Source organism: Antedon mediterranea, chromosome 6, assembly GCF_964355755.1.
Source record: "Antedon mediterranea chromosome 6, ecAntMedi1.1, whole genome shotgun sequence".
NCBI classification, from domain to species: domain Eukaryota; kingdom Metazoa; phylum Echinodermata; class Crinoidea; order Comatulida; family Antedonidae; genus Antedon; species Antedon mediterranea.
The window spans coordinates 14,061,792-14,133,880 of record NC_092675.1 but is presented as its reverse complement, the minus strand read 5'-3'; the positions used below and the strand labels follow the sequence as shown (position 1 = coordinate 14,133,880).

Sequence of the window (72,089 nt, the reverse complement as noted above, 5' to 3'; positions counted from 1 at the left end):
TAAAACGTCTCCAAATGCGATTTTAAGCTATTCTAAACACTTTGGTATTTTTATGTTAATAAATTTTTTCGAAAATCACAAATTGGTCTAAAACGTCTCCAAATGCGATTTGAAGCTATTCTGTACACTTTGATGTTTTTATGTTAAAAAGTTTTTTCGAAAATCACAAAATGGTCTAAAACGTCTCCAAATGCGATTTGAAGCTATTCTAAGCACTTTGGTGTTTTTATGTTAACAAGTTTTTTCAAAAATCACAAAATGGTCTAAAACGTCTCCAAATGCGATTTGAAGCTATTCTAAGCACTTTGGTGTTTTGTGTGAAAAAGTTTTATCTAAATGCTCAAAATGGTCTAAAACGATTTATAATGTGATTTTAAGCACTTTGATGTTTTTGTGTAACCAAGTTTCATCGAAATGCACAAAATGGTCTAAAACGTCTCCAAATGCGATTTGAAGCTATTCTAAGCACTTTGGTGTTTTTATGTTAACAAGTTTTTTCGAAAATCACAAAATGGTCTAAAACGTCTCCAAATACGATTTGACGCTATTCTAAGCACTTTGGTGTTTTTATGTTAACAAGTTTTTTCGAAAATCACAAAATGGTCTAAAACGTCTCCAAATGCGATTTTAAGCTATTCTAAGCACTTTCGTGTTTTTATGTTAACAAGTTTTTTCGAAAATCACAAAATGGTCTAAAACGTCTCCAAATGTGATTTGAAGCTATTCTAAGCACTTTGGTGTTTTTATGTTAACAAGTTTTTTCAAAAATCACAAAATGGTCTAAAACGTTTCCAAATGCGATTTGAAGCTATTCTAAGCACTTTCATGTTTTTATGTTAACAAGTTTTTTCAAAAATCACAAAATGGTCTAAAACGTCTCCAAATGTGATTTGAAGCTATTCTAAGCACTTTCGTGTTTTTATGTTAACAAGTTTTTTCAAAAATCACAAAATGGTCTAAAACGTCTCCAAATGTGATTTGAAGCTATTCTAAGCACTTTGGTGTTTTTATGTTAACAAGTTTTTTCAAAAATCACAAAATGGTCTAAAACGTCTCCAAATGCGATTTGAAGCTATTCTAAACACTTTGGTGTTTTGTGTGAAAAAGTTTTATCTAAATGCTCAAAATGGTCTAAAACATTTTTAAATACGATATTAAGCTATTTTGTGCTCTTTGATGTTTTTGTGTGAAAATTGTTATCGAAATGCTCAAAATGGTCTAAAACGATTTATAATGTGATTCTAAGCACTTTGGTGTTTTTATGTTAACAATTTTTTTCGAAAATCACAAAATGGTCTAAAACGTTTCCAAATACGATTTGAAGCTATTCTAAGCACTTTCGTGTTTTTATGTTAACAAGTTTTTTCGAAAATCACAAAATGGTCTAAAACGTTTCCAAATGCGATTTGAAGCTATTCTAAGCACTTTCGTGTTTTTATGTTAACAAGTTTTTTCGAAAATCACAAAATGGTCTAAAACGTCTCCAAATGTGATTTGAAGCTATTCTAAGCACTTTGGTGTTTTTATGTTAACAAGTTTTTTCAAAAATCACAAAATGGTCTAAAATGTCTCCAAATGCGATTTGAAGCTATTCTAAGCACTTTGGTGTTTTGTGTGAAAAAGTTTTATCGAAATGCTCAAAATGGTCTAAAACATTTTTAAATACGATATTAAGCTATTTTTTGCTCTTTGATGTTTTTGTGTGAAAATTGTTATCGAAATGCTCAAAATGGTCTAAAACGGTTTATAATGTGATTCTAAGCACTTTGGTGTTTTTATGTTAACAATTTTTTTCGAAAATCACAAAATGGAATAAAACGTTTCCAAATGCGATTTGAAGCTATTCTAAGCACTTTGGTGTTTTTATGTTAACAAGTTTTTTCGAAAATCACAAAATGGTCTAAAACGTTTCCAAATGTGATTTGAAGCTATTCTAAGCACTTTCGTGTTTTTATGTTAACAAGTTTTTTCAAAAATCACAAAATGGTCTAAAATGTCTCCAAATGTGATTTGAAGCTATTCTAAGCACTTTGGTGTTTTGTGTGAAAAAGTTTTGTCGAAATGCTCAAAATGGTCTAAAACGTTTTTAAATACGATATTAAGCTATTTTGTGCTCTTTGATGTTTTTGTGTGAAAAGTGTTATCGAAATGCTCAAAATGGTCTAAAACGGTTTATGATGTGATTTTAAGCACTTTGATGTTTTTGTGTAATCAAGTTTCATCGAAATGCACAAATTGGTCTAAAACGTCTCCAAATGCGATTTGAAGCTATTATAAGCACTTTGGTGTTTTGTGTGAAAAAGTTTTGTCGAAATGCTCAAAATGGTCTAAAACGTTTTTAAATACGATATTAAGCTATTTTGTGCTCTTTGATGTTTTTGTGTGAAAAGTGTTATCGAAATGCTCAAAATGGTCTAAAACGGTTTATAATGTGATTTTAAGCACTTTGATGTTTTTGTGTAACCAAGTTTTTTCGAAAATCTCAAAATGGTCTAAAACGTCTCCAAATACGATTTGAAGCTATTCTAAGCACTTTGGTGTTTTTATGTTAACAAGTTTTTTCGAAAATCACAAAATGGTCTAAAACGTCTCCAAATGCGATTTGAAGCTATTCTAAGCACTTTGGTGTTTTTATGTTAACAAGTTTTTTCAAAATCACAAAATGGTCTAAAACGTCTCCAAATGCGATTTGAAGCTATTCTAAACCCTTTGGTGTTTTTATGTTGATAAGTTTTTTCGAAAATCACAAATTGGTCTAAAACGTCTCCAAATGCGATTTGAAGCTATTCTAAGCACTTTGGTGTTTTTATGTTAACAAGTTTTTTCGAAAATCACAAAATGGTCTAAAACGTCTCCAAATGCGATTTGAAGATATTCTAAACCCTTTGGTGTTTTTATGTTGATAAGTTTTTTCGAAAATCACAAATTGGTCTAAAACGTCTCCAAATGCGATTTGAAGCTATTCTAAACACTTTGGTTTTTTTATGTTGACAAGTTTTTTCGAAAATCACAAATTGGTCTAAAATGTCTCCAAATGCGATTTGGAGCTATTCTAAGCACTTTGGTGTTTTTATGTTAACAAGTTTTTTCGAAAATCACAAAATGGTCTAAAACGTCTCCAAATGCGATTTGAAGCTATTCTAAACACTTTGGTATTTTTAGGTTAACAAGTTTTTTCGAAAATCACAAATTGGCCTAAAACGGTCTCCAAATGCGATTTGAAGCTATTCTGTACACTTTGATGTTTTTATGTTAACAATTTTTTTCGAAAATCACAAAATGGTCTAAAACGTCTCCAAATGCGATTTGAAGCTATTCTAAGCACTTTGGTGTTTTGTGTGAAAAAGTTTTGTCGAAATGCTCAAAATGGTCTAAAACGTTTTTAAATACGATATTAAGCTATTTTGTGCTCTTTGATGTTTTTGTGTGAAAAGTGTTATCGAAATGCTCAAAATGGTCTAAAACGGATTATAATGTGATTTTAAGCACTTTGATGTTTTTGTGTAACCAAGTTTCATCGAAATGCATAAAATGGTCTAAAACGTCTCCAAATGCGATTTGAAGCTATTCTGTATACTTTGGTGTTTTTATGTTAACAAGTTTTTTCGAAAATCACAAAATGGTCTAAAACGTCTCCAAATACGATTTGAAGCTATTGTAAGCACTTTGGTGTTTTTATGTTAACAAGTTTTTTCAAAAATCACAAATTGGTCTAAAATGTCTCCAAATGCGATTTGAAGCACTTTGGTGTTTTTATGTTAACAAGTTTTTTCGAAAATCACAAAATGGTCTAAAACGTCTCCAAATGCGATTTGAAGCTATTCTAAACACTTTGGTATTTTTAGGTTAACAAGTTTTTTCGAAAATCACAAATTGGCCTAAAACGGTCTCCAAATGCGATTTGAAGTTATTCTGTACACTTTGATGTTTTTATGTTAACAAGTTTTTTCGAAAATCACAAAATGGTCTAAAACGTCTCCAAATGCGATTTGAAGCTATTCTAAGCACTTTGGTGTTTTGTGTGAAAAAGTTTTGTCGAAATGCTCAAAATGGTCTAAAACGTTTTTAAATACGATATTAAGCTATTTTGTGCTCTTTGATGTTTTTGTGTGAAAAGTGTTATCTAAATGCTCAAAATGGTCTAAAATGGTTTATAATGTGATTTTAAGCACTTTGATGTTTTTGTGTAACCAAGTTTCATCGAAATGCACAAAATGGACTAAAACGTCTCCAAATGCGATTTGAAGCTATTCTAAGCACTTTGGTGTTTTTATGTTAACAAGTTTTTTCGAAAATCACAAAATGGTCTAAAACGTCTCCAAATACGATTTGAAGCTATTCTAAGCACTTTCATGTTTTTATGTTAACAAGTTTTTTCGAAAATCACAAAATGGTCTAAAACGTTTCCAAATGCGATTTGAAGCTATTCTAAGCACTTTCGTGTTTTTATGTTAACAAGTTTTTTCGAAAATCACAAAATGGTCTAAAACGTCTCCAAATGCGATTTGAAGCTATTCTAAACCCTTGGGTGTTTTTATGTTGATAAGTTTTTTCGAAAATCACAAATTGGTCTAAAACGTCTCCAAATGCGATTTGAAGCTATTCTAAACACTTTGGTGTTTTTATGTTAACAATTTTTTTCGAAAATCACAAAATGGTCTAAAACGTCTCCAAATGCGATTTGAAGCTATTCTAAACACTTTGGTGTTTTTATGTTAACAAGTTTTTTCGAAAATCACAAAATGGTCTAAAACGTCTCCAAATACGATTTGAAGCTATTCTAAGCACTTTCATGTTTTTATGTTAACAAGTTTTTTCGAAAATCACAAAATGGTCTAAAACGTCTCCAAATGCGATTTGAAGCTATTCTAAACCCTTTGGTGTTTTTATGTTGATAAGTTTTTTCGAAAATCACAAATTGGTCTAAAACGTCTCCAAATGCGATTTGAAGCTATTCTAAACACTTTGGTGTTTTTATGTTAACAATTTTTTTCGAAAATCACAAAATGGTCTAAAACGTTTCCAAATGCGATTTGAAGCTATTCTAAGCACTTTCGTGTTTTTATGTTAACAAGTTTTTTCGAAAATCACTAAATGGTCTAAAACGTTTCCAAATGCGATTTGAAGCTATTCTAAGCACTTTCGTGTTTTTATGTTAACAAGTTTTTTCGAAAATCACAAAATGGTCTAAAACGTCTCCAAATGTGATTTGAAGCTATTCTAAGCACTTTGGTGTTTTTATGTTAACAAGTTTTTTCAAAAATCACAAAATGGTCTAAAACGTCTCCAAATGCGATTTGAAGCTATTCTAAGCACTTTGGTGTTTTGTGTGAAAAAGTTTTATCTAAATGCTCAAAATGGTCTAAAACATTTTTAAATACGATATTAAGCTATTTTGTGCTCTTTGATGTTTTTGTGTGAAAATTGTTATCGAAATGCTCAAAATGGTCTAAAACGGTTTATAATGTGATTCTAAGCACTTATGGTCTAAAACGTCTCCAAATGTGATTTGAAGCTATTCTAAGCACTTTGGTGTTTTTATGTTAAAAAGTTTTTTCGAAAATCACAAAATGGTCTAAAACGTCTCCAAATGCGATTTGAAGCTATTCTAAGCACTTTGGTATTTTGTGTGAAAAAGTTTTGTCGAAATGCTCAAAATGGTCTAAAACGATTTATAATGTGATTTTAAGCACTTTGATGTTTTTGTGTAACCAAGTTTCATCGAAATGCACAAAATGGTCTAAAACGTCTCCAAATGCGATTTGAAGCTATTCTAAGCACTTTGGTGTTTTGTGTGAAAAAGTTTTGTCTAAATGCTCAAAATGGTCTAAAACGTTTTTAAATACGATATTAAGCTATTTTGTGCTCTTTGATGTTTTTGTGTGAAAAGTGTTACCGAAATGCTCAAAATGGTCTAAAACGGTTTATAATGTGATTTTAAGCACTTTGATGTTTTTCTGTAACCAAGTTTTTTCAAAAATCTCAAAATGGTCTAAAACGTCTCCAAATACGATTTGAAGCTATTCTAAGCACTTTGGTGTTTTTATGTTAACAAGTTTTTTCGAAAATCACAAAATGGTCTAAAACGTCTCCAAATGCGATTTGAAGCTATTCTAAGCACTTTGGTGTTTTTATGTTAACAAGTTTTTTCAAAATCACAAAATGGTCTAAAACGTCTCCAAATGCGATTTGAAGCTATTCTAAACCCTTTGGTGTTTTTATGTTGATAAGTTTTTTCGAAAATCACAAATTGGTCTAAAACGTCTCCAAATGCGATTTGAAGCTATTCTAAACACTTTGGGGTTTTAATGTTAACAATTTTTTTCGAAAATCACAAAATGGTCTAAAACGTTTCCAAATGCGATTTGAAGCTATTCTAAGCACTTTCGTGTTTTTATGTTAACAAGTTTTTTCGAAAATCACAAAATGGTCTAAAACGTTTCCAAATGCGATTTGAAGCTATTCTAAGCACTTTCGTGTTTTTATGTTAACAAGTTTTTTAGAAAATCACAAAATGGTCTAAAACGTCTCCAAATGTGATTTGAAGCTATTCTAAGCACTTTGGTGTTTTTATGTTAACAAGTTTTTTCAAAAATCACAAAATGGTCTAAAACGTCTCCAAATGCGATTTGAAGCTATTCTAAGCACTTTGGTGTTTTGTGTGAAAAAGTTTTATCTAAATGCTCAAAATGGTCTAAAACATTTTTAAATACGATATTAAGCTATTTTGTGCTCTTTGATGTTTTTGTGTGAAAATTGTTATCGAAATGCTCAAAATGGTCTAAAACGGTTTATAATGTGATTCTAAGCACTTTGGTGTTTTTATGTTAACAATTTTTTTCGAAAATCACAAAATGGTCTAAAACGTTTCCAAATGCGATTTGAAGCTATTCTAAGCACTTTCGTGTTTTTATGTTAACAAGTTTTTTCGAAAATCACAAAATGGTCTAAAACGTCTCCAAATGTGATTTGAAGCTATTCTAAGCACTTTGGTGTTTTTATGTTAAAAGGTTTTTTCGAAAATCACAAAATGGTCTAAAACGTCTCCAAATGCGATTTGAAGCTATTCTAAGCACTTTGGTATTTTGTGTGAAAAAGTTTTGTCGAAATGCTCAAAATGGTCTAAAACGATTTATAATGTGATTTTAAGCACTTTGTTGTTTTTGTGTAACCAAGTTTCATCGAAATGCACAAAATGGTCTAAAACGTCTCCAAATGCGATTTGAAGCTATTCTAAGCACTTTGGTGTTTTGTGTGAAAAAGTTTTGTCTAAATGCTCAAAATGGTCTAAAACGTTTTTAAATACGATATTAAGCTATTTTGTGCTCTTTGATGTTTTTGTGTGAAAAGTGTTATCGAAATGCTCAAAATGGTCTAAAACGGTTTATAATGTGATTTTAAGCACTTTGATGTTTTTGTGTGTAATCAAGTTTCATCGAAATGCACAAATTGGTCTAAAACGTCTCCAAATGCGATTTGAAGCTATTCTAAGCACTTTGGTGTTTTGTGTGAAAAAGTTTTGTCGAAATGCTCAAAATGGTTTAAAACGTTTTTAAATACGATATTAAGCTATTTTGTGCTCTTTGATGTTTTTGTGTGAAAAGTGTTATCGAAATGCTCAAAATGGTCTAAAACGGTTTATAATGTGATTTTAAGCACTTTGATGTTTTTGTGTAACCAAGTTTTTTCGAAAATCTCAAAATGGTCTAAAACGTCTCCAAATACGATTTGAAGCTATTCTAAGCACTTTGGTGTTTTTATGTTAACAAGTTTTTTCGAAAATCACAAAATGGTCTAAAACGTCTCCAAATGCGATTTGAAGCTATTCTAAGCACTTTGGTGTTTTTATGTTAACAAGTTTTTTCAAAATCACAAAATGGTCTAAACCGTCTCCAAATGCGATTTGAAGCTATTCTAAGCACTTTGGTGTTTTGTGTGAAAAAGTTTTATCTAAATGCTCAAAATGGTCTAAAACATTTTTAAATACGATATTAAGCTATTTTGTGCTCTTTGATGTTTTTGTGTGAAAATTGTTATTGAAATGCTCAAAATGGTCTAAAACGGTTTATAATGTGATTCTAAGCACTTTGGTGTTTTTATGTTAACAATTTTTTTCGAAAATCACAAAAGGGTCTAAAACGTTTCCAAATGCGATTTAAAGCTATTCTAAGCACTTTCGTGTTTTTATGTTAACAAGTTTTTTCGAAAATCACAAAATGGTCTAAAACGTTTCCAAATGCGATTTGAAGCTATTCTAAGCACTTTCGTGTTTTTATTTTAACAAGTTTTTTCGAAAATCACAAAATGGTCTAAAACGTCTCCAAATGTGATTTGAAGCTATTCTAAGCACTTTGGTGTTTTTATGTTTACAAGTTTTTTCAAAAATCACAAAATGGTCTAAAACGTCTCCAAATGCGATTTGAAGCTATTCTAAGCACTTTCGTGTTTTTATGTTAACAAGTTTTTTCGAAAATCACAAAATGGTCTAAAACGTCTCCAAATGTGATTTGAAGCTATTCTAAGCACTTTGGTGTTTTTATGTTTACAAGTTTTTTCAAAAATCACAAAATGGTCTAAAACGTCTCCAAATGCGATTTGAAGCTATTCTAAGCACTTTGGTGTTTTGTGTGAAAAAGTTTTATCTAAATGCTCAAAATGGTCTAAAACATTTTATAATGTGATTCTAAGCACTTTGGTGTTTTTATGTTTACAAGTTTTTTAGAAAATCACAAAATGGTCTAAAACGTCTCCAAATGCGATTTGAAGCTATTCTAAGCACTTTGGTGTTTTGTGTGAAAAAGTTTTGTCGAAATGCTTTAAATGGTCTAAAACGTTTTTAAATACGATATTAAGCTATTTTGTGCTCTTTGATGTTTTTGTGTGAAAATTGTTATTGAAATGCTCAAAATGGTCTAAAACGGTTTATAATGTGATTCTAAGCACTTTGGTGTTTTTATGTTAACAAGTTTTTTCAAAAATCACAAAATGGTCTAAAACGTCTCCAAATGTGATTTTAAGCTATTCTAAGCACTTTGGTGTTTTTATGTTAACAAGTTTTTTCGAAAATCACAAAATGGTCTAAAACGTCTCCAAATGCGATTTGAAGCTATTCTAAGCACTTTGGTGTTTTTATGTTAACAAGTTTTTTCAAAATCACAAAATGGTCTAAACCGTCTCCAAATGCGATTTGAAGCTATTCTAAGCACTTTGGTGTTTTGTGTGAAAAAGTTTTATCTAAATGCTCAAAATGGTCTAAAACATTTTTAAATACGATATTAAGCTATTTTGTGCTCTTTGATGTTTTTGTGTGAAAATTGTTATTGAAATGCTCAAAATGGTCTAAAACGGTTTATAATGTGATTCTAAGCACTTTGGTGTTTTTATGTTAACAATTTTTTTCGAAAATCACAAAATGGTCTAAAACGTTTCCAAATGCGATTTGAAGCTATTCTAAGCACTTTCGTGTTTTTATGTTAACAAGTTTTTTAGAAAATCACAAAATGGTCTAAAACGTTTCCAAATGCGATTTGAAGCTATTCTAAGCACTTTCGTGTTTTTATGTTAACAAGTTTTTTCGAAAATCACAAAATGGTCTAAAACGTCTCCAAATGTGATTTGAAGCTATTCTAAGCACTTTGGTGTTTTTATGTTTACAAGTTTTTTCAAAAATCACAAAATGGTCTAAAACGTCTCCAAATGCGATTTGAAGCTATTCTAAGCACTTTGGTGTTTTGTGTGAAAAAGTTTTATCTAAATGCTCAAAATGGTCTAAAACATTTTTAAATACGATATTAAGCTATTTTGTGCTCTTTGATGTTTTTGTGTGAAAATTGTTATCGAAATGCTCAAAATGGTCTAAAACGGTTTATAATGTGATTCTAAGCACTTTGGTGTTTTTATGTTAACAATTTTTTTCGAAAATCACAAAATGGTCTAAAACGTTTCCAAATGCGATTTGAAGCTATTCTAAGCACTTTCGTGTTTTTATGTTAACAAGTTTTTTCGAAAATCACAAAATGGTCTAAAACGTTTCCAAATGCGATTTGAAGCTATTCTAAGCACTTTCGTGTTTTTATGTTAACAAGTTTTTTCGAAAATCACAAAATGGTCTAAAACGTCTCCAAATGTGATTTGAAGCTATTCTAAGCACTTTGGTGTTTTTATGTTTACAAGTTTTTTAGAAAATCACAAAATGGTCTAAAACGTCTCCAAATGCGATTTGAAGCTATTCTAAGCACTTTGGTGTTTTGTGTGAAAAAGTTTTGTCGAAATGCTCAAAATGGTCTAAAACGTTTTTAAATACGATATTAAGCTATTTTGTGCTCTTTGATGTTTTTGTGTGAAAAGTGTTATCGAAATGCTCAAAATGGTCTAAAATGGTTTATAATGTGATTTTAAGCACTTTGATGTTTTTGTGTAACCAAGTTTCATCGAAATGCACAAATTGGTCTAAAACGTCTCCAAATGCGATTTGAAGCTATTCTAAGCACTTTTGTGTTTTGTGTGAAAAAGTTTTGTCGAAAATCACAAAATGGTCTAAAACGTCTAAAAAATGCGATTTGAAGCTATTCTAAGCACTTTGGTGTTTTGTGTGAAAAAGTTTTATCTAAATGCTCAAAATGGTCTAAAACATTTTTAAATACGATATTAAGCTATTTTGTGCTCTTTGATGTTTTTGTGTGAAAATTGTTATTGAAATGCTCAAAATGGTCTAAAACGATTTGTAATGTGATTCTAAGCACTTTGGTGTTTTTATGTTAACAAGTTTTTTCAAAAATCACAAAATGGTCTAAAACGTCTCCAAATGTGATTTGAAGCTATTCTAAGCACTTTGGTGTTTTTATGTTAACAAGTTTTTTCGAATATCACAAAATGGTCTAAAACGTCTCCAAATGCGATTTGAAGCTATTCCAAGCACTTTGGTGTTTTTATGTTAACAAGTTTTTTCAAAATCACAAAATGGTCTAAACCGTCTCCAAATGCGATTTGAAGCTATTCTAAGCACTTTGGTGTTTTGTGTGAAAAAGTTTTATCTAAATGCTCAAAATGGTCTAAAACATTTTTAAATACGATATTAAGCTATTTTGTGCTCTTTGATGTTTTTGTGTGAAAATTGTTATTGAAATGCTCAAAATGGTCTAAAACGGTTTATAATGTGATTCTAAGCACTTTGGTGTTTTTATGTTAACAATTTTTTTCGAAAATCACAAAATGGTCTAAAACGTTACCAAATGCGATTTGAAGCTATTCTAAGCACTTTCGTGTTTTTATGTTAACAAGTTTTTTCGAAAATCACAAAATGGTCTAAAACGTTTCCAAATGCGATTTGAAGCTATTCTAAGCACTTTCGTGTTTTTATGTTAACAAGTTTTTTCGAAAATCACAAAATGGTCTAAAACGTCTCCAAATGTGATTTGAAGCTATTCTAAGCACTTTGGTGTTTTTATGTTTACAAGTTTTTTAGAAAATCACAAAATGGTCTAAAACGTCTCCAAATGCGATTTGAAGCTATTCTAAGCACTTTGGTGTTTTGTGTGAAAAAGTTTTGTCGAAATGCTCAAAATGGTCTAAAACGTTTTTAAATACGATATTAAGCTATTTTGTGCTCTTTGATGTTTTTGTGTGAAAAGTGTTATCGAAATGCTCAAAATGGTCTAAAATGGTTTATAATGTGATTTTAAGCACTTTGATGTTTTTGTGTAACCAAGTTTCATCGAAATGCACAAATTGGTCTAAAACGTCTCCAAATGCGATTTGAAGCTATTCTAAGCACTTTGGTGTTTTGTGTGAAAAAGTTTTGTCGAAAATCACAAAATGGTCTAAAACGTCTCCAAATGCGATTTGAAGCTATTCTAAGCACTTTGGTGTTTTGTGTGAAAAAGTTTTATCTAAATGCTCAAAATGGTCTAAAACATTTTTAAATACGATATTAAGCTATTTTTTGCTCTTTGATGTTTTTGTGTGAAAATTGTTATCGAAATGCTCAAAATGGTCTAAAACGGTTTATAATGTGATTCTAAGCACTTTGGTGTTTTTATGTTAACAATTTTTTTCGAAAATCACAAAATGGAATAAAACGTTTCCAAATGCGATTTGAAGCTATTCTAAGCACTTTCGTGTTTTTATGTTAACAAGTTTTTTCGAAAATCACAAAATGGTCTAAAACGTCTCAAAATGCGATTTGAAGCTATTCTAAACCCTTTGGTATTTTTATGTTGATAAGTTTTTTCGAAAATCACAAATTGGTCTAAAACGTCTCCAAATGCGATTTGAAGCTATTCTAAACACTTTGGTGTTTTTATGTTGACAAGTTTTTTTCGAAAATCACAAATTGGTCTAAAATGTCTCCAAATGCGATTTGAAGCTATTCTAAGCACTTTGGTGTTTTTATGTTAACAAGTTTTTTCGAAAATCACAAAATGGTCTAAAACGTCTCCAAATACGATTTTAAGCTATTCTAAGCACTTTGGTGTTTTTATGTTAACAAGTTTTTTTGAAAATCACAAAATGGTCTAAAACGTCTCCAAATGCGATTTGAAGCTATTCTAAGCACTTTGGTGTTTTGTGTGAAAAAGTTTTGTCTAAATGCTCAAAATGGTCTAAAACGTTTTTAAATAAGATATTAAGCTATTTTGTGCTCTTTGATGTTTTTGTGTGAAAAGTGTTATCGAAATGCTCAAAATGGTCTAAAACAATTTATATTGTGATTTTAAGCACTTTGATGTTTTTGTGTAACCAAGTTTCATCGAAATGCACAAATTGGTCTAAAACGTCTCCAAATGCGATTTGAAGCTATTCTAAGCACTTTGGTGTTTTGTGTGAAAAAGTTTTGTCGAAATGCTCAAAATGGTCTAAAACGTTTTTAAATACGATATTAAGCTATTTTGTGCTCTTTGATGTTTTTGTGTAAAAAGTGTTATCGAAATGCTCAAAATGGTCTAAAACGGTTTATAATGTGATTTTAAGCACTTTGATGTTTTTGTGTAACCAAGTTTTTTCGAAAATCTCAAAATGGTCTAAAACGTCTGCAAATACGATTTGAAGCTATTCTAAGCACTTTGGTGTTTTGTGTGAAAAAGTTTTTTCTAAATGCTCAAAATGGTCTAAAACATTTTTAAATACGATATTAAGCTATTTTGTGCTCTTTGATGTTTTTGTGTGAAAATTGTTATCGAAATGCTCAAAATGGTCTAAAACGGTTTATAATGTGATTCTAAGCACTTTGGTGTTTTTATGTTAACAATTTTTTTCGAAAATCACAAAATGGAATAAAACGTTTCCAAATGCGATTTGAAGCTATTCTAAGCACTTTCGTGTTTTTATGTTAACAAGTTTTTTCGAAAATCACAAAATGGTCTAAAACGTCTCAAAATGCGATTTGAAGCTATTCTAAACCCTTTGGTGTTTTTATGTTGATAAGTTTTTTCGAAAATCACAAATTGGTCTAAAACGTCTCCAAATGCGATTTGAAGCTATTCTAAACACTTTGGTGTTTTTATGTTGACAAGTTTTTTTCGAAAATCACAAATTGGTCTAAAATGTCTCCAAATGCGATTTGAAGCTATTCTAAGCACTTTGGTGTTTTTATGTTAACAAGTTTTTTTGAAAATCACAAAATGGTCTAAAACGTCTCCAAATGCGATTTGAAGCTTTTCTAAGGACTTTGGTGTTTTGTGTGAAAAAGTTTTGTCTAAATGCTCAAAATGGTCTAAAACGTTTTTAAATAAGATATTAAGCTATTTTGTGCTCTTTGATGTTTTTGTGTGAAAAGTGTTATCGAAATGCTCAAAATGGTCTAAAACGATTTATAATGTGATTTTAAGCACTTTGATGTTTTTGTGTAACCAAGTTTCATCGAAATGCACAAATTGGTATAAAACGTCTCCAAATGCGATTTGAAGCTATTCTAAGCACTTTGGTGTTTTGTGTGAAAAAGTTTTGTCGAAATGCTCAAAATGGTCTAAAACGTTTTTAAATACGATATTAAGCTATTTTGTGCTCTTTGATGTTTTTGTGTGAAAAGTGTTATCGAAATGCTCAAAATGGTCTAAAACGGTTTATAATGTGATTTTAAGCACTTTGATGTTTTTGTGTAACCAAGTTTTTTCGAAAATCTCAAAATGGTCTAAAACGTCTCCAAATACGATTTGAAGCTATTCTAAGCACTTTGGTGTTTTGTGTGAAAAAGTTTTTTCTAAATGCTCAAAATGGTCTAAAACATTTTTAAATACGATATTAAGCTATTTTGTGCTCTTTGATGTTTTTGTGTGAAAATTGTTATCGAAATGCTCAAAATGGTCTAAAACGGTTTATAATGTGATTCTAAGCACTTTGGTGTTTTTATGTTAACAATTTTTTTCGAAAATCACAAAATGGTCTAAAGCGTCTCCAAATGCGATTGAAGCCATTCTAAGCACTTTGGTGTTTTTTTGTTAACAAGTTTTGTCGAAATGCTCAAAATGGTCTAAAACGTTTTTAAATACGATATTAAGCTATTTTGTGCTCTATGATGTTTTTGTGTGAAAAGTGTTATCGAAATGCTCAAAATGGTCTAAAACGGTTTATAATGTGATTTTAAGCACTTTGATGTTTTTGTGTAACCAAGTTTTTTCGAAAATCACAAAATGGTCTAAAACGTCTCCAAATGCGATTTGAAGCTATTCTAAGCACTTTGGTGTTTTTATGTTAACAATTTTTTTCGAAAATCACAAAATTGTCTAAAACGTCTCCAAATGCGATTTGAAGCTATTCTAAGCACTTTGGTGTTTTGTGTGAAAAAGTTTTGTCTAAATGCTCAAAATGGTCTAAAACATTTTTAAATACGATATTAAGCTATTTTGTGCTCATTGATGTTTTTGTGTGAAAATTGTTATCGAAATGCTCTAAATGGTCTAAAACGGTTTATAATGTGATTCTATGCACTTTGGTGTTTTTATGTTAACAATTTTTTTTGAAAATCACAAAATGGTCTAAAACGTCTCCAAATGCGATTTGAAGCTATTCTAAGCACTTTGGTGTTTTTATGTTAACAAGTTTTTTCGAAAATCACAAAATGGTCTAAAACGTCTCCAAATGCGATTTGAAGATATTCTAAACCCTTTGGTGTTTTTATGTTGATAAGTTTTTTCGAAAATCACAAATTGGTCTAACACGTCTCCAAATGCGATTTGAAGCTATTCTAAACACTTTGGTGTTTTTATGTTGACAAGTTTTTTCGAAAATCACAAATTGGTCTAAAATGTCTCCAAATGCGATTTGAAGCTATTCTAAGCACTTTGGTGTTTTTATGTTAAAAATTTTTTTCGAAAATCACAAAATGGTCTAAAACGTTTCCAAATGCGATTTGAAGCTATTCTAAGCACTTTCGTGTTTTTATGTTAACAAGTTTTTTCGAAAATCACAAAATGGTCTAAAACGTTTCCAAATGCGATTTGAAGCTATTCTAAGCACTTTCGTGTTTTTATGTTAACAAGTTTTTTCGAAAATCACAAAATGGTCTAAAACGTCTCCAAATGTGATTTGAAGCTATTCTAAGCACTTTGGTGTTTTTATGTTTACAAGTTTTTTCAAAAATCACAAAATGGTCTAAAACGTCTCCAAATGCGATTTGAAGCTATTCTAAGCACTTTGGTGTTTTGTGTGAAAAAGTTTTATCTAAATGCTCAAAATGGTCTAAAACATTTTTAAATACGATATTAAGCTATTTTTTGCTCTTTGATGTTTTTGTGTGAAAATTGTTATCGAAATGCTCAAAATGGTCTAAAACGGTTTATAATGTGATTCTAAGCACTTTGGTGTTTTTATGTTAACAATTTTTTTCGAAAATCACAAAATGGAATAAAACGATTCCAAATGCGATTTGAAGCTATTCTAAGCACTTTCGTGTTTTTATGTTAACAAGTTTTTTCGAAAATCACAAAATGGTCTAAAACGTCTCAAAATGCGATTTGAAGCTATTCTAAACCCTTTGGTGTTTTTATGTTGATAAGTTTTTTCGAAAATCACAAATTGGTCTAAAACGTCTCCAAATGCGATTTGAAGCTATTCTAAACACTTTGGTGTTTTTATGTTGACAAGTTTTTTTCGAAAATCACAAATTGGTCTAAAATGTCTCCAAATGCGATTTGAAGCTATTCTAAGCACTTTGGTGTTTTTATGTTAACAAGTTTTTTCGAAAATCACAAAATGGTCTAAAACGTCTCCAAATACGATTTTAAGCTATTCTAAGCACTTTGGTGTTTTTATGTTAACAAGTTTTTTTGAAAATCACAAAATGGTCTAAAACGTCTCCAAATGCGATTTGAAGCTATTCTAAGCACTTTGGTGTTTTGTGTGAAAAAGTTTTGTCTAAATGCTCAAAATGGTCTAAAACGTTTTTAAATAAGATATTAAGCTATTTTGTGCTCTTTGATGTTTTTGTGTGAAAAGTGTTATCGAAATGCTCAAAATGGTCTAAAACAATTTATAATGTGATTTTAAGCACTTTGATGTTTTTGTGTAACCAAGTTTCATCGAAATGCACAAATTGGTCTAAAACGTCTCCAAATGCGATTTGAAGCTATTCTAAGCACTTTGGTGTTTTGTGTGAAAAAGTTTTGTCGAAATGCTCAAAATGGTCTAAAACGTTTTTAAATACGATATTAAGCTATTTTGTGCTCTTTGATGTTTTTGTGTAAAAAGTGTTATCGAAATGCTCAAAATGGTCTAAAACGGTTTATAATGTGATTTTAAGCACTTTGATGTTTTTGTGTAACCAAGTTTTTTCGAAAATCTCAAAATGGTCTAAAACGTCTGCAAAAACGATTTGAAGCTATTCTAAGCACTTTGGTGTTTTGTGTGAAAAAGTTTTTTCTAAATGCTCAAAATGGTCTAAAACATTTTTAAATACGATATTAAGCTATTTTGTGCTCTTTGATGTTTTTGTGTGAAAATTGTTATCGAAATGCTCAAAATGGTCTAAAACGGTTTATAATGTGATTCTAAGCACTTTGGTGTTTTTATGTTAACAATTTTTTTCGAAAATCACAAAATGGAATAAAACGTTTCCAAATGCGATTTGAAGCTATTCTAAGCACTTTCGTGTTTTTATGTTAACAAGTTTTTTCGAAAATCACAAAATGGTCTAAAACGTCTCAAAATGCGATTTGAAGCTATTCTAAACCCTTTGGTGTTTTTATGTTGATAAGTTTTTTCGAAAATCACAAATTGGTCTAAAACGTCTCCAAATGCGATTTGAAGCTATTCTAAACACTTTGGTGTTTTTATGTTGACAAGTTTTTTTCGAAAATCACAAATTGGTCTAAAATGTCTCCAAATGCGATTTGAAGCTATTCTAAGCACTTTGGTGTTTTTATGTTAACAAGTTTTTTTGAAAATCACAAAATGGTCTAAAACGTCTCCAAATGCGATTTGAAGCTATTCTAAGGACTTTGGTGTTTTGTGTGAAAAAGTTTTGTCTAAATGCTCAAAATGGTCTAAAACGTTTTTAAATAAGATATTAAGCTATTTTGTGCTCTTTGATGTTTTTGTGTGAAAAGTGTTATCGAAATGCTCAAAATGGTCTAAAACGATTTATAATGTGATTTTAAGCACTTTGATGTTTTTGTGTAACCAAGTTTCATCGAAATGCACAAATTGGTATAAAACGTCTCCAAATGCGATTTGAAGCTATTCTAAGCACTTTGGTGTTTTGTGTGAAAAAGTTTTGTCGAAATGCTCAAAATGGTCTAAAACGTTTTTAAATACGATATTAAGCTATTTTGTGCTCTTTGATGTTTTTGTGTGAAAAGTGTTATCGAAATGCTCAAAATGGTCTAAAACGGTTTATAATGTGATTTTAAGCACTTTGATGTTTTGGTGTAACCAAGTTTTTTCGAAAATCTCAAAATGGTCTAAAACGTCTCCAAATACGATTTGAAGCTATTCTAAGCACTTTGGTGTTTTGTGTGAAAAAGTTTTTTCTAAATGCTCAAAATGGTCTAAAACATTTTTAAATACGATATTAAGCTATTTTGTGCTCTTTGATGTTTTTGTGTGAAAATTGTTATCGAAATGCTCAAAATGGTCTAAAACGGTTTATAATGTGATTCTAAGCACTTTGGTGTTTTTATGTTAACAATTTTTTTCGAAAATCACAAAATGGTCTAAAGCGTCTCCAAATGCGATTGAAGCCATTCTAAGCACTTTGGTGTTTTTATGTTAACAAGTTTTGTCGAAATGCTCAAAATGGTCTAAAACGTTTTTAAATACGATATTAAGCTATTTTGTGCTCTATGATGTTTTTGTGTGAAAAGTGTTATCGAAATGCTCAAAATGGTCTAAAACGGTTTATAATGTGATTTTAAGCACTTTGATGTTTTTGTGTAACCAAGTTTTTTCGAAAATCACAAAATGGTCTAAAACGTCTCCAAATGCGATTTGAAGCTATTCTAAGCACTTTTGTGTTTTTATGTTAACAATTTTTTTCGAAAATCACAAAATTGTCTAAAACGTCTCCAAATGCGATTTGAAGCTATTCTAAGCACTTTGGTGTTTTGTGTGAAAAAGTTTTGTCTAAATGCTCAAAATGGTCTAAAACATTTTTAAATACGATATTAAGCTATTTTGTGCTCATTGATGTTTTTGTGTGAAAATTGTTATCGAAATGCTCTAAATGGTCTAAAACGGTTTATAATGTGATTCTATGCACTTTGGTGTTTTTATGTTAACAATTTTTTTTGAAAATCACAAAATGGTCTAAAACGTCTCCAAATGCGATTTGAAGCTATTCTAAGCACTTTGGTGTTTTTATGTTAACAAGTTTTTTCGAAAATCACAAAATGGTCTAAAACGTCTCCAAATGCGATTTGAAGATATTCTAAACCCTTTGGTGTTTTTATGTTGATAAGTTTTTTCGAAAATCACAAATTGGTCTAACACGTCTCCAAATGCGATTTGAAGCTATTCTAAACACTTTGGTGTTTTTATGTTGACAAGTTTTTTCGAAAATCACAAATTGGTCTAAAATGTCTCCAAATGCGATTTGAAGCTATTCTAAGCACTTTGGTGTTTTTATGTTAACAAGTTTTTTCGAAAATCACAAAATGGTCTAAAACGTCTCCAAATGCGATTTGAAGCTATTCTAAACACTTTGGTATTTTTAGGTTAACAAGTTTTTTCGAAAATCACAAATTGGCCTAAAACGGTCTCCAAATGCGATTTGAAGCTATTCTGTACACTTTGATGTTTTTATGTTAACAATTTTTTTCGAAAATCACAAAATGGTCTAAAACGTCTCCAAATGCGATTTGAAGCTATTCTAAGCACTTTGGTGTTTTGTGTGAAAAAGTTTTGTCGAAATGCTCAAAATGGTCTAAAACGTTTTTAAATACGATATTAAGCTATTTTGTGCTCTTTGATGTTTTTGTGTGAAAAGTGTTATCGAAATGCTCAAAATGGTCTAAAACGGATTATAATGTGATTTTAAGCACTTTGATGTTTTTGTGTAACCAAGTTTCATCGAAATGCATAAAATGGTCTAAACGTCTCCAAATGCGATTTGAAGCTATTCTAAGTACTTTGGTGTTTTTATGTTAACAAGTTTTTTCGAAAATCACAAAATGGTCTAAAACGTCTCCAAATACGATTTGAAGCTATTGTAAACACTTTGGTGTTTTTATGTTAACAAGTTTTTTCAAAAATCACAAATTGGTCTAAAATGTCTCCAAATGCGATTTGAAGCACTTTGGTGTTTTTATGTTAACAAGTTTTTTCGAAAATCACAAAATGGTCTAAAACGTCTCCAAATGCGATTTGAAGCTATTCTAAACACTTTGGTATTTTTATGTTAACAAGTTTTTTCGAAAATCACAAATTGGCCTAAAACGGTCTCCAAATGCGATTTGAAGTTATTCTGTACACTTTGATGTTTTTATGTTAACAAGTTTTTTCGAAAATCACAAAATGGTCTAAAACGTCTCCAAATGCGATTTGAAGCTATTCTAAGCACTTTGGTGTTTTGTGTGAAAAAGTTTTGTCGAAATGCTCAAAATGGTCTAAAACGTTTTTAAATACGATATTAAGCTATTTTGTGCTCTTTGATGTTTTTGTGTGAAAAGTGTTATCGAAATGCTCAAAATGGTCTAAAATGGTTTATAATGTGATTTTAAGCACTTTGATGTTTTTGTGTAACCAAGTTTCATCGAAATGCACAAAATGGTCTAAAACGTCTCCAAATGCGATTTGAAGCTATTCTAAGCACTTTGGTGTTTTGTGTGAAAAAGTTTTATCTAAATGCTCAAAATGGTCTAAAACATTTTTAAATACGATATTAAGCTATTTTGTGCTCTTTGATGTTTTTGTGTGAAAATTGTTATTGAAATGCTCAAAATGGTCTAAAACGGTTTATAATGTGATTCTAAGCACTTTGGTGTTTTTATGTTAACAATCTTTTTCGAAAATCACAAAATGGTCTAAAACGTCTCCAAATGTGATTTGAAGCTATTCTAAGCACTTTCGTGTTTTTATGTTAACAAGTTTTTTCAAAAATCACAAAATGGTCTAAAACGTCTCCAAATGTGATTTGAAGCTATTCTAAGCACTTTGGTGTTTTTATGTTTACAAGTTTTTTCGAAAATCACAAAATGGTCTAAAACGTCTCCAAATGCGATTTGAAGCTATTCTAAGCACTTTGGTGTTTTTATGTTAACAAGTTTTTTCAAAATCACAAAATGGTCTAAACCGTCTCCAAATGCGATTTGAAGCTATTCTAAGCACTTTGGTGTTTTGTGTGAAAAAGTTTTTTCTAAATGCTCAAAATGGTCTAAAACATTTTTAAATACGATATTAAGCTATTTTGTGCTCTTTGATGTTTTTGTGTGAAAATTGTTATCGAAATGCTCAAAAGTGTCTAAAACGGTTTATAATGTGATTCTAAGCACTTTGGTGTTTTTATGTTAACAATTTTTTTCGAAAATCACAAAATGGAATAAAACGTTTCCAAATGCGATTTGAAGCTATTCTAAGCACTTTCGTGTTTTTATGTTAACAAGTTTTTTCGAAAATCACAAAATGGTCTAAAACGTCTCAAAATGCGATTTGAAGCTATTCTAAACCCTTTGGTGTTTTTATGTTGATAAGTTTTTTCGAAAATCACAAATTGGTCTAAAACGTCTCCAAATGCGATTTGAAGCTATTCTAAACACTTTGGTGTTTTTATGTTGACAAGTTTTTTTCGAAAATCACAAATTGGTCTAAAATGTCTCCAAATGCGATTTGAAGCTATTCTAAGCACTTTGGTGTTTTTATGTTAACAAGTTTTTTCGAAAATCACAAAATGGTCTAAAACGTCTCCAAATACGATTTGAAGCTATTCTAAGCACTTTGGTGTTTTTATGTTAACAAGTTTTTTTGAAAATCACAAAATGGTCTAAAACGTCTCCAAATGCGATTTGAAGCTATTCTAAGCACTTTGGTGTTTTGTGTGAAAAAGTTTTGTCTAAATGCTCAAAATGGTCTAAAACATTTTTAAATAAGATATTAAGCTATTTTGTGCTCTTTGATGTTTTTGTGTGAAAAGTGTTATCGAAATGCTCAAAATGGTCTAAAACGGTTTATAATGTGATTTTAAGCACTTTGATGTTTTTGTGTAACCAAGTTTTTTCGAAAAATTTAAAATGGTCTAAAACGTCTCCAAATACGATTTGAAGCTATTCTAAGCACTTTGGTGTTTTGTGTGAAAAAGTTTTTTCTAAATGCTCAAAATGGTCTAAAATATTTTTGAATACGATATTAAGCTATTTTGTGCCCTTTGATGTTTTTGTGTGAAAATTGTTATCGAAATGCTCAAAATGGTCTAAAACGGTTTATAATGTGATTCTAAGCACTTTGGTGTTTTTATGTTAACAATTTTTTTCGAAAATCACAAAATGGTCTAAAGCGTCTCCAAATGCGATTGAAGCCATTCTAAGCACTTTGGTGTTTTTATGTTAAAAGGTTTTTTCGAAATGCTCAAAATGGTCTAAAACGTTTTTAAATACGATATTAAGCTATTTTGTGCTCTATGATGTTTTTGTGTGAAAAGTGTTATCGAAATGCTCAAAATGGTCTAAAACGGTTTATAATGTGATTTTAAGCACTTTGATGTTTTTGTGTAACCAAGTTTTTTGGAAAATCACAAAATGGTCTAAAACGTCTCCAAATGCGATTTGAAGCTATTCTAAGCACTTTGGTGTTTTTATGTTAACAAGTTTTTTCGAAAATCACAAAATTGTCTAAAACGTCTCCAAATGCGATTTGAAGATATTCTAAACCCTTTGGTGTTTTTATTTTGATAAGTTTTTTCGAAAATCACAAATTGGTCTAAAACGTCTCCAAATGCGATTTGAAGCTATTCTAAACACTTTGGTGTTTTTATGTTGACAAGTTTTTTCGAAAATCACAAATTGGTCTAAAATGTCTCCAAATGCGATTTGAAGCTATTCTAAGCACTTTGGTGTTTTTATGTTAACAAGTTTTTTCGAAAATCACAAAATGGTCTAAAACGTCTCCAAATGCGATTTGAAGCTATTCTAAACACTTTGGTATTTTTAGGTTAACAAGTTTTTTCGAAAATCACAAATTGCCCTAAAACGGTCTCCAAATGCGATTTGAAGCTATTCTGTACACTTTGATGTTTTTATGTTAATAATTTTTTTCGAAAATCACAAAATGGTCTAAAACGTCTCCAAATGCGATTTGAAGCTATTCTAAGCACTTTGGTGTTTTGTGTGAAAAAGTTTTGTCGAAATGCTCAAAATGGTCTAAAACGTTTTTAAATACGATATTAAGCTATTTTGTGCCCTTTGATGTTTTTGTGTGAAAAGTGTTATCAAAATGCTCAAAATGGTCTAAAACGGATTATAATGTGATTTTAAGCACTTTGATGTTTTTGTGTAACCAAGTTTCATCGAAATGCATAAAATGGTCTAAAACGTCTTAAATGCGATTTGAAGCTATTCTAAGTACTTTCGTGTTTTTATGTTAACAAGTTTTTTCGAAAATCACAAAATGGTCTAAAACGTCTCCAAATACGATTTGAAGCTATTGTAAGCACTTTGGTGTTTTTATGTTAACAAGTTTTTTCAAAAATCACAAATTGGTCTAAAATGTCTCCAAATGCGATTTGAAGCACTTTGGTGTTTTTATGTTAACCAGTTTTTTTCGAAAATCACAAAATGGTCTAAAACGTTTCCAAATGCGATTTGAAGATATTCTAAGCACTTTCGTGTTTTTATGTTAACAAGTTTTTTCGAAAATCACAAAATGGTCTAAAACGTCTCCAAATACGATTTGAAGCTATTGTAAGCACTTTGGTGTTTTTATGTTAACAAGTTTTTTCAAAAATCACAAATTGGTCTAAAATGTCTCCAAATGCGATTTGAAGCACTTTGGTGTTTTTATGTTAACAAGTTTTTTTCGAAAATCACAAAATGGTCTAAAACGTTTCCAAATGCGATTTGAAGATATTCTAAGCACTTTCGTGTTTTTATGTTAACAAGTTTTTTCGAAAATCACAAAATGGTCTAAAACGTCTCCAAATGCGATTTGAAGCTATTCTAAACCCTTTGGTGTTTTTATGTTGATAAGTTTTTTCGAAAATCACAAAATGGTCTAAAACGATTCCAAATGCGATTTGAAGCTATTCTAAGCACTTTCGTGTTTTTATGTTAACAAGTTTTTTCGAAAATCACAAAATGGTCTAAAACGTTTCCAAATGCGATTTGAAGCTATTCTAAGCACTTTCGTGTTTTTATGTTAACAAGTTTTTTCGAAAATCACAAAATGGTCTAAAACGTCTCCAAATGTGATTTGAAGCTATTCTAAGCACTTTGGTGTTTTTATGTTAACAAGTTTTTTCAAAAATCACAAAATGGTCTAAAACGTCTCCAAATGCGATTTGAAGCTATTCTAAGCACTTTGGTGTTTTGTGTGAAAAAGTTTTATCTAAATGCTCCAAATGGTCTAAAACATTTTTAAATACGATATTAAGCTATTTTGTGCTCTTTGATGTTTTTGTGTGAAAATTGTTATCGAAATAATCAAAATGGTCTAAAACGGTTTATAATGTGATTCTAAGCACTTTGGTGTTTTTATGTTAACAATTTTTTTCGAAAATAACAAAATGGTCTAAAACGTTTCCAAATGCGATTTGAAGCTATTCTAAGCACTTTGGTGTTTTTATGTTAACAAGTTTTTTCGAAAATCACAAAATGGTCTAAAACGTTTCCAAATGCGATTTGAAGCTATTCTAAGCACTTTCGTGTTTTTATGTTAACAAGTTTTTTCGAATATCACAAAATGGTCTAAAACGTCTCCAAATGTGATTTGAAGCTATTCTAAGCACTTTGGTGTTTTTATGTTAACAATTTTTTTCAAAAATCACAAAATGGTCTAAAACGTCTCCAAATGCGATTTGAAGCTATTCTAAACCCTTTGGTGTTTTTATGTTGATAAGTTTTTTCGAAAATCACAAATAGGTCTAAAACGTCTCCAAATGCGATTTGAAGCTATTCTAAACACTTTGGTGTTTTTATGTTGACAAGTTTTTTTCGAAAATCACAAATTGGTCTAAAATGTCTCCAAATGCGATTTGAAGCTATTCTAAGCACTTTGGTGTTTTTATGTTAACAAGTTTTTTCGAAAATCACAAAATGGTCTAAAACGTCTCCAAATACGATTTGAAGCTATTCTAAGCACTTTGGTGTTTTTATGTTAACAAGTTTTTTTGAAAATCACAAAATGGTCTAAAACGTCTCCAAATGCGATTTGAAGCTATTCTAAGGACTTTGGTGTTTTGTGTGAAAAAGTTTTGTCTAAATGCTCAAAATGGTCTAAAACGTTTTTAAATACGATATTAAGCTATTTTGTGCTCTTTGATGTTTTTGTGTGAAAAGTGTTATCGAAATGCTCAAAATGGTCTAAAACGGTTTATAATGTGATTTTAAGCACTTTGATGTTTTTGTGTGTAATCAAGTTTCATCGAAATGCACAAATTGGTCTAAAACGTCTCCAAATGCGATTTGAAGCTATTCTAAGCACTTTGGTGTTTTGTGTGAAAAAGTTTTGTCGAAATGCTCAAAATGGTCTAAAACGTTTTTAAATACGATATTAAGCTATTTTGTGCTCTTTGATGTTTTTGTGTGAAAAGTGTTATCGAAATGCTCAAAATGGTCTAAAACGGTTTATAATGTGATTTTAAGCACTTTGATATTTTTGTGTAACCAAGTTTTTTCGAAAATCTCAAAATGGTCTAAAATACGATTTGAAGCTATTCTAAGCACTTTGGTGTTTTTATGTTAAAAAGTTTTTTCGAAAATCACAAAATGGTCTAAAACGTCTCCAAATGCGATTTGAAGCTATTCTAAGCACTTTTGTATTTTGTGTGAAAAAGTTTTGTCGAAATGCTCAAAATGGTCTAAAACGATTTATAATGTGATTTTAAGCACTTTGATGTTTTTGTGTAACCAAGTTTCATCGAAATGCACAAAATGGTCTAAAACGTCTCCAAATGCGATTTGAAGCTATTCTAAGCACTTTGGTGTTTTGTGTGAAAAAGTTTTGTCTAAATGCTCAAAATGGTCTAAAACGTTTTTAAATACGATATTAAGCTATTTTGTGCTCTTTGATGTTTTTGTGTGAAAAGTGTTATCGAAATGCTCAAAATGGTCTAAAACGGTTTATAATGTGATTTTAAGTACTTTGATGTTTTTGTGTAATCAAGTTTCATCGAAATGCACAAATTGGTCTAAAACGTCTCCAAATGCGATTTGAAGCTATTCTAAGCACTTTGGTGTTTTGTGTGAAAAAGTTTTGTCGAAATGCTCAAAATGGTCTAAAACGTTTTTAAATACGATATTAAGCTATTTTGTGCTCTTTGATGTTTTTGTGTGAAAAGTGTTATCGAAATGCTCAAAATGGTCTAAAACGGTTTATAATGTGATTTTAAGCACTTTGATGTTTTTGTGTAACCAAGTTTTTTCGAAAATCTCAAAATGGTCTAAAACGTCTCCAAATACGATTTGAAGCTATTCTAAGCACTTTGGTGTTTTTATGTTAACAAGTTTTTTCGAAAATCACAAAATGGTCTAAAACGTCTCCAAATGCGATTTGAAGCTATTCTAATCACTTTGGTGTTTTTATGTTAACAAGTTTTTTCAAAATCACAAAATATTCTAAACCGTCTCCAAATGCGATTTGAAGCTATTCTAAGCACTTTGGTGTTTTGTGTGAAAAAGTTTTATCTAAATGCTCAAAATGGTCTAAAACATTTTAAATACGATATTAAGCTATTTTGTGCCCTTTGATGTTTTTGTGTGAAAATTGTTATCGAAATGCTCAAAATGGTCTAAAACGGTGTATAATGTGATTCTAAGCACATTGGTGTTTTTATGTTAACAATCTTTTTCGAAAATCACAAAATGGTCTAAAACGTTTCCAAATGCGATTTGAAGCTATTCTAAGCACTTTCGTGTTTTTATGTTAACAAGTTTTTTCAAAAATCACAAAATGGTCTAAATAGTCTCCAAATGCGATTTGAAGCTATTCTAAGCACTTTGGTGTTTTTATGTTAACAGGTTTTTTCGAAAAACACAAAATGTTCTAAAACGTCTCCAAATGCGATTTGAAGCTATTCTAAGCACTTTGGAGTTTTGTGTGAAAAAGTTTTGTCTAAATGCTCAAAATGGTCTAAAACGTTTTTAAATACGATATTAAGCTATTTTGTGCTCTTTGATGTTTTTGTGTGAAAAGTGTTATCGAAATGCTCAAAATGGTCTAAAACGGTTTATAATGTGATTTTAAGCACTTTGATGTTTTTGTGTAATCAAGTTTCATCGAAATGCACAAATTGGTCTAAAACGTCTCCAAATGCGATTTGAAGCTATTCTAAGCACTTTGGTGTTTTGTGTGAAAAAGTTTTGTCGAAATGCTCAAAATGGTCTAAAACGTTTTTAAATACGATATTAAGCTATTTTGTGCTCTTTGATGTTTTTGTGTGAAAAGTGTTATCGAAATGCTGAAAATGGTCTAAAACGGTTTATAATGTGATTTTAAGCACTTTGATGTTTTTGTGTAACCAAGTTTTTTCGAAAATCTCAAAATGGTCTAAAACGTCTCCAAATACGATTTTAAGCTATTCTAAGCACTTTGGTGTTTTTATGTTAACAAGTTTTTTCGAAAATCACAAAATGGTCTAAAACGTCTCCAAATGCAATTTGAAGCTATTCTAAGCACTTTGGTGTTTTTATGTTAACAAGTTTTTTCAAAAATCACAAAATGGTCTAAAACAACTCCAAATGTGATTTGAAGCTATTCTAAGCACTTTGATGCTTTTATGTTAACAAGTTTTTTCGAAAATCACAAAATGGTCTAAAACGTCTCCAAATGCGATTTGAAGCTATTCTAAGCACTTTGGTGTTTTTATGTTAACAAGTTTTTTCAAAATCACAAAATGGTCTAAACCGTCTCCAAATGCGATTTGAAGCTATTCTAAGCACTTTGGTGTTTTGTGTGAAAAAGTTTTATCTAAATGCTCAAAATGGTCTAAAACATTTTTAAATACGATATTAAGCTATTTTGTGCTCTTTGATGTTTTTGTGTGAAAATTGTTATTGAAATGCTCAAAATGGTCTAAAACGGTTTATAATGTGATTCTAAGCACTTTGGTGTTTTTATGTTAACAATCTTTTTCGAAAATCACAAAATGGTCTAAAACGTCTCCAAATGTGATTTGAAGCTATTCTAAGCACTTTCGTGTTTTTATGTTAACAAGTTTTTTCAAAAATCACAAAATGGTCTAAAACGTCTCCAAATGTGATTTGAAGCTATTCTAAGCACTTTGGTGTTTTTATGTAAACAAGTTTTTTCAAAAATCACAAAATGGTCTAAAACGTCTCCAAATGTGATTTGAAGCTGTTCTAAGCACTTTGGTGTTTTTATGTTAACAAGTTTTTTCAAAATCACAAAATGGTCTAAACCGTCTCCAAATGCGATTTGAAGCTATTCTAAGCACTTTGGTGTTTTGTGTGAAAAAGTTTTTTCTAAATGCTCAAAATGGTCTAAAACATTTTTAAATACGATATTAAGCTATTTTGTGCTCTTTGATGTTTTTGTGTGAAAATTGTTATCGAAATGCTCAAAATGGTCTAAAACGGTTTATAATGTGATTCTAAGCACTTTGGTGTTTTTATGTTAACAATTTTTTTCGAAAATCACAAAATGGAATAAAACGTTTCCAAATGCGATTTGAAGCTATTCTAAGCACTTTCGTGTTTTTATGTTAACAAGTTTTTTCGAAAATCACAAAATGGTCTAAAACGTCTCAAAATGCGATTTGAAGCTATTCTAAACCCTTTGGTGTTTTTATGTTGATAAGTTTTTTTCGAAAATCACAAATTGGTCTAAAACGTCTCCAAATGCGATTTGAAGCTATTCTAAACACTTTCGTGTTTTTATGTTAACAAGTTTTTTCGAAAATCACAAAATGGTCTAAAACGTCTCCAAATGTGATTTGAAGCTATTCTAAGCACTTTGGTGTTTTTATGTTTACAAGTTTTTTCAAAAATCACAAAATGGTCTAAAACGTCTCCAAATGCGATTTGAAGCTATTCTAAGCACTTTGGTGTTTTGTGTGAAAAAGTTTTATCTAAATGCTCAAAATGGTCTAAAACATTTTTAAATACGATATTAAGCTATTTTGTGCTCTTTGATGTTTTTGTGTGAAAATTGTTATCGAAATGCTCAAAATGGTCTAAAACGGTTTATAATGTGATTCTAAGCACTTTGGTGTTTTTATGTTAACAATTTTTTTCGAAAATCACAAAATGGTCTAAAACGTTTCCAAATGCGATTTGAAGCTATTCTAAGCACTTTCGTGTTTTTATGTTAACAAGTTTTTTCGAAAATCACAAAATGGTCTAAAACGTTTCCAAATGCGATTTGAAGCTATTCTAAGCACTTTCGTGTTTTTATGTTAACAAGTTTTTTCGAAAATCACAAAATGGTCTAAAACGTCTCCAAATGTGATTTGAAGCTATTCTAAGCACTTTGGTGTTTTTATGTTTACAAGTTTTTTAGAAAATCACAAAATGGTCTAAAACGTCTCCAAATGCGATTTGAAGCTATTCTAAGCACTTTGGTGTTTTGTGTGAAAAAGTTTTGTCGAAATGCTCAAAATGGTCTAAAACGTTTTTAAATACGATATTAAGCTATTTTGTGCTCTTTGATGTTTTTGTGTGAAAAGTGTTATCGAAATGCTCAAAATGGTCTAAAATGGTTTATAATGTGATTTTAAGCACTTTGATGTTTTTGTGTAACCAAGTTTCATCGAAATGCACAAATTGGTCTAAAACGTCTCCAAATGCGATTTGAAGCTATTCTAAGCACTTTGGTGTTTTGTGTGAAAAAGTTTTGTCGAAATGCTCAAAATGGTCTAAAACGGTTTATAATGTGATTTTAAGTACTTTGATGTTTTTGTGTAATCAAGTTTCATCGAAATGCACAAATTGGTCTAAAACGTCTCCAAATGCGATTTGAAGCTATTCTAAGCACTTTGGTGTTTTGTGTGAAAAAGTTTTGTCGAAATGCTCAAAATGGTCTAAAACGTTTTTAAATACGATATTAAGCTATTTTGTGCTCTTTGATGTTTTTGTGTGAAAAGTGTTATCGAAATGCTCAAAATGGTCTAAAACGGTTTATAATGTGATTTTAAACACTTTGATGTTTTTGTGTAACCAAGTTTTTTCGAAAATCTCAAAATGGTCTAAAACGTCTCCAAATACGATTTGAAGCTATTCTAAGCACTTTGGTGTTTTTATGTTAACAAGTTTTTTCGAAAATCACAAAATGGTCTAAAACGTCTCCAAATGCGATTTGAAGCTATTCTAAGGACTTTGGTGTTTTTATGTTAACAAGTTTTTTCAAAATCACAAAATGTTCTAAACCGTCTCCAAATGCGATTTGAAGCTATTCTAAGCACTTTGGTGTTTTGTGTGAAAAAGTTTTATCTAAATGCTCAAAATGGTCTAAAACATTTTTAAATACGATATTAAGCTATTTTGTGCCCTTTGATGTTTTTGTGTGAAAATTGTTATCGAAATGCTCAAAATGGTCTAAAACGGTGTATAATGTGATTCTAAGCACATTGGTGTTTTTATGTTAACAATCTTTTTCGAAAATCACAAAATGGTCTAAAACGTTTCCAAATGCGATTTGAAGCTATTCTAAGCACTTTCGTGTTTTTATGTTAACAAGTTTTTTCAAAAATCACAAAATGGTCTAAATAGTCTCCAAATGCGATTTGAAGCTATTCTAAGCACTTTGGTGTTTTTATGTTAACAGGTTTTTTCGAAAAACACAAAATGTTCTAAAACGTCTCCAAATGCGATTTGAAGCTATTCTAAGCACTTTGGAGTTTTGTGTGAAAAAGTTTTGTCTAAATGCTCAAAATGGTCTAAAACGTTTTTAAATACGATATTAAGCTATTTTGTGCTCTTTGATGTTTTTGTGTGAAAAGTGTTATCGAAATGCTCAAAATGGTCTAAAACGGTTTATAATGTGATTTTAAGCACTTTGATGTTTTTGTGTAATCAAGTTTCATCGAAATGCACAAATTGGTCTAAAACGTCTCCAAATGCGATTTGAAGCTATTCTAAGCACTTTGGTGTTTTGTGTGAAAAAGTTTTGTCGAAATGCTCAAAATGGTCTAAAACGTTTTTAAATACGATATTAAGCTATTTTGTGCTCTTTGATGTTTTTGTGTGAAAAGTGTTATCGAAATGCTGAAAATGGTCTAAAACGGTTTATAATGTGATTTTAAGCACTTTGATGTTTTTGTGTAACCAAGTTTTTTCGAAAATCTCAAAATGGTCTAAAACGTCTCCAAATACGATTTTAAGCTATTCTAAGCACTTTGGTGTTTTTATGTTAACAAGTTTTTTCGAAAATCACAAAATGGTCTAAAACGTCTCCAAATGCAATTTGAAGCTATTCTAAGCACTTTGGTGTTTTTATGTTAACAAGTTTTTTCAAAAATCACAAAATGGTCTAAAACAACTCCAAATGTGATTTGAAGCTATTCTAAGCACTTTGATGCTTTTATGTTAACAAGTTTTTTCGAAAATCACAAAATGGTCTAAAACGTCTCCAAATGCGATTTGAAGCTATTCTAAGCACTTTGGTGTTTTTATGTTAACAAGTTTTTTCAAAATCACAAAATGGTCTAAACCGTCTCCAAATGCGATTTGAAGCTATTCTAAGCACTTTGGTGTTTTGTGTGAAAAAGTTTTATCTAAATGCTCAAAATGGTCTAAAACATTTTTAAATACGATATTAAGCTATTTTGTGCTCTTTGATGTTTTTGTGTGAAAATTGTTATTGAAATGCTCAAAATGGTCTAAAACGGTTTATAATGTGATTCTAAGCACTTTGGTGTTTTTATGTTAACAATCTTTTTCGAAAATCACAAAATGGTCTAAAACGTCTCCAAATGTGATTTGAAGCTATTCTAAGCACTTTCGTGTTTTTATGTTAACAAGTTTTTTCAAAAATCACAAAATGGTCTAAAACGTCTCCAAATGTGATTTGAAGCTATTCTAAGCACTTTGGTGTTTTTATGTAAACAAGTTTTTTCGAAAATCACAAAATGGTCTAAAACGTCTCCAAATGTGATTTGAAGCTATTCTAAGCACTTTGGTGTTTTTATGTTAACAAGTTTTTTCAAAATCACAAAATGGTCTAAACCGTCTCCAAATGCGATTTGAAGCTATTCTAAGCACTTTGGTGTTTTGTGTGAAAAAGTTTTTTCTAAATGCTCAAAATGGTCTAAAACATTTTTAAATACGATATTAAGCTATTTTGTGCTCTTTGATGTTTTTGTGTGAAAATTGTTATCGAAATGCTCAAAATGGTCTAAAACGGTTTATAATGTGATTCTAAGCACTTTGGTGTTTTTATGTTAACAATTTTTTTCGAAAATCACAAAATGGAATAAAACGTTTCCAAATGCGATTTGAAGCTATTCTAAGCACTTTCGTGTTTTTATGTTAACAAGTTTTTTCGAAAATCACAAAATGGTCTAAAACGTCTCAAAATGCGATTTGAAGCTATTCTAAACCCTTTGGTGTTTTTATGTTGATAAGTTTTTTTCGAAAATCACAAATTGGTCTAAAACGTCTCCAAATGCGATTTGAAGCTATTCTAAACACTTTGGTGTTTTTATGTTGACAAGTTTTTTTCGAAAATCACAAATTGGTCTAAAATGTCTCCAAATGCGATTTGAAGCTATTCTAAGCACTTTGGTGTTTTTATGTTAACAAGTTTTTTCGAAAATCACAAAATGGTCTAAAACGTCTCCAAATACGATTTGAAGCTATTCTAAGCACTTTGGTGTTTTTATGTTAACAAGTTTTTTTGAAAATCACAAAATGGTCTAAAACGTCTCCAAATGCGATTTGAAGCTATTCTAAGCACTTTGGTGTTTTGTGTGAAAAAGTTTTGTCTAAATGCTCAAAATGGTCTAAAACGTTTTTAAATAAGATATTAAGCTATCTTGTGCTCTTTGATGTTTTTGTGTGAAAAGTGTTATCGAAATGCTCAAAATGGTCTAAAACGATTTATAATGTGATTTTAAGCACTTTGGTGTTTTTATGTTAACAATTTTTTTCGAAAATCACAAAATGGTCTAAAGCGTCTCCAAATGCAATTGAAGCCATTCTAAGCACTTTGGTGTTTTTATGTTAACAAGTTTTGTCGAAATGCTCAAAATGGTCTAAAACGTTTTTAAATACGATATTAAGCTATTTTGTGCTCTATGATGTTTTTTGTGTGAAAAGTGTTATCGAAATGCTCAAAATGGTCTAAAACGGTTTATAATGTGATTTTAAGCACTTTTATGTTTTTGTGTAACCAAGTTTTTTCGAAAATCACAAAATGGTCTAAAACGTCTCCAAATGCGATTTGAAGCTATTCTAAGCACTTTGGTGTTTTTATGTTAACAATTTTTTTCGAAAATCACAAAATTGTCTAAAACGTCTCCAAATGCGATTTGAAGCTATTCTAAGCACTTTGGTGTTTTGTGTGAAAAAGTTTTGTCTAAATGCTCAAAATGGTCTAAAACATTTTTAAATACGATATTAAGCTATTTTGTGCTCATTGATGTTTTTGTGTGAAAATTGTTATCGAAATGCTCTAAATGGTCTAAAACGGTTTATAATGTGATTCTATGCACTTTGGTGTTTTTATGTTAACAATTTTTTTTGAAAATCACAAAATGGTCTAAAACGTCTCCAAATGCGATTTGAAGCTATTCTAAGCACTTTGGTGTTTTTATGTTAACAAGTTTTTTCGAAAATCACAAAATTGTCTAAAACGTCTCCAAATGCGATTTGAAGATATTCTAAACCCTTTGGTGTTTTTATGTTGATAAGTTTTTTCGAAAATCACAAATTGGTCTAAAACGTCTCCAAATGTGATTTGAAGCTATTCTAAACACTTTGGTGTTTTTATGTTGACAAGTTTTTTCGAAAATCACAAATTGGTCTAAAATGTCTCCAAATGCGATTTGAAGCTATTCTAAGCACTTTGGTGTTTTTATGTTAACAAGTTTTTTCGAAAATCACAAAATGGTCTAAAACGTCTCCAAATGCGATTTGAAGCTATTCTAAACACTTTGGTATTTTTAGGTTAACAAGTTTTTTCGAAAATCACAAATTGCCCTAAAACGGTCTCCAAATGCGATTTGAAGCTATTCTGTACACTTTGATGTTTTTATGTTAACAATTTTTTTCGAAAATCACAAAATGGTCTAAAACGTCTCCAAATGCGATTTGAAGCTATTCTAAGCACTTTGGTGTTTTGTGTGAAAAAGTTTTGTCGAAATGCTCAAAATGGTCTAAAACGTTTTTAAATACGATATTAAGCTATTTTGTGCTCTTTGATGTTTTTGTGTGAAAAGTGTTATCGAAATGCTCAAAATGGTCTAAAACGGATTATAATGTGATTTTAAGCACTTTGATGTTTTTGTGTAACCAAGTTTCATCGAAATGCATAAAATGGTCTAAAACGTCTCCAAATGCGATTTGAAGCTATTCTAAGTACTTTGGTGTTTTTATGTTAACAAGTTCTTTCGAAAATCACAAAATGGTCTAAAACGTCTCCAAATACGATTTGAAGCTATTGTAAACACTTTGGTGTTTTTATGTTAACAAATTTTTTCAAAAATCACAAATTGGTCTAAAATGTCTCCAAATGCGATTTGAAGCACTTTGGTGTTTTTATGTTAACAAGTTTTTTCGAAAATCACAAAATGGTCTAAAACGTCTCCAAATGCGATTTGAAGCTATTCTAAACCCTTTGGTGTTTTTATGTTGATAAGTTTTTTCGAAAATCACAAATTGGTCTAAAACGTCTCCAAATGCGATTTGAAGCTATTCTAAACACTTTGGTATTCTTAGGTTAACAAGTTTTTTCGAAAATCACAAATTGGCCTAAAACGGTCTCCAAATGCGATTTGAAGTTATTCTGTACACTTTGATGTTTTTATGTTAACAAGTTTTTTCGAAAATCACAAAATGGTCTAAAACGTCTCCAAATGCGATTTGAAGCTATTCTAAGCACTTTGGTGTTTTGTGTGAAAAAGTTTTGTCGAAATGCTCAAAATGGTCTAAAACGTTTTTAAATACGATATTAAGCTATTTTGTGCTCTTTGATGTTTTTGTGTGAAAAGTGTTATCGAAATGCTCAAAATGGTCTAAAATGGTTTATAATGTGATTTTAAGCACTTTGATGTTTTTGTGTAACCAAGTTTCATCGAAATGCACAAAATGGTCTAAAACGTCTCCAAATGCGATTTGAAGCTATTCTAAGCACTTTGGTGTTTTTATGTTAACAAGTTTTTTCGAAAATCACAAAATGGTCTAAAACGTCTCCAAATACGATTTGAAGCTATTCTAAGCACTTTCATGTTTTTATGTTAACAAGTTTTTTCGAAAATCACAAAATGGTCTAAAATGTTTCCAAATGCGATTTGAAGATATTCTAAGCACTTTCGTGTTTTTATGTTAACAAGTTTTTTCGAAAATCACAAAATGGTCTAAAACGTCTCCAAATGCGATTTGAAGCTATTCTAAACCCTTTGGTGTTTTTATGTTGATAAGTTTTTTCGAAAATCACAAATTGGTCTAAAACGTCTCCAAATGCGATTTGAAGCTATTCTAAACACTTTGGTGTTTTTATGTTAACAATTTTTTTCGAAAATCACAAAATGGTCTAAAACGTTTCCAAATGCGATTTGAAGCTATTCTAAGCACTTTCGTGTTTTTATGTTAACAAGTTTTTTCGAAAATCACAAAATGGTCTAAAACGTTTCCAAATGCGATTTGAAGCTATTCTAAGCACTTTCGTGTTTTTATGTTAACAAGTTTTTTCGAAAATCACAAAATGGTCTAAAACGTCTCCAAATGTGATTTGAAGCTATTCTAAGCACTTTGGTGTTTTTATGTTAACAAGTTTTTTCAAAAATCACAAAATGGTCTAAAACGTCTCCAAATGCGATTTGAAGCTATTCTAAGCACTTTGGTGTTTTGTGTAAAAAAGTTTTATCTAAATGCTCAAAATGGTCTAAAACATTTTTAAATACGATATTAAGCTATTTTGTGCTCTTTGATGTTTTTGTGTGAAAATTGTTATCGAAATGCTCAAAATGGTCTAAAACGGTTTATAATGTGATTCTAAGCACTTTGGTGTTTTTATGTTAACAATTTTTTTCGAAAATAACAAAATGGTCTAAAACGTTTCCAAATGCGATTTGAAGCTATTCTAAGCACTTTGGTGTTTTTATGTTAACAAGTTTTTTCGAAAATCACAAAATGGTCTAAAACGTTTCCAAATGCGATTTGAAGCTATTCTAAGCACTTTCGTGTTTTTATGTTAACAAGTTTTTTCGAATATCACAAAATGGTCTAAAACGTCTCCAAATGTGATTTGAAGCTATTCTAAGCACTTTGGTGTTTTTATGTTAACAATTTTTTTCAAAAATCACAAAATGGTCTAAAACGTCTCCAAATGCGATTTGAAGCTATTCTAAGCACTTTGGTGTTTTGTGTGAAAAAGTTTTATCCAAATGCTCAAAATGGTCTAAAACATTTTTAAATACGATATTAAGCTATTTTGTGCTCTTTGATGTTTTTGTGTGAAAATTGTTATCGAAATGCTCAAAATGGTCTAAAACGGTTTATAATGTGATTCTAAGCACTTTGGTGTTTTTATGTTAACAATTTTTTTCGAAAATCACAAAATGGTCTAAAACGTTTCCAAATGCGATTTGAAGCTATTCTAAGCACTTTCGTGTTTTTATGTTAACAAGTTTTTTCGAAAATCACAAAATGGTCTAAAACGTTTCCAAATGCGATTTGAAGCTATTCTAAGCACTTTCGTGTTTTTATGTTAACAAGTTTTTTCGAAAATCACAAAATGGTCTAAAACGTCTCAAAATGCGATTTGAAGCTATTCTAAACCCTTTGGTGTTTTTATGTTGATAAGTTTTTTCGAAAATCACAAAATGGTCTAAAACGTTTCCAAATGCGATTTGAAGCTATTCTAAGCACTTTGGTGTTTTTATGTTAACAAGTTTTTTCGAAAATCACAAAATGGTCTAAAACGTTTCCAAATGCGATTTGAAGCTATTCTAAGCACTTTCGTGTTTTTATGTTAACAAGTTTTTTCGAATATCACAAAATGGTCTAAAACGTCTCCAAATGTGATTTGAAGCTATTCTAAGCACTTTGGTGTTTTTATGTTAACAATTTTTTTCAAAAATCACAAAATGGTCTAAAACGTCTCCAAATGCGATTTGAAGCTATTCTAAGCACTTTGGTGTTTTGTGTGAAAAAGTTTTATCCAAATGCTCAAAATGGTCTAAAACATTTTTAAATACGATATTAAGCTATTTTGTGCTCTTTGATGTTTTTGTGTGAAAATTGTTATCGAAATGCTCAAAATGGTCTAAAACGGTTTATAATGTGATTCTAAGCACTTTGGTGTTTTTATGTTAACAATTTTTTTCGAAAATCACAAAATGGTCTAAAACGTTTCCAAATGCGATTTGAAGCTATTCTAAGCACTTTCGTGTTTTTATGTTAACAAGTTTTTTCGAAAATCACAAAATGGTCTAAAACGTTTCCAAATGCGATTTGAAGCTATTCTAAGCACTTTCGTGTTTTTATGTTAACAAGTTTTTTCGAAAATCACAAAATGGTCTAAAACGTCTCCAAATGCGATTTGAAGCTATTCTAAACCCTTTGGTGTTTTTATGTTGATAAGTTTTTTCGAAAATCACAAATTGGTCTAAAACGTCTCCAAATGCGATTTGAAGCTATTCTAAACACTTTGGTGTTTTTATGTTGACAAGTTTTTTTCGAAAATCACAAATTGGTCTAAAATATCTCCAAATGCGATTTGAAGCTATTCTAAGCACTTTGGTGTTTTTATGTTAACAAGTTTTTTCGAAAATCACAAAATGGTCTAAAACGTCTCCAAATACGATTTGAAGCTATTCTAAGCACTTTGGTGTTTTTATGTTAACAAGTTTTTTTGAAAATCACAAAATGGTCTAAAACGTCTCCAAATGCGATTTGAAGCTATTCTAAGCACTTTGGTGTTTTGTGTGAAAAAGTTTTGTCTAAATGCTCAAAATGGTCTAAAACGTTTTTAAATACGATATTAAAATGGATATGAAAGGGTTCCTAGCAATATCATTTTATTGGCTCAACGTGTAGATCAATCAGTTTTAAGCTTGCCATAGTCATACTTAATGTTTTGGAGGACGACAACGCCCTCAAAACGCCCCTGAGAAACCTGTGAAAAACTTTTTGTGACGTCACTAAAAGTTATTTTTGTATTACAGAGATAGGAATTTAGCAGTAAATCATTGATTGATGCAAAAGCATGGTAGTAATTACTTATTGCTTTGATATTTTTATTCTTGGATAAGTATGTTAGCCTAATCGAATAAAATTAATTCATATTATCAACCAAGTTTTTTTTAAAACGGATTTTAATTTCGTTTTTCAAGGCCATCTTTTACGAAATTCATAGCCAAATGCCTATCTTGCTGGGTACACGGAGTTATTTTGCGCATGCGTGAGAATCACAGAGTCGACCACCTTGGCCTCTCTCTCGACCCTCCTCGCGAGCGATGTTTATTTCGCTATTTATTATACACGTATTATTGAAACATTCATTTTATTATTATTTCGTTGTAATTAACTGAAATTGATGGAAATTCGTCCACATCGTCTTGTTAACACGGGTGTTAACATCGTTTTGAAGAAACGGTTGGACGAGTAAATGGTGTTTGACAATGCCATGGCCTGGAGCTAGCTAGGCCTAGGCCTAGGCCTTTTTAGTAGTGATGACTGCTGGATACGGTGTTTAGTCGCCCGGCCAGAGGTGAGCTGAGAGCGTATGCTCCTTGATGTATCGTTGAGGGTGTTAATGGTAGGCACAATTGTGTTACTGTATTATGTATATACACATTATTTATAAGTACGTTTATTAATAATATTGTTGTGTGCTGTAGTGTCCTGACTAACGTATTATTAAAATATTTTTTTGTTATTACATGCCGCCCTACTAGCTAGTAGGCTAGGCAACACTGAATACTAAATACTGTATTATGATTCCCAATAAAATGAATAGAGTTGGATTTTCTCTAATGTAGTAATAAAGGTTATAACAGGCCAGGCCTAGTTAGGGGTATTTCAGCTTGTATCATATACAGTACAATATACAGTACAGTATACAGTAAATAAACAATTCATTTGTATTTTTACCTACCTACAGGTCTATAATTGGAGTGCAATTATGATAATTGATGGACGGGATAAGCAAATGTATTTATTGATTGGAATGGAAGCGCAAATGTTAGAGTAAAATTATAATATTAAGGTAACAGATACTGAGCATTGCTATTTTAAACTGTTGATCAAACCTACATAATACATTATACTAAATTATTATTTTGTTTTGAGGGCAGATAAACATGTGCTTATTCATTTTCCTTTTTTCAGGTGAATAGAAAGATACCCAGAGTACTTTATAATAGATGCTACTTGGATCATGCTTGCACGATACATTTATGCAGTATACTAAGACACCAAGTATAGAATGAGCGCAGACAATTAAAATTACAGAACTAAATATTTATGAAGAATAGTAAAATATGCATAATAGAATTCTTTAGACGCGAGTGCTAGGGTTACAGTCATACTGTAACTATGGTAATGTACTACCAGACAGTACACTAGTAGCAGTGCATCATATAGTGTTTGTTTTTAACCATTAAATGGGTCTGGGTATATAAACAAATAAACCACTACTGTACTTCTTTTTTTATTTATTTAGCCAAATACTATGTACAATGGACATTTATGAAAGAATCCATCTCTTGAATATGATGGAGCTGGCTGGTGTTGATAGAATTAAAATGTATCACTCAGGTCTCAAAAGTAATTTATGTCCTGTTTGAAAAATCCTGCTTGTTCCAAACTCATTATGATACATTTGTTCAATAAAATTCATTCCACACACTATTTCTGCCATATAATTTGATGTTTACAATTTTATTACTAGTACTATTACAGTTCTTCAAAGCCATCTCATGTACTGTTGATTCCATAAATCTGCAAAGATAAGACCAATAAATGGATGAAAATGTACTATTATTTTTATTCAATCCTACCTCTAGGCCCTATAGTATTATATTTTATGACTTGGTAACAAACAGAAAGAGGTTATTATTTAATTACACTACAGTTACTAACTAAACTATAATAATCCTCTCGGCCTCACCTCCTCTGCTCTAGGCCTACTTTAATTATTAGTATTATTATATTACTATATTAGTCAATAACAAAAGTCAGAGCCAAAAACAAGTTCAACACAAGCTTACCTTTTTTATTTACGTCGCCTTTTACATACGTCTACGCCCGCGCCTTGTCCACTTCCTGGAGGTTCGTCGGTGGACCGGCGACTGCTACTCTCTTGTACTGTAGGCCATGGAGTAACTCCATGTGTAGGCCTAGCCTACTACTAGCGAATTTAGAAGAAACTATAGTCTACTAGACCTAGCCTAATTTGTAGTCTGCGTGAGTGGTTTAGTGTGAGAAGTACAAATACACACTTTCTTCTTTTCACGTACAATCTTTGCAGACATAACTTTTTATTGATTTGTGAAATATCGATATTTTAGCAACAGGGAGCTTGCAACACGCGAGTCTCGTGTAGCATGGGTTTGTTTATTTTGTTTACACCACACAGTCCGCGAACGAGACAAGGCGGTGATTGGACTGTATTAAAATTCATTAACCAATCACAAAACGACTGCTGCCGTGGCTACAACCCCGGGTGTTTCAAACTCTAAATTTGACGATCTCGTACGTGCGTATAGAACGTTCATAAAAATTAAGATGGCGTGCCAGTTGGTCGGCCATTTTGCGGACGTTTTATACCAAAATTTAATTTGTTTATTTCTCAATTTCTACTAGGTATTTGAATCTAATTTTTTGTGTGCTGTTTATTAACATTAAAAGGATTCATACAAAGTCCTTTTTGTGAAATTTTAAAATCCTTTCATATCCATTTTAAGCTATTTTGTGCTCTTTGATGTTTTTGTGTGAAAAGTGTTATCGAAATGCTCAAAATGGTCTAAAACGGTTTATAATGTGATTTTAAGCACTTTGATGTTTTTGTGTGTAATCAAGTTTCATCGAAATGCACAAATTGGTCTAAAACGTCTCCAAATGCGATTTGAAGCTATTCTAAGCACTTTGGTGTTTTGTGTGAAAAAGTTTTGTCGAAATGCTCAAAATGGTCTAAAACGTTTTTAAATACGATATTAAGCTATTTTGTGCTCTTTGATGTTTTTGTGTGAAAAGTGTTATCGAAATGCTCAAAATGGTCTAAAACGGTTTATAATGTGATTTTAAGCACTTTGATATTTTTGTGTAACCAAGTTTTTTCGAAAATCTCAAAATGGTCTAAAATACGATTTGAAGCTATTCTAAGCACTTTGGTGTTTTTATGTTAAAAAGTTTTTTCGAAAATCACAAAATGGTCTAAAACGTCTCCAAATGCGATTTGAAGCTATTCTAAGCACTTTTGTATTTTGTGTGAAAAAGTTTTGTCGAAATGCTCAAAATGGTCTAAAACGATTTATAATGTGATTTTAAGCACTTTGATGTTTTTGTGTAACCAAGTTTCATCGAAATGCACAAAATGGTCTAAAACGTCTCCAAATGCGATTTGAAGCTATTCTAAGCACTTTGGTGTTTTTATGTTAACAAGTTTTTTCGAAAATCACAAAATGGTCTAAAACGTCTCCAAATACGATTTGAAGCTATTCTAAGCACTTTGGTGTTTTTATGTTAACAAGTTTTTTTGAAAATCACAAAATGGTCTAAAACGTCTCCAAATGCGATTTGAAGCTATTCTAAGCACTTTGGTGTTTTGTGTGAAAAAGTTTTGTCTAAATGCTCAAAATGGTCTAAAACGTTTTTAAATACGATATTAAAATGGATATGAAAGGGTTCCTAGCAATATCATTTTATTGGCTCAACGTGTAGATCAATCAGTTTTAAGCTTGCCATAGTCATACTTAATGTTTTGGAGGACGACAACGCCCTCAAAACGCCCCTGAGAAACCTGTGAAAAACTTTTTGTGACGTCACTAAAAGTTATTTTTGTATTACAGAGATAGGAATTTAGCAGTAAATCATTGATTGATGCAAAAGCATGGTAGTAATTACTTATTGCTTTGATATTTTTATTCTTGGATAAGTATGTTAGCCTAATCGAATAAAATTAATTCATATTATCAACCAAGTTTTTTTTAAAACGGATTTTAATTTCGTTTTTCAAGGCCATCTTTTACGAAATTCATAGCCAAATGCCTATCTTGCTGGGTACACGGAGTTATTTTGCGCATGCGTGAGAATCACAGAGTCGACCACCTTGGCCTCTCTCTCGACCCTCCTCGCGAGCGATGTTTATTTCGCTATTTATTATACACGTATTATTGAAACATTCATTTTATTATTATTTCGTTGTAATTAACTGAAATTGATGGAAATTCGTCCACATCGTCTTGTTAACACGGGTGTTAACATCGTTTTGAAGAAACGGTTGGACGAGTAAATGGTGTTTGACAATGCCATGGCCTGGAGCTAGCTAGGCCTAGGCCTAGGCCTTTTTAGTAGTGATGACTGCTGGATACGGTGTTTAGTCGCCCGGCCAGAGGTGAGCTGAGAGCGTATGCTCCTTGATGTATCGTTGAGGGTGTTAATGGTAGGCACAATTGTGTTACTGTATTATGTATATACACATTATTTATAAGTACGTTTATTAATAATATTGTTGTGTGCTGTAGTGTCCTGACTAACGTATTATTAAAATATTTTTTTGTTATTACATGCCGCCCTACTAGCTAGTAGGCTAGGCAACACTGAATACTAAATACTGTATTATGATTCCCAATAAAATGAATAGAGTTGGATTTTCTCTAATGTAGTAATAAAGGTTATAACAGGCCAGGCCTAGTTAGGGGTATTTCAGCTTGTATCATATACAGTACAATATACAGTACAGTATACAGTAAATAAACAATTCATTTGTATTTTTACCTACCTACAGGTCTATAATTGGAGTGCAATTATGATAATTGATGGACGGGATAAGCAAATGTATTTATTGATTGGAATGGAAGCGCAAATGTTAGAGTAAAATTATAATATTAAGGTAACAGATACTGAGCATTGCTATTTTAAACTGTTGATCAAACCTACATAATACATTATACTAAATTATTATTTTGTTTTGAGGGCAGATAAACATGTGCTTATTCATTTTCCTTTTTTCAGGTGAATAGAAAGATACCCAGAGTACTTTATAATAGATGCTACTTGGATCATGCTTGCACGATACATTTATGCAGTATACTAAGACACCAAGTATAGAATGAGCGCAGACAATTAAAATTACAGAACTAAATATTTATGAAGAATAGTAAAATATGCATAATAGAATTCTTTAGACGCGAGTGCTAGGGTTACAGTCTTAGTATTATTATATTACTATATTAGTCAATAACAAAAGTCAGAGCCAAAAACAAGTTCAACACAAGCTTACCTTTTTTATTTACGTCGCCTTTTACATACGTCTACGCCCGCGCCTTGTCCACTTCCTGGAGGTTCGTCGGTGGACCGGCGACTGCTACTCTCTTGTACTGTAGGCCATGGAGTAACTCCATGTGTAGGCCTAGCCTACTACTAGCGAATTTAGAAGAAACTATAGTCTACTAGACCTAGCCTAATTTGTAGTCTGCGTGAGTGGTTTAGTGTGAGAAGTACAAATACACACTTTCTTCTTTTCACGTACAATCTTTGCAGACATAACTTTTTATTGATTTGTGAAATATCGATATTTTAGCAACAGGGAGCTTGCAACACGCGAGTCTCGTGTAGCATGGGTTTGTTTATTTTGTTTACACCACACAGTCCGCGAACGAGACAAGGCGGTGATTGGACTGTATTAAAATTCATTAACCAATCACAAAACGACTGCTGCCGTGGCTACAACCCCGGGTGTTTCAAACTCTAAATTTGACGATCTCGTACGTGCGTATAGAACGTTCATAAAAATTAAGATGGCGTGCCAGTTGGTCGGCCATTTTGCGGACGTTTTATACCAAAATTTAATTTGTTTATTTCTCAATTTCTACTAGGTATTTGAATCTAATTTTTTGTGTGCTGTTTATTAACATTAAAAGGATTCATACAAAGTCCTTTTTGTGAAATTTTAAAATCCTTTCATATCCATTTTAAGCTATTTTGTGCTCTTTGATGTTTTTGTGTGAAAAGTGTTATCGAAATGCTCAAAATGGTCTAAAACGGTTTATAATGTGATTTTAAGCACTTTGATGTTTTTGTGTGTAATCAAGTTTCATCGAAATGCACAAATTGGTCTAAAACGTCTCCAAATGCGATTTGAAGCTATTCTAAGCACTTTGGTGTTTTGTGTGAAAAAGTTTTGTCGAAATGCTCAAAATGGTCTAAAACGTTTTTAAATACGATATTAAGCTATTTTGTGCTCTTTGATGTTTTTGTGTGAAAAGTGTTATCGAAATGCTCAAAATGGTCTAAAACGGTTTATAATGTGATTTTAAGCACTTTGATATTTTTGTGTAACCAAGTTTTTTCGAAAATCTCAAAATGGTCTAAAATACGATTTGAAGCTATTCTAAGCACTTTGGTGTTTTTATGTTAAAAAGTTTTTTCGAAAATCACAAAATGGTCTAAAACGTCTCCAAATGCGATTTGAAGCTATTCTAAGCACTTTTGTATTTTGTGTGAAAAAGTTTTGTCGAAATGCTCAAAATGGTCTAAAACGATTTATAATGTGATTTTAAGCACTTTGATGTTTTTGTGTAACCAAGTTTCATCGAAATGCACAAAATGGTCTAAAACGTCTCCAAATGCGATTTGAAGCTATTCTAAGCACTTTGGTGTTTTGTGTGAAAAAGTTTTGTCTAAATGCTCAAAATGGTCTAAAACGTTTTTAAATACGATATTAAGCTATTTTGTGCTCTTTGATGTTTTTGTGTGAAAAGTGTTATCGAAATGCTCAAAATGGTCTAAAACGGTTTATAATGTGATTTTAAGCACTTTGATGTTTTTGTGTAATCAAGTTTCATCGAAATGCACAAATTGGTCTAAAACGTCTCCAAATGCGATTTGAAGCTATTCTAAGCACTTTGGTGTTTTGTGTGAAAAAGTTTTGTCGAAATGCTCAAAATGGTCTAAAACGTTTTTAAATACGATATTAAGCTATTTTGTGCTCTTTGATGTTTTTGTGTGAAAAGTGTTATCGAAATGCTCAAAATGGTCTAAAACGGTTTATAATGTGATTTTAAGCACTTTGATGTTTTTGTGTAACCAAGTTTTTTCGAAAATCTCAAAATGGTCTAAAACGTCTCCAAATACGATTTGAAGCTATTCTAAGCACTTTGGTGTTTTTATGTTAACAAGTTTTTTCGAAAATCACAAAATGGTCTAAAACGTCTCCAAATGCGATTTGAAGCTATTCTAAGCACTTTGGTGTTTTTATGTTAACAAGTTTTTTCAAAATCACAAAATGTTCTAAACCGTCTCCAAATGCGATTTGAAGCTATTCTAAGCACTTTGGTGTTTTGTGTGAAAAAGTTTTATCTAAATGCTCAAAATGGTCTAAAACATTTTTAAATACGATATTAAGCTATTTTGTGCCCTTTGATGTTTTTGTGTGAAAATTGTTATCGAAATGCTCAAAATGGTCTAAAACGGTGTATAATGTGATTCTAAGCACATTGGTGTTTTTATGTTAACAATCTTTTTCGAAAATCACAAAATGGTCTAAAACGTTTCCAAATGCGATTTGAAGCTATTCTAAGCACTTTCGTGTTTTTATGTTAACAAGTTTTTTCAAAAATCACAAAATGGTCTTAATAGTCTCCAAATGCGATTTGAAGCTATTCTAAGCACTTTGGTGTTTTTATGTTAACAGGTTTTTTCGAAAAACACAAAATGTTCTAAAACGTCTCCAAATGCGATTTGAAGCTATTCTAAGCACTTTGGAGTTTTGTGTGAAAAAGTTTTGTCTAAATGCTCAAAATGGTCTAAAACGTTTTTAAATACGATATTAAGCTATTTTGTGCTCTTTGATGTTTTTGTGTGAAAAGTGTTATCGAAATGCTCAAAATGGTCTAAAACGGTTTATAATGTGATTTTAAGAACTTTGATGTTTTTGTGTAATCAAGTTTCATCGAAATGCACAAATTGGTCTAAAACGTCTCCAAATGCGATTTGAAGCTATTCTAAGCACTTTGGTGTTTTGTGTGAAAAAGTTTTGTCGAAATGCTCAAAATGGTCTAAAACGTTTTTAAATACGATATTAAGCTATTTTGTGCTCTTTGATGTTTTTGTGTGAAAAGTGTTATCGAAATGCTGAAAATGGTCTGAAACGGTTTTTAATGTGATTTTAAGCACTTTGATGTTTTTGTGTAACCAAGTTTTTTCGAAAATCTCAAAATGGTCTAAAACGTCTCCAAATACGATTTTAAGCTATTCTAAGCACTTTCGTGTTTTTATGTTAACAAGTTTTTTCGAAAATCACAAAATGGTCTAAAACGTCTCCAAATGCAATTTGAAGCTATTCTAAGCACTTTGGTGTTTTTATGTTAACAAGTTTTTTCAAAATCACAAAATGGTCTAAACCGTCTCCAAATTCGATTTGAAGCTATTCTAAGCACTTTGGTGTTTTGTGTGAAAAAGTTTTATCTAAATGCTCAAAATGGTCTAAAACATTTTTAAATACGATATTAAGCTATTTTGTGCTCTTTGATGTTTTTGTGTGAAAATTGTTATTGAAATGCTCAAAATGGTCTAAAACGGTTTATAATGTGATTCTAAGCACTTTGGTGTTTTTATGTTAACAATCTTTTTCGAAAATCACAAAATGGTCTAAAACGTCTCCAAATGTGATTTGAAGCTATTCTAAGCACTTTCGTGTTTTTATGTTAACAAGTTTTTTCAAAAATCACAAAATGGTCTAAAACGTCTCCAAATGTGATTTGAAGCTATTCTAAGCACTTTGGTGTTTTTATGTTAACAAGTTTTTTCGAAAATCACAAAATGGTCTAAAACGTCTCCAAATACGATTTGAAGCTATTCTAAGCACTTTGGTGTTTTTATGTTAACAAGTTTTTTCAAAATCACAAAATGGTCTAAACCGTCTCCAAATGCGATTTGAAGCTATTCTAAGCACTTTGGTGTTTTGTGTGAAAAAGTTTTTTCTAAATGCTCAAAATGGTCTAAAACATTTTTAAATACGATATTAAGCTATTTTGTGCTCTTTGATGTTTTTGTGTGAAAATTGTTATCGAAATGCTCAAAATGGTCTAAAACGGTTTATAATGTGATTCTAAGCACTTTGGTGTTTTTATGTTAACAATTTTTTTCGAAAATCACAAAATGGAATAAAACGTTTCCAAATGCGATTTGAAGCTATTCTAAGCACTTTCGTGTTTTTATGTTAACAAGTTTTTTCGAAAATCACAAAATGGTCTAAAACGTTTCCAAATGCGATTTGAAGCTATTCTAAACCTTTTGGTGTTTTTATGTTGATAAGTTTTTTTCGAAAATCACAAATTGGTCTAAAACGTCTCCAAATGCGATTTGAAGCTATTCTAAACACTTTGGTGTTTTTATGTTGATAAGTTTTTTTCGAAAATCACAAATTGGTCTAAAACGTCTCCAAATGCGATTTGAAGCTATTCTAAACACTTTGGTGTTTTTATGTTGACAAGTTTTTTTCGAAAATCACAAATTGGTCTAAAACGTCTCCAAATGCGATTTGAAGCTATTCTAAGCACTTTGGTGTTTTTATGTTAACAAGTTTTTTCGAAAATCACAAAATGGTCTAAAACGTCTCCAAATACGATTTGAAGCTATTCTAAGCACTTTGGTGTTTTTATGTTAACAAGTTTTTTTGAAAATCACAAAATGGTCTAAAACGTCTCCAAATGCGATTTTAAGCTATTCTAAGCACTTTGGTGTTTTGTGTGAAAAAGTTTTGTCTAAATGCTCAAAATGGTCTAAAACGTTTTTAAATAAGATATTAAGCTATCTTGTGCTCTTTGATGTTTTTGTGTGAAAAGTGTTATCGAAATGCTCAAAATGGTCTAAAACGATTTATAATGTGATTTTAAGCACTTTGGTGTTTTTATGTTAACAATTTTTTTCGAAAATCACAAAATGGTCTAAAGCGTCTCCAAATGCAATTGAAGCCATTCTAAGCACTTTGGTGTTTTTATGTTAACAAGTTTTGTCGAAATGCTCAAAATGGTCTAAAACGTTTTTAAATACGATATTAAGCTATTTTGTGCTCTATGATGTTTTTGTGTGAAAAGTGTTATCGAAATGCTCAAAATGGTCTAAAACGGTTTATAATGTGATTTTAAGCACTTTTATGTTTTTGTGTAACCAAGTTTTTTCGAAAATCACAAAATGGTCTAAAACGTCTCCAAATGCGATTTGAAGCTATTCTAAGCACTTTGGTGTTTTTATGTTAACAAGTTTTTTCGAAAATCACAAAATTGTCTAAAACGTCTCCAAATGCGATTTGAAGATATTCTAAACCCTTTGGTGTTTTTATGTTGATAAGTTTTTTCGAAAATCACAAATTGGTCTAAAACGTCTCCAAATGCGATTTGAAGCTATTCTAAACACTTTGGTGTTTTTATGTTGACAAGTTTTTTCGAAAATCACAAATTGGTCTAAAATGTCTCCAAATGCGATTTGAAGCTATTCTAAGCACTTTGGTGTTTTTATGTTAACAAGTTTTTTCGAAAATCACAAAATGGTCTAAAACGTCTCCAAATGCGATTTGAAGCTATTCTAAACACTTTGGTATTTTTAAATTAACAAGTTTTTTCGAAAATCACAAATTGCCCTAAAACGGTCTCCAAATGCGATTTGAAGCTATTCTGTACACTTTGATGTTTTTATGTTAACAATTTTTTTCGAAAATCACAAAATGGTCTAAAACGTCTCCAAATGCGATTTGAAGCTATTCTAAGCACTTTGGTGTTTTGTGTGAAAAAGTTTTGTCGAAATGCTCAAAATGGTCTAAAACGTTTTTAAATACGATATTAAGCTATTTTGTGCTCTTTGATGTTTTTGTGTGAAAAGTGTTATCGAAATGCTCAAAATGGTCTAAAACGGATTATAATGTGATTTTAAGCACTTTGATGTTTTTGTGTAACCAAGTTTCATCGAAATGCATAAAATGGTCTAAAACGTCTCCAAATGCGATTTGAAGCTATTCTAAGTACTTTCGTGTTTTTATGTTAACAAGTTTTTTCGAAAATCACAAAATGGTCTAAAACGTCTCCAAATACGATTTGAAGCTATTGTAAGCACTTTGGTGTTTTTATGTTAACAAGTTTTTTCAAAAATCACAAATTGGTCTAAAATGTCTCCAAATGCGATTTGAAGCACTTTGGTGTTTTTATGTTAACAAGTTTTTTCGAAAATCACAAAATGGTCTAAAACGTCTCCAAATGCGATTTGAAGCTATTCTAAACACTTTGGTATTTTTAGGTTAACAAGTTTTTTCGAAAATCACAAATTGGCCTAAAACGGTCTCCAAATGCGATTTGAAGTTATTCTGTACACTTTGATGTTTTTATGTTAACAAGTTTTTTCGAAAATCACAAAATGGTCTAAAACGTCTCCAAATGCGATTTGAAGATATTCTAAACCCTTTGGTGTTTTTATGTTGATAAGTTTTTTCGAAAATCACAAATTGGTCTAACACGTCTCCAAATGCGATTTGAAGCTATTCTAAACACTTTGGTGTTTTTATGTTGACAAGTTTTTTCGAAAATCACAAATTGGTCTAAAATGTCTCCAAATTCGATTTGAAGCTATTCTAAGCACTTTGGTGTTTTTATGTTAACAAGTTTTTTCGAAAATCACAAAATGGTCTAAAACTTCTCCAAATGCGATTTGAAGCTATTCTAAACACTTTGGTATTTTTAGGTTAACAAGTTTTTTCGAAAATCACAAAATGGTCTAAAACGTCTCCAAATGTGATTTGAAGCTATTCTAAGCACTTTGATGTTTTTATGTTAACAATTTTTTTCGAAAATCACAAAATGGTCTAAAACGTCTCCAAATGCGATTTGAAGCTATTCTAAGCACTTTGGTGTTTTGTGTGAAAAAGTTTTGTCGAAATGCTCAAAATGGTCTAAAACGTTTTTAAATACGATATTAAGCTATTTTGTGCTCTTTGATGTTTTTGTGTGAAAAGTGTTATCGAAATGCTCAAAATGGTCTAAAACGGATTATAATGTGATTTTAAGCACTTTGATGTTTTTGTGTAACCAAGTTTCATCGAAATGCATAAAATGGTCTAAAACGTCTCCAAATGCGATTTGAAGCTATTCTAAGTACTTTGGTGTTTTTATGTTAACAAGTTTTTTCGAAAATCACAAAATGGTCTAAAACGTCTCCAAATACGATTTGAAGCTATTGTAAACACTTTGGTGTTTTTATGTTAACAAGTTTTTTCAAAAATCACAAATTGGTCTAAAATGTCTCCAAATGCGATTTGAAGCACTTTGGTGTTTTTATGTTAACAAGTTTTTTCGAAAATCACAAAATGGTCTAAAACGTCTCCAAATGCGATTTGAAGCTATTCTAAACACTTTGGTATTTTTAGGTTAACAAGTTTTTTCGAAATGCTCAAAATGGTCTAAAACGTTTTTAAATACGATATTAAGCTATTTTGTGCTCTTTGATGTTTTTGTGTGAAAAGTGTTATCGAAATGCTCAAAATGGTCTAAAACGGTTTATAATGTGATTTTAAGCACTTTGATGTTTTTGTGTAACCAAGTTTTTTCGAAAATCTCAAAATGGTCTAAAACGTCTCAAAATGCGATTTGAAGCTATTCTAAACCCTTTGGTGTTTTTATGTTGATAAGTTTTTTCTAAATGCTCAAAATGGTCTAAAACATTTTTAAATACGATATTAAGCTATTTTGTGCTCTTTGATGTTTTTGTGTGAAAATTGTTATCGAAATGCTCAAAATGGTCTAAACGGTTTATAATGTGATTCTAAGCACTTTGGTGTTTTTATGTTAACAATTTTTTTCGAAAATAACAAAATGGTCTAAAACGTTTCCAAATGCGATTTGAAGCTATTCTAAGCACTTTGGTGTTTTTATGTTAACAAGTTTTTTCGAAAATCACAAAATGGTCTAAAACGTTTCCAAATGCGATTTGAAGCTATTCTAAGCACTTTCGTGTTTTTATGTTAACAAGTTTTTTCGAATATCACAAAATGGTCTAAAACGTCTCCAAATGTGATTTGAAGCTATTCTAAGCACTTTGGTGTTTTTATGTTAACAATTTTTTTCAAAAATCACAAAATGGTCTAAAACGTCTCCAAATGCGATTTGAAGCTATTCTAAGAACTTTGGTGTTTTGTGTGAAAAAGTTTTATCCAAATGCTCAAAATGGTCTAAAACATTTTTAAATACGATATTAAGCTATTTTGTGCTCTTTGATGTTTTTGTGTGAAAATTGTTATCGAAATGCTCAAAATGGTCTAAAACGGTTTATAATGTGATTCTAAGCACTTTGGTGTTTTTATGTTAACAATTTTTTTCGAAAATCACAAAATGGTCTAAAACGTTTCCAAATGCGATTTGAAGCTATTCTAAGCACTTTCGTGTTTTTATGTTAACAAGTTTTTTCGAAAATCACAAAATGGTCTAAAACGTTTCCAAATGCGATTTGAAGCTATTCTAAGCACTTTAGTGTTTTTATGTTAACAAGTTTTTTCGAAAATCACAAAATGGTCTAAAACGTCTCAAAATGCGATTTGAAGCTATTCTAAACCCTTTGGTGTTTTTATGTTGATAAGTTTTTTCGAAAATCACAAATTGGTCTAAAACGTCTCCAAATGCGATTTGAAGCTATTCTAAACACTTTGGTGTTTTTATGTTGACAAGTTTTTTTCGAAAATCACAAATTGGTCTAAAATGTCTCCAAATGCGATTTGAAGCTATTCTAAGCACTTTGGTGTTTTTATGTTAACAAGTTTTTTTGAAAATCACAAAATGGTCTAAAACGTCTCCAAATGCGATTTGAAGCTATTCTAAGCACTTTGGTGTTTTGTGTGAAAAAGTTTTGTCTAAATGCTCAAAATGGTCTAAAACGTTTTTAAATACGATATTAAGCTATTTTGTGCTCTTTGATGTTTTTGTGTGAAAAGTGTTATCGAAATGCTCAAAATGGTCTAAAACGGTTTATAATGTGATTTTAAGCACTTTGATGTTTTTGTGTGTAATCAAGTTTCATCGAAATGCACAAATTGGTCTAAAACGTCTCCAAATGCGATTTGAAGCTATTCTAAGCACTTTGGTGTTTTGTGTGAAAAAGTTTTGTCGAAATGCTCAAAATGGTCTAAAACGTTTTTAAATACGATATTAAGCTATTTTGTGCTCTTTGATGTTTTTGTGTGAAAAGTGTTATCGAAATGCTCAAAATGGTCTAAAACGGTTTATAATGTGATTTTAAGCACTTTGATATTTTTGTGTAACCAAGTTTTTTCGAAAATCTCAAAATGGTCTAAAATACGATTTGAAGCTATTCTAAGCACTTTGGTGTTTTTATGTTAAAAAGTTTTTTCGAAAATCACAAAATGGTCTAAAACGTCTCCAAATGCGATTTGAAGCTATTCTAAGCACTTTTGTATTTTGTGTGAAAAAGTTTTGTCGAAATCCTCAAAATGGTCTAAAACGATTTATAATGTGATTTTAAGCACTTTGATTTTTTTGTGTAACCAAGTTTCATCGAAATGCACAAAATGGTCTAAAACGTCTCCAAATGCGATTTGAAGCTATTCTAAGCACTTTGGTGTTTTGTGTGAAAAAGTTTTGTCTAAATGCTCAAAATGGTCTAAAACGTTTTTAAATACGATATTAAGCTATTTTGTGCTCTTTGATGTTTTTGTGTGAAAAGTGTTATCGAAATGCTCAAAATGGTCTAAAACGGTTTATAATGTGATTTTAAGCACTTTGATGTTTTTGTGTAATCAAGTTTCATCGAAATGCACAAATTGGTCTAAAACGTCTCCAAATGCGATTTGAAGCTATTCTAAGCACTTTGGTGTTTTGTGTGAAAAAGTTTTGTCGAAATGCTCAAAATGGTCTAAAACGTTTTTAAATACGATATTAAGCTATTTTGTGCTCTTTGATGTTTTTGTGTGAAAATGGTTATCGAAATCCTCAAAATGGTCTAAAACGGTTTATAATGTGATTCTAAGCACTTTGGTGTTTTTATGTTAACAATCTTTTTCGAAAATCAAAAAATGGTCTAAAACGTCTCCAAATACGATTTGAAGCTATTCTAAGCACTTTCGTGTTTTTATGTTAACAAGTTTTTTCAAAAATCACAAAATGGTCTAAAACGTCTCCAAATGTGATTTGAAGCTATTCTAAGCACTTTCGTGTTTTTATGTTAACAAGTTTTTTCAAAAATCACAAAATGGTCTAAAACGTCTCCAAATGTGATTTGAAGCTATTCTAAGCACATTGGTGTTTTTATGTTAACAAGTTTTTTCAAAAATCACAAAATGGTCTAAAACGTCTCCAAATGCGATTTGAAGCTATTCTAAGCACTTTGGTGTTTTGTGTGAAAAAGTTTTATCTAAATGCTCAAAATGGTCTAAAACATTTTTAAATACGATATTAAGCTATTTTGTGCTCTTTGATGTTTTTGTGTGAAAATTGTTATCGAAATGCTCAAAATGGTCTAAAACGGTTTATAATGTGATTCTAAGCACTTTGGTGTTTTTATGTTAACAATTTTTTTCGAAAATCACAAAATGGTCTAAAACGTTTCCAAATGCGATTTGAAGCTATTCTAAGCACTTTCGTGTTTTTATGTTAACAAGTTTTTTCGAAAATCACAAAATGGTCTAAAACGTTTCCAAATGCGATTTGAAGATATTCTAAGCACTTTCGTGTTTTTATGTAAACAAGTTTTTTCGAAAATCACAAAATGGTCTAAAACGTCTCCAAATGTGATTTGAAGCTATTCTAAGCACTTTGGTGTTTTTATGTTTACAAGTTTTTTCAAAAATCACAAAATGGTCTAAAACGTCTCCAAATGCGATTTGAAGCTATTCTAAGCACTTTGGTGTTTTGTGTGAAAAAGTTTTATCTAAATGCTCAAAATGGTCTAAAACATTTTTAAATACGATATTAAGCTATTTTGTGCTCTTTGATGTTTTTGTGTGAAAATTGTTATCGAAATGCTCAAAATGGTCTAAAACGGTTTATAATGTAATTCTAACCACTTTTGTGTTTTTATGTTAACAATTTTTTTCGAAAATCACAAAATGGTCTAAAACGTTTCCAAATGCGATTTGAAGCTATTCTAAGCACTTTCGTGTTTTTATGTTAACAAGTTTTTTCGAAAATCACAAAATGGTCTAAAACGTCTCCAAATGTGATTTGAAGCTATTCTAAGCACTTTGGTGTTTTTATGTTAAAAAGTTTTTTCGAAAATCACAAAATGGTCTAAAACGTCTCCAAATGCGATTTGAAGCTATTCTAAGCACTTTGGTATTTTGTGTGAAAAAGTTTTGTCGAAATGCTCAAAATGGTCTAAAACGATTTATAATGTGATTTTAAGCACTTTGATGTTTTTGTGTAACCAAGTGTCATCGAAATGCACAAAATGGTCTAAAACGTCTCCAAATGCGATTTGAAGCTATTCTAAGCACTTTGGTGTTTTTATGTTAACAAGTTTTTTCGAAAATCACAAAATGGTCTAAAACGTCTCCAAATACGATTTGACGCTATTCTAAGCACTTTGGTGTTTTTATGTTAACAAGTTTTTTCGAAAATCACAAAATGGTCTAAATCGTCTCCAAATGCGATTTGAAGCTATTCTAAGCACTTTGGTGTTTTTATGTTAACAGGTTTTTTCGAAAAACACAAAATGTTCTAAAACGTCTCCAAATGCGATTTGAAGCTATTCTAAGCACTTTGGTGTTTTGTGTGAAAAAGTTTTGTCTAAATGCTCAAAATGGTCTAAAACGTTTTTAAATACGATATTAAGCTATTTTGTGCTCTTTGATGTTTTTGTGTGAAAAGTGTTATCGAAATGCTCAAAATGGTCTAAAACGGTTTATAATGTGATTTTAAGCACTTTGATGTTTTTGTTTAATCAAGTTTCATCGAAATGCACAAATTGGTCTAAAACGTCTCCAAATGCGATTTGAAGCTATTCTAAGCACTTTGGTGTTTTGTGTGAAAAAGTTTTGTCGAAATGTTCAAAATGGTCTAAAACGTTTTTAAATACGATATTAAGCTATTTTGTGCTCTTTGATGTTTTTGTGTGAAAAGTGTTATCGAAATGCTCAAAATGGTCTAAAACGGTTTATAATGTGATTTTAAGCACTTTGATGTTTTTGTGTAACCAAGTTTTTTCGAAAATCTCAAAATGGTCTAAAACGTCTCCAAATACGATTTGAAGCTATTCTAAGCACTTTGGTGTTTTTATGTTAACAAATTTTTTCGAAAATCACAAAATGGTCTAAAACGTCTCCAAATGCGATTTGAAGCTATTCTAAGCACTTTGGTGTTTTTATGTTAACAAGTTTTTTCAAAATCACAAAATGGTCTAAACCGTCTCCAAATGCGATTTGAAGCTATTCTAAGCACTTTGGTGTTTTGTGTGAAAAAGTTTTATCTAAATGCTCAAAATGGTCTAAAACATTTTTAAATACGATATTAAGCTATTTTGGGCTCTTTGATGTTTTTGTGTGAAAATTGTTATCGAAATGCTCAAAATGGTCTAAAACGGTTTATAATGTGATTCTAAGCACTTTGGTGTTTTTATGTTAACAAGCTTTTTCGAAAATCACAAAATGGTCTAAAACGTTTCCAAATGCGATTTGAAGCTATTCTAAGCACTTTCGTGTTTTTATGTTAACAAGTTTTTTCAAAAATCACAAAATGGTCTAAAACGTCTCCAAATGTGATTTGAAGCTATTCTAAGCACTTTCGTGTTTTGTGTGAAAAAGTTTTATCTAAATGCTCAAAATGGTCTAAAACATTTTTAAATACGATATTAAGCTATTTTGTGCTCTTTGATGTTTTTGTGTGAAAATTGTTATCGAAATGCTCAAAATGGTCTAAAACGGTTTATAATGTGATTCTAAGCACTTTGGTGTTTTTATGTTAACAAGCTTTTTCGAAAATCACAAAATGGTCTAAAACGTTTCCAAATGCGATTTGAAGCTATTCTAAGCACTTTCGTGTTTTTATGTTAACAAGTTTTTTCAAAAATCACAAAATGGTCTAAAACGTCTCCAAATGTGATTTGAAGCTATTCTAAGCACTTTCGTGTTTTTATGTTAACAAGTTTTTTCAAAAATCACAAAATGGTCTAAAACGTCTCCAAATGTGATTTGAAGCTATTCTAAGCACTTTGGTGTTTTTATGTTAACAAGTTTTTTCAAAAATCACAAAATGCTCTAAAACGTCTCCAAATGCGATTTGAAGCTATTCTAAGCACTTTGGTGTTTTGTGTGAAAAAGTTTTATCTAAATGCTCAAAATGGTCTAAAACATTTTTAAATACGATATTAAGCTATTTTGTGCTCTTTGATGTTTTTGTGTGAAAATTGTTATCGAAATGCTCAAAATGGTCTAAAACGGTTTATAATGTGATTCTAAGCACTTTGGTGTTTTTATGTTAACAATTTTTTTCGAAAATCACAAAATGGTCTAAAACGTTTCCAAATGCGATTTGAAGCTATTCTAAGCACTTTCGTGTTTTTATGTTAACAAGTTTTTTCGAAAATCACAAAATGGTCTAAAACGTTTCCAAATGCGATTTGAAGCTATTCTAAGCACTTTCGTGTTTTTATGTTAACAAGTTTTTTCAAAAATCACAAAATGGTCTAAAACGTCTCCAAATGTGATTTGAAGCTATTCTAAGCCCTTTGGTGTTTTTATGTTAACAAGTTTTTTCAAAAATCACAAAATGGTCTAAAACGTCTCCAAATGCGATTTGAAGCTATTCTAAGCACATTGGTGTTTTTATGTTAACAAGTTTTTTCAAAAATCACAAAATGTTCTAAAACGTCTCCAAATGCGATTTGAAGCTATTCTAAGCACTTTGGTGTTTTTATGTTAACAGTTTTTTTTCGAAAAACACAAAATGTTCTAAAACGTCTCCAAATGCGATTTGAAGCTATTCTAAGCACTTTGGTGTTTTGTGTGAAAAAGTTTTGTCTAAATGCTCAAAATGGTCTAAAACGTTTTTAAATACGATATTAAGCTATTTTGTGCTCTTTGATGTTTTTGTGTGAAAAGTGTTATCGAAATGCTCAAAATGGTCTAAAACGGTTTATAATGTGATTTTAAGCACTTTGATGTTTTTGTGTAATCAAGTTTCATCGAAATCACAAAATGGTATAAAAAACGTCTCCAAATGCGATTTGAAGCTATTCTAAGCACTTTGGTGTTTTGTGTGAAAAAGTTTTGTCGAAATGCTCAAAATGGTCTAAAACATTTATAAATACGATATTAAGCTATTTTGTGCTCTTTGATGTTTTTGTGTGAAAATTGTTATCGAAATGCTCAAAATGGTCTAAAACGGTTTATAATGTGATTCTAAGCACATTGGTGTTTTTATGTTAACAATCTTTTTCGAAAATCACAAAATGGTCTAAAACGTTTCCAAATGCGATTTGAAGCTATTCTAAGCACTTTCGTGTTTTTATGTTAACAAGTTTTTTCAAAAATCACAAAATGGTCTAAAACGTCTCCAAATGTGATTTGAAGCTATTCTAAGCACTTTCGTGTTTTTATGTTAACAAGTTTTTTCAAAAATCACAAAATGGTCTAAAACATCTCCAAATGTGATTTGAAGCTATTCTAAGCACTTTGGTGTTTTTATGTTAACAAGTTTTTTCAAAAATCACAAAATGGTCTAAAACGTCTCCAAATGCGATTTGAAGCTATTCTAAGCACTTTGGTGTTTTGTGTGAAAAAGTTTTATCTAAATGCTCAAAATGGTCTAAAACATTTTTAAATACGATATTAAGCTATTTTGTGCTCTTTGATGTTTTTGTGTGAAAATTGTTATCGAAATGCTCAAAATGGTCTAAAACGGTTTATAATGTGATTCTAAGCACTTTCGTGTTTTTATGTTAACAAGTTTTTTCGGAAATCACAAAATGGTCTAAAACGTTTCCAAATGCGATTTGAAGCTATTCTAAGCACTTTCGTGTTTTTATGTTAACAAGTTTTTTCGAAAATCACAAAATGGTCTAAAACGTCTCCAAATGTGATTTGAAGCTATTCAAAACACACTTTGGTGTTTTTATGTTAACAAGTTTTTTCAAAAATCACGAAATGGTCTAAAACGTCTCCAAATGCGATTTGAAGCTATTCTAAGCACTTTGGTGTTTTGTGTGAAAAAGTTTTGTCTAAATGCTCAAAATGGTCTAAAACGTTTTTAAATACGATATTAAGCTATTTTGTGCTCTTTGATGTTTTTGTGTGAAAAGTGTTATCGAAATGCTCAAAATGGTCTAAAACGGTTTATAATGTGATTTTAAGCACTTTGATGTTTTTGTGTAATCAAGTTTCATCGAAATGCACAAATTGGTCTAAAACGTCTCCAAATGCGATTTGAAGCTATTCTAAGCACTTTGGTGTTTTGTGTGAAAAAGTTTTGTCGAAATGCTCAAAATGGTCTAAAACGTTTTTAAATACGATATTAAGCTATTTTGTGCTCTTTGATGTTTTTGTGTGAAAAGTGTTATCGAAATGCTCAAAATGGTCTAAAACGGTTTATAATGTGATTTTAAGCACTTTGATGTTTTTGTGTAATCAAGTTTTATCGAAATGCACAAATTGGTCTAAAACGTCTCCAAATGCGATTTGAAGCTATTCTAAGCACTTTGGTGTTTTGTGTGAAAAAGTTTTGTCGAAATGCTCAAAATGGTCTAAAACGTTTTTAAATACGATATTAAGCTATTTTGTGCTCTTTGATGTTTTTGTGTGAAAAGTGTTATCGAAATGCTCAAAATGGTCTAAAACGGTTTATAATGTGATTTTAAGCACTTTGATGTTTTTGTGTAACCAAGTTTTTTCGAAAATCTCAAAATGGTCTAAAACGTCTCCAAATACGATTTGAAGCTATTCTAAGCACTTTGGTGTTTTTATTGTGGGGATTAATCTAATCATGTGATAATTAAATACTGCCCCCTATAGGTGTTGCTGCCCCCTATAATTGTAACAGTCTTTTTTAAATGATTTGTTTTCTTTTGTATTCATGAACCGGTCAAGGAAGCAGATAGTTTTGTCTCTTACTTAATTAAAGATCTGATTAAAAGGTAATTACTCTACTTTTTACATATATTACTTTGTTATACATTTATAAGATTCTGTTATGTTTAAGAAACATTAATGTTGTATTTTAAGATGATTGCATTCATAGGCCTAGACATTTGTTTTGGGTTAACCTTGACTCATGGAATGTGCAGTTAGGAAGCCTATTGAATAGTATTGTGTTACAATCTTTGAACTAGGATTTTATGCCATATAATGTTATAATATATACTTTTGTGATAAACCTTCTTTGTATTAACAAAATATGTTTAGATAGATTTAGTAATGTTTAGTTTATAGAAGATAGTTTCTAGTTAACAGTTTGTATAAAATAGTTCATCCTACAGTTCACACTTGATTAATTTGTATACACGAGGCTACCATGCTCGTGATAGATCGTCATGTAGTGCGCCCTCTATTTATCATACAAAATGGCTGCGCCCATGGATTTGTTATTGTTTATATATTTTACACAAACCTAAGATTATAACTCCTTGATTCAATGAATAGACTAAGTTTAGTATTCAAATAGTGTGAGTAAATTCCAACATGCATTTATTCTAGTAATATTCAGGCACTTATGATGCAATTGTGTAGGTAATTAATTAGGTATTTGTATACTCTAACAAAGTATACAGAGGCTGTTTAGGTAGACGTGCCGTTTGATGTAATAGTCGCAGTCCTCAGAGAGAATCCTTTTTATTAGAGTCGCCTGTTAAGTTGAGGTCGTTACTAAGAATTGGCTTGTATTTTAGAATATTATTTACTTTTGTTTCTCATTGTATTAATTTTGTGGTTTTCAGGACCATACTGATCTCTATTGTTATGCTAAAAACAAATTAAAACCAAATACACCACCGGACCGTGGTAAAAGTGAGAAAAGGCGTGTTTTTCCTTTTGTGTTGTCGTCCACATCCTTACAATTTGGTGTCAGAAGTGGGATCGTGGATCGTATTTGGCTTTAACATTAGAGATCAGTGATGGCAAGCAAGGCATCGTTGCGAGATGTGCAGAGGACGGTTGATGAGCTAAGAGCCGAACTAGAAGCAACTAGGCGTGCTGCCCATGGTAATGGAAACACAGTATATGTTCTCCCAGAGAAGAAGATGAGACACTTTGTGGGAGCCGAAGGGGAATGTGTAGAGTCCTTTGTTGAAGACGATGGTACTGGGGACGTTTACCCTGACTGGCCTGATGATGCTGGCATTGACTCTGAAAATACTGAAAAGATTCTTCTTGTTGTGAATAATATTAAGTTTGAGGACAAACTCAGCTTAAACAGGGGAGTGTGGGGATTAATCTAATCATGTGATAATTAAATACTGCCCCCTATAGGTGTTGCTGCCCCCTATAATTGTAACAGTCTTTTTTAAATGATTTGTTTTCTTTTGTATTCATGAACCGGTCAAGGAAGCAGATAGTTTTGTCTCTTACTTAATTAAAGATCTGATTAAAAGGTAATTACTCTACTTTTTACATATATTACTTTGTTATACATTTATAAGATTCTGTTATGTTTAAGAAACATTAATGTTGTATTTTAAGATGATTGCATTCATAGGCCTAGACATTTGTTTTGGGTTAACCTTGACTCATGGAATGTGCAGTTAGGAAGCCTATTGAATAGTATTGTGTTACAATCTTTGAACTAGGATTTTATGCCATATAATGTTATAATATATACTTTTGTGATAAACCTTCTTTGTATTAACAAAATATGTTTAGATAGATTTAGTAATGTTTAGTTTATAGAAGATAGTTTCTAGTTAACAGTTTGTATAAAATAGTTCATCCTACAGTTCACACTTGATTAATTTGTATACACGAGGCTACCATGCTCGTGATAGATCGTCATGTAGTGCGCCCTCTATTTATCATACAAAATGGCTGCGCCCATGGATTTGTTATTGTTTATATATTTTACACAAACCTAAGATTATAACTCCTTGATTCAATGAATAGACTAAGTTTAGTATTCAAATAGTGTGAGTAAATTCCAACATGCATTTATTCTAGTAATATTCAGGCACTTATGATGCAATTGTGTAGGTAATTAATTAGGTATTTGTATACTCTAACAAAGTATACAGAGGCTGTTTAGGTAGACGTGCCGTTTGATGTAATAGTCGCAGTCCTCAGAGAGAATCCTTTTTATTAGAGTCGCCTGTTAAGTTGAGGTCGTTACTAAGAATTGGCTTGTATTTTAGAATATTATTTACTTTTGTTTCTCATTGTATTAATTTTGTGGTTTTCAGGACCATACTGATCTCTATTGTTATGCTAAAAACAAATTAAAACCAAATACACCACCGGACCGTGGTAAAAGTGAGAAAAGGCGTGTTTTTCCTTTTGTGTTGTCGTCCACATCCTTACATTATGTTAACAAGTTTTTTCGAAAATCACAAAATGGTCTAAAACGTCTCCAAATGCGATTTGAAGCTATTCTAAGCACTTTGGTGTTTTTAAGTTAACAAGTTTTTTCAAAATCACAAAATGGTCTAAACCGTCTCCAAATGCGATTTGAAGCTATTCTAAGCACTTTGGTGTTTTTATGTTAACAAGTTTTTTCGAAAATCACAAAATGGTCTAAAACGTCTCCAAATACGATTTGACGCTATTCTAAGCACTTTGGTGTTTTTATGTTAACAAGTTTTTTCGAAAATCACAAAATGGTCTAAAACGTCTCCAAATGTGATTTGAAGCTATTCTAAGCACTTTGGTGTTTTTATGTTAACAAGTTTTTTCAAAAATCACAAAATGGTCTAAAACGTCTCCAAATGCGATTTGAAGCTATTCTAAGCACTTTGGTGTTTTTATGTTAACAGGTTTTTTCGAAGAACACAAAATGTTCTAAAACGTCTCCAAATGCGATTTGAAGCTATTCTAAGCACTTTGGTGTTTTGTGTGAAAAAGTTTTGTCTAAATGCTCAAAATGGTCTAAAACGTTTTTAAATACGATATTAAGCTATTTTGTGCTCTTTGATGTTTTTGTGTGAAAAGTGTTATCGAAATGCTCAAAATGGTCTAAAACGGTTTATAATGTGATTTTAAGCACTTTGATGTTTTTGTGTAATCAAGTTTCATCGAAATGCTCAAAATGGTCTAAAACGGTTTATAATGTGATTCTAAGCACTTTGGTGTTTTTATGTTAACAGTTTTTTTCGAAAAACACAAAATGTTCTAAAACGTCTCCAAATGCGATTTGAAGCTATTCTAAGCACTTTGGTGTTTTGTGTGAAAAAGTTTTGTCTAAATGCTCAAAATGGTCTAAAACGTTTTTAAATACGATATTAAGCTATTTTGTGCTCTTTGATGTTTTTGTGTGAAAAGTGTTATCGAAATGCTCAAAATGGTCTAAAACGGTTTATAATGTGATTTTAAGCACTTTGATGTTTTTGTGTAATCAAGTCTCATCGAAATCACAAAATGGTCTAAAACGTCTCCAAATGCGATTTGAAGCTATTCTAAGCACTTTGGTGTTTTGTGTGAAAAAGTTTTTTCGAAAATCACAAAATGGTCTAAAACATTTATAAATACGATATTAAGCTATTTTGTGCTCTTTGATGTTTTTGTGTGAAAATTGTTATCGAAATGCTCAAAATGGTCTAAAACGGTTTATAATGTGATTCTAAGCACATTGGTGTTTTTATGTTAACAATCTTTTTCGAAAATCACAAAATGGTCTAAAACGTTTCCAAATGCGATTTGAAGCTATTCTAAGCACTTTCGTGTTTTTATGTTAACAAGTTTTTTCAAAAATCACAAAATGGTCTAAAACGTCTCCAAATGTGATTTGAAGCTATTCTAAGCACTTTCGTGTTTTTATGTTAACAAGTTTTTTCAAAAATCACAAAATGGTCTAAAACATCTCCAAATGTGATTTGAAGCTATTCTAAGCACTTTGGTGTTTTTATGTTAACAAGTTTTTTCAAAAATCACAAAATGGTCTAAAACGTCTCCAAATGCGATTTGAAGCTATTCTAAGCACTTTGGTGTTTTGTGTGAAAAAGTTTTATCTAAATGCTCAAAATGGTCTAAAACATTTTTAAATACGATATTAAGCTATTTTGTGCTCTTTGATGTTTTTGTGTGAAAATTGTTATCGAAATGCTCAAAATGGTCTAAAACGGTTTATAATGTGATTCTAAGCACTTTCGTGTTTTTATGTTAACAAGTTTTTTCGAAAATCACAAAATGGTCTAAAACGTTTCCAAATGCGATTTGAGGCTATTCTAAGCACTTTCGTGTTTTTATGTTAACAAGTTTTTTCGAAAATCACAAAATGGTCTAAAACGTCTCCAAATGTGATTTGAAGCTATTCTAAGCACTTTGGTGTTTTTATGTTAACAAATTTTTTCAAAAATCACAAAATGGTCTAAAACGTCTCCAAATGCGATTTGAAGCTATTCTAAGGACTTTGGTGTTTTGTGTGAAAAAGTTTTGTCTAAATGCTCAAAATGGTCTAAAACGTTTTTAAATACGATATTAAGCTATTTTGTGCTCTTTGATGTTTTTGTGTGAAAAGTGTTATCGAAATGCTCAAAATGGTCTAAAACGGTTTATAATGTGATTTTAAGCACTTTGATGTTTTTTGTGTAATCAAGTTTCATCGAAATGCACAAATTGGTCTAAAACGTCTCCAAATGCGATTTGAAGCTATTCTAAGCACTTTGGTGTTTTGTGTGAAAAAGTTTTGTCGAAATGCTCAAAATGGTCTAAAACGTTTTTAAATACGATATTAAGCTATTTTGTGCTCTTTGATGTTTTTGTGTGAAAAGTGTTATCGAAATGCTCAAAATGGTCTAAAACGGTTTATAATGTGATTTTAAGCACTTTGATGTTTTTGTGTAACCAAGTTTTTTCGAAAATCTCAAAATGGTCTAAAACGTCTCCAAATACGATTTGAAGCTTATCTAAGCACTTTGGTGTTTTTATGTTAACAAGTTTTTTCGAAAATCACAAAATGGTCTAAAACGTCTCCAAATGCGATTTGAAGCTATTCTATGCACTTTGGTGTTTTTATGTTAACAAGTTTTTTCAAAATCACAAAATGGTCTAAACCGTCTCCAAATGCGATTTGAAGCTATTCTAAGCACTTTGGTGTTTTGTGTGAAAAAGTTTTATCGAAATGCTCAAAATGGTCTAAAACATTTTTAAATACGATATTAAGCTATTTTGTGCTCTTTGATGTTTTTGTGTGAAAATTGTTATCGAAATGCTCAAAATGGTCTAAAACGGTTTATAATGTGATTCTAAGCACTTTGGTGTTTTTATGTTAACAATCTTTTTCGAAAATCAGCAAATGGTCTAAAACGTTTCCAAATGCGATTTGAAGCTATTCTAAGCACTTTGGTGTTTTTATGTTAACAAGTTTTTTCAAAAATCACAAAATGGTCTAAAACGTCTCCAAATGCGATTTGAAGCTATTCTAAGCACTTTGGTGTTTTGTGTGAAAAAGTTTTATCAAAATGCTCAAAATGGTCTAAAACATTTTTAAATACGATATTAAGCTATTTTGTGCTCTTTGATGTTTTTGTGTGAAAATTGTTATCGAAATGCTCAAAATGGTCTAAAACGGTTTATAATGTGATTCTAAGCACTTTTGTGTTTTTATGTTAACAATTTTTTTCGAAAATCTCAAAAAGGTCTAAAACGTCTCCAAATACGATTTGAAGCTATTGTAAGCACTTTGGTGTTTTTATGTTAACAAGTTTTTTCAAAAATCACAAATTGGTCTAAAATGTCTCCAAATGCGATTTGAAGCTATTCTAAGCACTTTGGTGTTTTTATGTTAACAAGTTTTTTCGAAAATCACAAAATGGTCTAAAACGTCTCCAAATGCGATTTGAAGCTATTCTAAACACTTTGGTATTTTTAGGTTTACAAGTTTTTTTCGAAAATCACAAATTGGCCTAAAACGGTCTCCAAATGCGATTTGAAGTTATTCTGTACACTTTGATGTTTTTATGTTAACAAGTTTTTTCGAAAATCACAAAATGGTCTAAAACGTCTCCAAATGCGATTTGAAGCTATTCTAAGCACTTTGGTGTTTTGTGTGAAAAAGTTTTGTCGAAATGCTCAAAATGGTCTAAAACGTTTTTAAATACGATATTAAGCTATTTTGTGCTCTTTGATGTTTTTGTGTGAAAAGTGTTATCGAAATGCTCAAAATGGTCTAAAATGGTTTATAATGTGATTTTAAGCACTTTTATGTTTTTGTATAACCAAGTTTCATCGAAATGCACAAAATGGTCTAAAACGTCTCTAAGTACGATTTGAAGCTATTCTAAGCACTTTGGTGTTTTTATGTTAACAAGTTTTTTCAAAAATCACAAAATGGTCTAAAACGTCTCCAAATGCGATTTGAAGCTATTCTAAGCACTTTGGTGTTTTTATGTTAAAAAGTTTTTTCGAAAATCACAAAATGGTCTAAAACGTCTCCAAATGCGATTTTAAGCTATTCTAAACACTTTGGTATTTTTATGTTAATAAATTTTTTCGAAAATCACAAATTGGTCTAAAACGTCTCCAAATGCGATTTGAAGCTATTCTAAGCACTTTGGTGTTTTTATGTTAACAAGTTTTTTCAAAAATCACAAAATGGTCTAAAACGTCTCCAAATGCGATTTGAAGCTATTCTAAGCACTTTGGTGTTTTGTGTGAAAAAGTTTTATCTAAATGCTCAAAATGGTCTAAAACGATTTATAATGTGATTTTAAGCACTTTGATGTTTTTGTGTAACCAAGTTTCATCGAAATGCACAAAATGGTCTAAAACGTCTCCAAATACGATTTGACGCTATTCTAAGCACTTTGGTGTTTTTATGTTAACAAGTTTTTTCGAAAATCACAAAATGGTCTAAAACGTCTCCAAATGCGATTTTAAGCTATTCTAAGCACTTTCGTGTTTTTATGTTAACAAGTTTTTTCGAAAATCACAAAATGGTCTAAAACGTCTCCAAATGTGATTTGAAGCTATTCTAAGCACTTTGGTGTTTTTATGTTAACAAGTTTTTTCAAAAATCACAAAATGGTCTAAAACGTTTCCAAATGCGATTTGAAGCTATTCTAAGCACTTTCATGTTTTTATGTTAACAAGTTTTTTCAAAAATCACAAAATGGTCTAAAACGTCTCCAAATGTGATTTGAAGCTATTCTAAGCACTTTCGTGTTTTTATGTTAACAAGTTTTTTCAAAAATCACAAAATGGTCTAAAACGTCTCCAAATGTGATTTGAAGCTATTCTAAGCACTTTGGTGTTTTTATGGTAACAAGTTTTTTCAAAAATCACAAAATGGTCTAAAACGTCTCCAAATGCGATTTGAAGCTATTCTAAGCAGTTTGGTGTTTTGTGTGAAAAAGTTTTATCTAAATGCTCAAAATGGTCTAAAACATTTTTAAATACGATATTAAGCTATTTTGTGCTCTTTGATGTTTTTGTGTGAAAATTGTTATCGAAATGCTCAAAATGGTCTAAAACGGTTTATAATGTGATTCTAAGCACTTTGGTGTTTTTATGTTAACAATTTTTTTCGAAAATCACAAAATGGTCTAAAACGTTTCCAAATACGATTTGAAGCTATTCTAAGCACTTTCGTGTTTTTATGTTAACAAGTTTTTTCGAAAATCACAAAATGGTCTAAAACGTTTCCAAATTCGATTTGAAGCTATTCTAAGCACTTTCGTGTTTTTATGTTAACAAGTTTTTTCGAAAATCACAAAATGGTCTAAAACGTCTCCAAATGTGATTTGAAGCTATTCTAAGCACTTTGGTGTTTTTATGTTAACAAGTTTTTTCAAAAATCACAAAATGGTCTAAAACGTCTCCAAATGCGATTTGAAGCTATTCTAAGCACTTTGGTGTTTTGTGTGAAAAATTTTATCTAAATGCTCAAAATGGTCTAAAACATTTTTAAATGCTATATTAAGCTATTTTTTGCTCTTTGATGTTTTTGTGTGAAAATTGTTATCGAAATGCTAAAAATGGTCTAAAACGGTTTATAATGTGATTCTAAGCACTTTGGTGTTTTTATGTTAACAATTTTTTTCGAAAATAACAAAATGGTCTAAAACGTTTCCAAATGCGATTTGAAGCTATTCTAAGCACTTTGGTGTTTTTATGTTAACAAGTTTTTTCGAAAATCACAAAATGGTCTAAAACGTTTCCAAATGCGATTTGAAGCTATTCTAAGCACTTTCGTGTTTTTATGTTAACAAGTTTTTTCGAATATCACAAAATGGTCTAAAACGTCTCCAAATGTGATTTGAAGCTATTCTAAGCACTTTGGTGTTTTTATGTTAACATTTTTTTTCAAAAATCACAAAATGGTCTAAAACCTCTCCAAATGCGATTTGAAGCTATTCTAAGCACTTTGGTGTTTTGTGTGAAAAAGTTTTATCCAAATGCTCAAAATGGTCTAAAACATTTTTAAATACGATATTAAGCTATTTTGTGCTCTTTGATGTTTTTGTGTGAAAATTGTTATCGAAATGCTCAAAATGGTCTAAAACGGTTTATAATGTGATTCTAAGCACTTTGGTGTTTTTATGTTAACAATTTTTTTCGAAAATCACAAAATGGTCTAAAACGTTTCCAAATGCGATTTGAAGCTATTCTAAGCACTTTCGTGTTTTTATGTTAACAAGTTTTTTCGAAAATCACAAAATGGTCTAAAACGTTTCCAAATGCGATTTGAAGCTATTCTAAGCACTTTCGTGTTTTTATGTTAAAAAGTTTTTTCGAAAATCACAAAATGGTCTAAAACGTCTCCAAATGCGATTTGAAGCTATTCTAAGCACTTTGGTATTTTGTGTGAAAAAGTTTTGTCGAAATGCTCAAAATGGTCTAAAACGATTTATAATGTGATTTTAAGCACTTTGATGTTTTTGTGTAACCAAGTTTCATCGAAATGCACAAAATGGTCTAAAACGTCTCCAAATGCGATTTGAAGCTATTCTAAGCACTTTGGTGTTTTGTGTGAAAAAGTTTTGTCTAAATGCTCAAAATGGTCTAAAACGTTTTTAAATACGATATTAAGCTATTTTGTGCTCTTTGATGTTTTTGTGTGAAAAGTGTTATCGAAATGCTCAAAATGGTCTAAAACGGTTTATAATGTGATTTTAAGCACTTTGATGTTTTTGTGTAATCAAGTTTCATCGAAATGCACAAATTGGTCTAAAACGTCTCCAAATGCGATTTGAAGCTATTCTAAGCACTTTGGTGTTTTGTGTGAAAAAGTTTTGTCGAAATGCTCAAAATGGTCTAAAACGTTTTTAGATACGATATTAAGCTATTTTGTGCTCTTTGATGTTTTTGTGTGAAAAGTGTTATCGAAATGCTCAAAATGGTCTAAAACGGTTTATAATGTGATTTTAAGCACTTTGATGTTTTTGTTTAACCAAGTTTTTTCGAAAATCACAAAATGGTCTAAAACGTCTCCAAATGCGATTTGAAGCTATTCTAAGCACTTTGGTGTTTTTATGTTAACAAGTTTTTTCAAAATCACAAAATGTTCTAAACCGTCTCCAAATGTGATTTGAAGCTATTCTAAGCACTTTGGTGTTTTGTGTGAAAAAGTTTTATCTAAATGCTCAAAATGGTCTAAAACATTTTTAAATACGATATTAAGCTATTTTGTGCCCTTTGATGTTTTTGTGTGAAAATTGTTATCGAAATGCTCAAAATGGTCTAAAACGGTGTATAATGTGATTCTAAGCACATTGGTGTTTTTATGTTAACAATCTTTTTCGAAAATCACAAAATGGTCTAAAACGTTTCCAAATGCGATTTGAAGCTATTCTAAGCACTTTCGTGTTTTTATGTTAACAAGTTTTTTCAAAAATCACAAAATGGTCTAAATAGTCTCCAAATGCGATTTGAAGCTATTCTAAGCACTTTGGTGTTTTTATGTTAACAGGTTTTTTCGAAAAACACAAAATGTTCTAAAACGTCTCCAAATGCGATTTGAAGCTATTCTAAGCACTTTGGAGTTTTGTGTGAAAAAGTTTTGTCTAAATGCTCAAAATGGTCTAAAACGTTTTTAAATACGATATTAAGCTATTTTGTGCTCTTTGATGTTTTTGTGTGAAAAGTGTTATCGAAATGCTCAAAATGGTCTAAAACGGTTTATAATGTGATTTTAAGCACTTTGATGTTTTTGTGTAATCAAGTTTCATCGAAATGCACAAATTGGTCTAAAACGTCTCCAAATGCGATTTGAAGCTATTCTAAGCACTTTGGTGTTTTGTGTGAAAAAGTTTTGTCGAAATGCTCAAAATGGTCTAAAACGTTTTTAAATACGATATTAAGCTATTTTGTGCTCTTTGAAGTTTTTATGTGAAAAGTGTTATCGAAATGCTCAAAATGGTCTAAAACGGTTTATAATGTGATTTTAAGCACTTTGATGTTTTTGTGTAACCAAGTTTTTTCGAAAATCTCAAAATGGTATAAAACGTCTTCAAATACGATTTTAAGCTATTCTAAGCACTTTGGTGTTTTTATGTTAACAAGTTTTTTCGAAAATCACAAAATAGTCTAAAACGTCTCCAAATGCAATTTGAAGCTATTCTAAGCACTTTGGTGTTTTTATGTTAACAAGTTTTTTCAAAATCACAAAATGGTCTAAACCGTCTCCAAATTCGATTTGAAGCTATTCTAAGCACTTTGGTGTTTTGTGTGAAAAAGTTTTATCTAAATGCTCAAAATGGTCTAAAACATTTTTAAATACGATATTAAGCTATTTTGTGCTCTTTGATGTTTTTGTGTGAAAATTGTTATTGAAATGCTCAAAATGGTCTAAAACGGTTTATAATGTGATTCTAAGCACTTTGGTGTTTTTATGTTAACAAGTTTTTTCAAAAATCACAAAATGGTCTAAAACGTCTCCAAATGTGATTTGAAGCTATTCTAAGCACTTTGGTGTTTTTATGTTAACAAGTTTTTTCGAAAATCACAAAATGGTCTAAAACGTCTCCAAATGCGATTTGAAGCTATTCTAAGCACTTTGGTGTTTTTATGTTAACAAGTTTTTTCAAAATCACAAAATGGTCTAAACCGTCTCCAAATGCGATTTGAAGCTATTCTAAGCACTTTGGTGTTTTGTGTGAAAAAGTTTTATCTAAATGCTCAAAATGGTCTAAAACATTTTTAAATACGATATTAAGCTATTTTGTGCTCTTTGATGTTTTTGTGTGAAAATTGTTATTGAAATGCTCAAAATGGTCTAAAACGGTTTATAATGTGATTCTAAGCACTTTGGTGTTTTTATGTTAACAATTTTTTTCGAAAATCACAAAATGGTCTAAAACGTTTCCAAATGCGATTTGAAGCTATTCTAAGCACTTTTTTGTTTTTATGTTAACAAGTTTTTTCGAAAATCACAAAATGGTCTAAAACGTCTCAAAATGCGATTTGAAGCTATTCTAAACCCTTTGCACAGCTGTTCCAGAAATATGAATTAAGTGCAGCGCCCCCAACGTTTCATAGCGTTTTATGGAGTAGCGATTCCGAAAACATATTGTATACAAACCACATGAGGAAACCCGGAAGCAATCAAGCATAAAACGACTGTTTTTTAATAGCCAATAAAAACAAATAAAGACCGCGAAAGTCAGAAAAATAATGAATATTCATTAGAACAACCCTGGATGAAGGTGAAAAACATGTTGTCGTCGTTTTATCACGTGGATTTTAAGAGGTAATGTAATTGAAAATTGTACACCCAACGCCAGTTTTTTTCTCAAGCGATACATTTAAAAAAGTAGGTATAAATGTTGTTTTCCATATCAGTTTAAAAATAATTTTTTCTGTTGAATTCTTTGATTTAGTTGGATACTTTAGTTATCCTTGAATGTTTTAACAAGGATTGTATTCATATTGCCTGGCTGGATTTTTTCCTATGCTAGCTTATAATAGGCTATGCCCAGGCTCCCTTGCGTGGTTAAAACCAGCTGTGTAAGACTAATGGCTGTTTATTTTTAACACGTAAACATGTATATTCGGAGGGCCTGAGTGACAGTTGACCTGTTATAAAGCTGATTAATTACTTGTTCCTGGTCCTAATTAAAAATTAGGCCTAGTCTAGGCCTAAGCTTTTTTAATAATCATTCATATTGGGAGAGGAGTACAGAGTAGGCCAGGCTACAGGCCTAGCTAGGCCTATATTATATAATAGGCTAGGCTACATCATCTGCAGGTTAAAGGCTAGCAGCCTACCTAGCATGTCGTAGTCAAAGATCTGTAATATATTAATAGAAAGAAGCTATAGAGTACTGTGACATTAGATATTTAATCATAAATGCATATTTCTTTCATATTTGTATTGTATATTTATTATTTTGATATGCAATCACAATCTAAATCAGTAAATAACATCAATTTCCGTTATCAATAAATAATTATTAATATATAAACCAAATTAAAATAAAATAACTGTTTATTTTAACACGTAAACATGTCTATTCGGGGGCCTGAGTGACAGTTGACCTGTTATAAAGCTGATTAATTACTTGTTCCTGGTCTTAATTAAAAATTAGGCCTAGCCTAGGCCTAAGCTTTTTTAATAATCATTCATATTGGGAGAGAGGAGTACAGAGTAGGCCAGGTTACAGGCCTAGCTAGGCCTATACTATATAGGCTAGGCTACATCATCAGCAGGTTAAAGACTAGCAGCCTACCTAGCATGTCTTAGTCAAAGATCTGTAATATATTAATAGAAAGAAGCTATAGAGTACTGCGACATTAGATATTTAATTATAAATGCATATTTCTTTCATATTTGTATTGTATTATATATGCAATCACAATCTAAATCACTAAATAACATCAATTTCCGTTATCAATCAATAATATATATAAACCAAATTAAAATTAAATAGCTTCCCAAAAATTAAATTCAATTACAATTCATATACCATTTGTTAAATATTTTCAAAATCGTTGTTCTAGCAATAACACACAAAAATACTACCATTCATACAGTATACTGTACATAATAATATGCAATACTGTAACAATTAACTGAGAAATAGCAAACTATTCCTCAACTTTTCTCCACTTAGTTACCG

At 30.7% G+C, this 72,089-nt stretch overlaps 3 long non-coding RNA genes across 3 annotated transcripts; 2 read left to right on the top strand and 1 right to left on the bottom strand.

Moving 5' to 3' along the window:
• Positions 1 to 38,157: 38,157 nt before the first annotated feature.
• Positions 38,158 to 39,602, top strand: LOC140051179 (uncharacterized). Its single transcript, XR_011845486.1, has 3 exons — positions 38,158 to 38,508; positions 38,854 to 38,958; positions 39,081 to 39,602. It is a non-coding gene; the product is annotated as an uncharacterized lncRNA (long non-coding RNA).
• LOC140051180 (uncharacterized) lies at positions 39,390 to 40,254 on the bottom strand. The gene is made up of 2 exons (XR_011845487.1): positions 39,962 to 40,254; positions 39,390 to 39,692 (listed from the first exon to the last, which is right to left on the bottom strand). It is a non-coding gene; the product is annotated as an uncharacterized lncRNA (long non-coding RNA).
• Positions 40,255 to 42,003: 1,749 nt separating this feature from the next.
• Positions 42,004 to 43,114, top strand: LOC140051485 (uncharacterized). The gene is made up of 3 exons (XR_011845524.1): positions 42,004 to 42,354; positions 42,700 to 42,804; positions 42,927 to 43,114. It is a non-coding gene; the product is annotated as an uncharacterized lncRNA (long non-coding RNA).
• Positions 43,115 to 72,089: the final 28,975 nt, after the last annotated feature.